Source organism: Rhineura floridana, chromosome 1, assembly GCF_030035675.1.
Source record: "Rhineura floridana isolate rRhiFlo1 chromosome 1, rRhiFlo1.hap2, whole genome shotgun sequence".
NCBI classification, from domain to species: Eukaryota; Metazoa; Chordata; class Lepidosauria; order Squamata; family Rhineuridae; genus Rhineura; species Rhineura floridana.
In genome coordinates this window covers 207,618,867-207,690,955 of record NC_084480.1, presented here as the reverse complement: position 1 = coordinate 207,690,955, position 72,089 = coordinate 207,618,867, and the positions used below count along the sequence as shown (strand labels likewise).

General features: G+C 40.4%; 3 protein-coding genes across 13 annotated transcripts in view; 2 read left to right on the top strand and 1 right to left on the bottom strand.

Moving 5' to 3' along the window:
* The window catches only part of FAM217A (family with sequence similarity 217 member A), a 21,707-nt gene extending 12,808 nt beyond the window's left edge, over window positions 1-8,899 (top strand). Inside the window, exon 7 of the mRNA XM_061586355.1 lies at window positions 7,705-8,899. Coding sequence (XP_061442339.1) covers window positions 7,705-8,899 — 1,195 coding nt within the window. The remainder of the gene's footprint in view (window positions 1-7,704) is intronic.
* A 3,207-nt stretch (window positions 8,900-12,106) lies between these two features.
* Window positions 12,107-53,455, bottom strand: PRPF4B (pre-mRNA processing factor 4B). Of its 6 annotated transcripts, XR_009758523.1 has the most exons (20): window positions 53,267-53,455; window positions 36,816-38,003; window positions 35,531-35,701; window positions 34,729-34,881; window positions 32,134-32,215; window positions 31,084-31,294; window positions 30,246-30,319; window positions 27,524-27,614; window positions 25,385-25,532; window positions 22,776-22,913; window positions 21,780-21,933; window positions 20,156-20,270; window positions 19,072-19,223; window positions 17,964-18,050; window positions 16,741-16,836; window positions 16,020-16,153; window positions 15,456-15,501; window positions 14,869-14,953; window positions 14,043-14,088; window positions 12,107-13,134 (listed from the first exon to the last, which is right to left on the bottom strand). XR_009758523.1 is itself a non-coding variant. In XM_061591006.1 (15 exons), the coding sequence occupies exons 1-15, from the start codon at window positions 53,374-53,376 to the stop codon at window positions 16,633-16,635; spliced, it is 3,078 nt and encodes a 1,025-aa protein (XP_061446990.1). In that variant the 5' UTR covers window positions 53,377-53,435; the 3' UTR covers window positions 16,066-16,632. The 6 variants fall into 6 exon arrangements, 1 of the variants encoding a protein (XP_061446990.1); XR_009758521.1 differs by having other exon boundaries at window positions 14,869-15,501; XR_009758522.1 differs by having other exon boundaries at window positions 15,456-16,153; window positions 53,267-53,439.
* Window positions 53,442-67,136, top strand: LOC133367155 (uncharacterized). Of its 6 annotated transcripts, none has more exons than XM_061591047.1 (5): window positions 53,461-53,528; window positions 61,171-61,254; window positions 62,973-63,540; window positions 64,006-64,086; window positions 64,207-67,136. In XM_061591047.1, exons 3-5 carry the CDS (start codon window positions 62,991-62,993, stop codon window positions 64,650-64,652), a joined length of 1,077 nt encoding a protein of 358 aa, XP_061447031.1. In that variant the 5' UTR covers window positions 53,461-53,528; window positions 61,171-61,254; window positions 62,973-62,990; the 3' UTR covers window positions 64,653-67,136. The 6 variants fall into 6 exon arrangements, with proteins under 6 accessions (XP_061447048.1, XP_061447031.1, XP_061447040.1 ...); XM_061591020.1 differs by lacking the exon at window positions 53,461-53,528 and adding an exon at window positions 57,729-58,277; XM_061591029.1 differs by lacking the exon at window positions 53,461-53,528 and adding an exon at window positions 58,284-58,399.
* Window positions 67,137-72,089: the final 4,953 nt, after the last annotated feature.

The following is a 72,089-nucleotide window of genomic DNA, read 5'->3' as shown; positions in this document are numbered from 1 at the left end:
AAATCACCCATGTTCACAGAATACCTGTAATCCTATTACTGACCTTGCCCCATACTCTGACCTTCATGTTGTGCACTTTAAAAGTTAAAAAATGTCCGGCTGATTTTTAATTAACTTAAGAAATTTAACATTAAAGTCAATGATAAGCCCGGGCATGCTCAGTAAGAACCAACTGTCAGTGTTCTAAAAGTCAGACTCACAGCTGCTTGGTTAATCGGGGCAACACCCATGCCAGACATTTATTTCACTTGAGACAGTCAAGAATCCTAGGAAGTGTAGTTTGTAAAGGGTGCTGAGAGGAGACTCCTATTCCCATAACAGACCTCCAGTGGCCAGAGTGGTTTAACAGTCAACTGCTCTGAGTGAAGCTCTATGAGGGGAATAGGGCATCTTCTAGCAACTCTCAGCACACTTCACTAACTACACTTCCCAGGATTCTTAGGGAGAAGCCATGACTGTGTAAAGTGAAATAACAGTCTGGTGTGGATGTGGCCAGGGACAGCTTTGATTTAAATTTGGGTGGGAGACTATATGTGCCTGCTGTAGAATAAAAAGGTGGGGGAAATGCTGAAAAACAATGATGCTGTTCACAATGTTTTCCTTTTGGAAAGGAGAGAGGCTTCTCTTCTGCCCATTGCCCACCCACCCAATCCCCTGCCCTTTCCCTCCCTTTCCTGCCCTCCCCCTTCCCCTCTTCCCCCCTCCCTGTCCCTCCCCAGGTCAGTTTCACCTATCCTAAGCATGATTGCATAGGAGTAAATCCCATTGAACTCAAAAAGGATGCAAATGATCAAACCTGCCTTCCCCTCCTTCTCCCTGCTGCCCTCTCCCTCATGCCCCTTCCCTCCCCCTTCCTTTACCCCTCCCTCCCTCATCCCCTCCCCCTCCTGCCCCTCCCTTCTGCCCTTCCTCAACTCCTCCTCCTCCACTCCCCATCCCCTGTGGTCAGTTTCACCTATCTTAAGCATGATTGCAGGGAAGTAGTTCCCATTAAACTCAATAAGCATGCAAATGATCAATCCATTCTCAGAAAACTTGCACAGAATCCCATGTCTTACCTTTCAGATTCAGAAGCAAAGAAATTCACTAATAGGCAAAAAAAAAAAACCTTGCAGTTTAAGAATATATCTAGAGCCAACAGATATTTTTATCAAACTTTTTTAAAAAAGGGAAATTGGGCAGCTATAGTGAATGCACCAAGGGAGCAGAAGACCTGACCTCTTCTCTGAGATATTGTACTGCCCTACCAATTTATCAAAATGCAAACCCAATTTGGGTTGGTTTTTGACAGTCCAATCCACTTCCTGTGTAGCTTGGAAGAATTTGGTAACGTGCTTCTGAGCACATGGTGAGTGGTGGCAACACAACTATCAGCCCAAATAACAGAAACCAGACTTGTTCTGTGCTGATCTTGTTTTAGCAGGGAGGAAGCAACAATATTAAGGCAGTTGGTTTAGTTCAGATAGTCACTTTAAATGTGTTGGATTTACTTTGCAATTTTAGTGAAGTTTCCTATAGTAAATCATTTTCTTTTGCTTCTGTTTCTGTGAATATGTGAAGTACAGCAATACTTTGCAAAATTTACACTAAAAAAACTCCAAAAACAATTGTGGAATAATAACAATGACTATTCTGCAGAATAGTCTCCAGTGGATAGGAGGAGTGTCTCAGTTTGCACAACATAAAACAGTGCAACATGAAATATATTCCAGCAAATTTCTAGGTGTGCTCTGTGTTTTAAATTGACCATGCCCACCTTTCTTTAAGTGAAGTGGTTTAAGCATAGCAGGGTGAAAACATGCATCTTGGGCAGGCCAAATTTGTTTTTTACCAACAGGTAGATTCATTGCTTAAGTAGCAACATATTGTAATCAGTCTGATTTTACTTCAAACTGCAGTTTCAGATTCAAGTGTAATGCATTGAAAATAGAAATAGAACATAACCTCCAGTTTGAAACACAAAAGGCTGTCTTCACCATCATGACACTGGCCAATAAAAAGGCTTTGAAGTTAATAAAAACAAATTTGACACAGATTTCTAGGATGAATAATGAGAGAAATATAATTTTCTAGGGTAGATTCTCTGTAGAAACAGTAGTAACACAGGACAGAAACAAAGTAAGAAGAGCACCAATAAACATACAAAAATGTAATCTTTGGAGATGGTAGGTGTTGCCACCACTCACCATATGCTCAGAGGCACATGTTATCAAATTCTTCCAAGCTACACAGGAAGTGGATTGGACTGTGAAAGACCAACCCGAATTGTCTTTGCATTTTGACCAATTTGTAGGGCAGTACAATATCTCAGAGACGAGGTCAGGTCTCCTGCTCCCCTGGTGCATTCACTATAGCTGCCCAATTCCCCTGCTTTTTAAAGTTGGATAGAAATATCTGTTGGCTATAGGTACATTCTTAAACTGCAAGGTTTTTTGCCTATTAGTGAATATTATTTTATAATTTGCTGCCCAGTTGTTTGGGGCAACTTTTTAGTCAATCAAAAGAATTTAAATCAATTGAACACTGCAGCTCTATTAAAAACAAATTAACAGTGCTATCCTGTACATGCCTACGCAGAAGCAAGTCTTATTAAGTTCAATAAGCCTCACTCTCAGGTAAGTCAGGTATATGTGATTGCAGCCTAAACAACTAAAATATGAAATGCACTAGGTAAGACTGTTCTGATTTTGGGTGCTGCTGCTACAATGACACCAGAGAACTGGAGTGGATTTTAAGGTCCCAGTGTTAGTGTTGAAGCTATCCTGCCCCTGCAATCCACCAGTGCAGGAGCATTTTGTGAGGGATGACTTGACTACTACTCACTCTTTGTGCTACACCTGTGAGCCTTCAGAGTAGACTTTTGTTTTCTACTTAACACATGCAAAAAGCTAAGTTTTAGAGATATGTGGAACGCAGCTGGATAGCACTGCTCAACCTCCCTCAAATGAGATGCTGTTTTGGCTTCCATGAAACAAGCAGCTAAACCACAAAAGACATTCTCATTAGGCAAGCTCTAGCTAGTGCTTTAGAATGGCGTCTATGGAGCATATATATGGTCAGTGGGACTTATTTAATTTTCCCATACATGATGAGTTATATGCACCAAGGGCCAGACTACATATTCCATTAGTTACATGGTTAAATTGCATGATTAGGACTGTGCACGCTTTTTTCTTAACAGAAAGTTGTGTGTGTGTGTGTGTGTGTGTGTGTGTGTTTTGCTGCAGATTGTAGCCCAGAGAAATTGTTTGGCACAGCACTACCGTGTTCTTCTTTTTCATTCCTTTTTCCCCAATGGGTTATGTATTAAGGTTTCAGACCAAAGATCCACATAACCCACATTCTGCCTTTGACAGTGACCAGCCAGAAAGATTATGCTCAGAACATGATGTGAGATAACCAAAACCGAAGATAACGAAAAACCTATAATCTGGCATGTGGAGATTTCATTTCTAGCTATTCTCTGGATGTGTTCCAGCCAGAGTGAAATAATGAAACCAGATGTATCCTCCAGATGTTGGACTCCAACTCCCGTTAGTCCCAGCCAGCATGGCCAATGGTGAGGGATTATGTGAGTTGTAGTCCAACAACAGTGGGAGGACACTAAATTAACATAGACCTTCAGTCTCCATGTTACTTAGGTCAAAATAGACATGACATAGAAACAGTGGTGTAGTGGAGCAGGGATGGGCAGGAACAGATAAGGACAAAGCCCTGCCACTTATTTCACAGCAGGACTGGTGTCATCTCCCAGGATAATGTTTGCCAATCCTCTGCATGCCAAGTAGATAAGTTTTTCTCAGAAAGAAACTCACCAGAGGAAGAGGTAGGTTATATTAGCATGTTTGGCTAAGGGTTAAATTGCCACTTTTATTTTGTAAAATTCCAAATAATAATTGTCTTTATTATGACTAACCGGAATGTCACAAAATAGCAAGCGAGCTTCTGAGTATACTAGAACTTTTTATGAGGCTGATGTTAAGCAAAGGGTGAGTGGGTGAGAAAAAAATGACTTCATATTGAAGCCATAATGTCTGCATTGGTCAAAAATCCCTTTTTTGTTATATAGTTTTGGAAGGGGTGTGGAATGGGGTTGTCATGAAGACAACCTGTACATCAGAATTTGCCAGTACACCACTACGTAGGAGTTCTGTATTTAGAATTCCCAATGTCTTTTTTTCTAAGCCATGGTGTCCCCTCCCTCCCATTTGGATTAGGGATATAATGTGGGGGAGAGCAGGAGTCTAGCCTTGTGTCTTCATGCTGCAATCTTATTCTAAATCACTCATCCAAAGCTGCTGTTAGCCATGGAGGGGAAGTCTTAATAACTTACAGCGCAATCCTATACATGTCTCCTCGAAAGTAAGTCCTACTGAGTCCAATGGTGCTTACTCTCAGCTAAGTAGGCATTAGCCGAAATCTCATATACCTATTATGCTTCCCCTCCTGCAGAGGGGAGGCAAAGGGTTGGACATTCCCCACTATCCCCAGAGCCCTGATCCAAATTGAAGGCATCTCTGTCTTTTCAGAAAAAGCTGCTGGGAGCACTAAACATGGAGTTGCCACATCATGTATAATTTGTCCCAGAACAGTGCTTAATGATTGAACTTTGACTGCATTTTCCCTATGACTAACATACAGTGATAGACTTATCCTCCATGAATTTATTATACAGCCATGAGAGTGGCTGTATAATGTAGCCAGCATGGATTGTTCGCATTCTGCAATGTTAAATTGAAAATACCCCACCATGCCATTCTGATGCTCCACATAAGCACATTTCAAAACAAAGCCTTGCAAAATTTATAGTCCTGAACTTGGAAAGGCTTGCTTAACAACGCTCAGAGAGAATCAAGAATTCAAAGTGTAAAATGAGAAAAAAATCCAAACCCGTCATGGACTTTTTTCTGTCAGTGATCTTATAATTTGTTGAAATTAAAAATCAGCCATGTTCACAAAGTACCTGTAACCCTATTACTGACCTTGCCCCATAATCTAACCTTCATCTTCTGCAGTTTAAAAGTTAAAAAAATACCTGGGTGATTTTTAATTAATTTCAGAAATTCAACATTGAAGTCTATTATAATGTCAAGCATGCTGAGTAAGAACAACCTGTCAGTGTTCTAAAAGCCATACTCACAGCTATTTGACTTGGCTAATCAGGGGGCCACACCCAAACTGGACATTTATTTCACTTGAGACAGTCATGGCGTCCCCCAAAGAATCCTGGGAAGTGTAGTTTGTGAAGGGTGCAGAGAGCTGTCAGGAGACTCCTATTCCCCTGACAGAGCTCCTGTAGCCAGAGTAGTCAGTTCCTCTTCTGGGGATTGTAGCTCTGGGAGGGGCACAGGGCATCCCCTAGCAACTCTCAGCACCCTTCACTACACCACACATTCTTTGGGTGAAGCCATGACTGCCTAAAGTGAAATAACAGTCTGGTGTGGATGGGGCCAGGGACAGCTTTGGTTTAAATTTGGGTGGAAGACTACATGTGCCTGCTGTAGAATAAAAAGGTTGGGGAAACCCTGAAAAACAATGATATTGTTCACAGGGGCTTTCCCTCTGCCCAGTGCCCCCCCACTCCTCTCCTCTCCTCCCCCCCAGCTAGTTTCACCTATCCTAATCATGATTGCACAGGAATAAATGCCACTGAACTCAAAAAGCATGCAAATAATCAAACCTTACCTTCCCTCCCCATCCCCTCCTTCCCCTTCCTCCTCCTATCCCCACCCCTCTCCTCCCCCACCCCACCCCATCCTCCTATCCCCTCCCACTTGCCCCTTCCCTCACCCTTCCTTTGCACATCCCTCCAAACCCCTTCTCCTCCCTTCCTTCTTCCCTCTCCTGTCTGCTCCCCCCTCCTCCATGGTTTTACCTATTCTAAGAATGATTGCATGGGAGTACACCCCACTGAACTCAACAAGCATGCAAATGATCAGACCTGCCTTTCCCTACCCCCTTCTCTTCTCCCTCCCCTCTTCCTTCTTCCTCCTCCTCCCATGACCACTCTAGCCCTCCCTCCTCCTCCTCTTTCCCCATGATCAGTTTCACCTATCCTAAGCATGATTGCATGGGAGTAAATCCCACTGAACTCAATAAGTATGCAAATGATCAAACCTGCCCTCCTCCTCCCCGTTCTCCAGTGACCCCTACCCTCCTCCCCTTCCTCTCCTGCCTGCTCCCCTCCCCCTCCCCCTACACTTCCCTCCCCTCCCCCGTGGTCATTTTCACCTATCCTAAGCATGATTGCAGGGGAGTAAATCCCACTGAACTCAATAAGCATGCAAATGATCAATCCATTCTCAGAAAACTTACACAGAATCCCATTTAATACCTCCCATATTAAAAAGCAGAGAAATTCACTAATAGGCAAAGAAAAACCTTGTGGTTTAAGAACATACCTAGAGCCAACAGATATTTCTATCAAACTTTAAAAAGCAGGGAAATTGGGCGGCTATAATGAATGCACCAGAGGAGGAGGAGACCTAACCTCCTCTCTGAGATATTGTACTGCCTACAGATTTATCAAAATGCAAACCCAATTTGCGTTCGTCTTTCACAGTCCAATCCACTTCTTGTGTAGCTTGGAAGAATTTGGTAATGTGCCTTTGAGCATATGAGGAGTGGTAACACCTACAATCAGCCCAAATAACAGAAACAAGACATGTGCTGTGCTTATCTTGTTTTAGCAGCATCAATATTAAGCAACAATATTAAAACAGTTGATATCATTCAGATAGTCATTTTAAATGTTCAATTTACTTTGCAATTTTATTATTTATTTATTAATTTATTGTACTGTATATCGCCCCATAGCCAAAGCTCTCTGGATGGTTTACAGTAACTAAAAACATTAAAACAAATATACAAATTTAAAAACACATCTTTTAAAAACAATTTAAAACACAATTTAAAAATTTAAAACAATTTAAAACACATGCTAAAATGCCTGGGAGAAGAATGAAGTTTCCTATGGTTTCCTACAGATTTCTAGGATGCATAATGAAATATAATTTTCTAGGTTAGATTCTCTGTAGAAACAGTAGTAACACAGGAAAGAAGCAAAGTAAAAATACCAACAAGCATACAAACGTAATTCTCCCTGTTTGGAGATGACAGATGTGGCCACCGCTCCCCATATACTCAGAGGCACGTTACCAAATTCTTCCAAGCTACACAGGAAGTGGATTGGACTGTAAAAGACCAGCCCAATTTGGGTTTGCATTTTGACAAATTCATAGGACAGTACAATATCTCAGAGAGGTCAGGTCTCCTGCTCCCCTGGTGCATTCACTATAGCTGCCCAATTTCCCTGCTTTTTAAAGTTTGATAGAAATATCTGTTGGCTCTAGGTACAGTATGTTCTTAAACATCAAGGGGTTTTTTTGCCCATTAGTGAATCTTATCACTTTCTAAACTCTGCTGTGTTAGTAGGTATTAGAGCATCCATTGGCAAGGAACACTATAGATCAGTTATGGGCTGTCTGAAGTACTTCCTTGTTTGTCTAGCACCTTCTGGTGGTGTGCCTGCTTTGGAGTATTAATTTGCTGAAAATATTAACGTCCTACTTCAAGATATATAGCAGGACACTTTGACTTCAAGTATAGTTCTTTTTCTATACAGAATGAGTGATGCCGCTATAAATTGCCATAGAGATGTAATGTAGTGCTATTCCATACTAGTGTCTCTCTTTTTCTCTCCAGAGACTTCACTAAACCTTTTGGAGAAATCGCATCTAGCTCTAGTGATATTCCTATAAATTTCATCAACACTAATCCACTGGTGCAGTCTTATATGAAGAGATGCCACACAGCTTCTTATCCTGAAACTCAGAAGACATTAGAGAACTATTTTAGAAATGGAGATGGAGATTTTTTCAAAAAAGCCAATGAAGCCACTGCTTCTGCTACTTATCCTGCTATAGATAGTAGTAGTGATGACATGCTTTCCGTAATCAAATTGAATTTGAAAAGAGGAAATAGCAATGTGGAGGACAAGCTTTCAGTAGAAGAAAAATATATATCTGAGAGTGAGAAAAGAAGTAAAGCTTTGCTGAAATATTTAAAAAATGTGAATCTTAACTTGAAACCGGAACCTATAGAAGACAAGGAAAGCATTTCCTCTTCACTTGAGAGTGATACGTTTTCATACCCTGATTTTCTTCCTCCACCTTACAATACCATGGATTTACAAAAAATGTCCTCATTGAAGTTGGATGACTGGAAGTTATCCTTTAATCCACCTCTTGAAGACTCACTTGATAAACTAATTTCTCGTCTAGTGGAAATGGAAAGGTTACAGCACTTGACTATATTAAAAGAAAGGACGAGGGAGAGTTTTTCTCCTGCTATGGCAGTCAACAACCGCAGCAGTTCTTCAAAAGATGTACACCAATTGAAGCAACTGAAGCCATCTGATCTTTCATGTCCTCAGGCATGTTTTGATGGAGATGTTCAAAATTTTGGCTATTTTGTGCAAGAATTAGACATTCCAAAATGCACTTGCCAGCACTGTCGTAAGTGGAATTATGGTGCATCATCGCCTGTACGTTCATCCACAAAGCACTGCCGAGCATCTTGCCATAGTTTTAAGTGCTCCAAAGCTCCAGTAATTTTAGACTCAAGCAACGTTGCCACACGGAGCGCTCTGTCATGCTCTGGAAGTTCACAAAAAATTCGATCAGCTGTCAAAATGACTTCACGAAAGTTACTGTTACCTAGCACAGCTGTAGCTTATTCCTTACCTGAAAATGAAAGTTTAAAATGTAAGCAACCAAGGACCAAAAGAAAATCTTGTAAAAAAAATGGAGCATTAATGAGTAAACCCTTCCACTCTCAGAAACTAAAATCCGTATCTCTTATTACCAAACAAAAATGCTCCCATGTTGACCACCAATGATTTGTTGAATTAAGTCATCAGGCATTCATTAGTACTATTTGAGCAAAGGGAATTAGTAATAGTGTTTTGGAAAAATGCATCTAATTTTTAATTTGTAGTATGAAAGTACCAGATTTTATTTTACCTGGAAAATCTTTTCACATGAGATTTTAAAAGAAACTGATAGTAAAAACTATTCCTACCTTTCTTCCAGATAATAGTAATTGTAATCACAGTATTCACCTTTTTAAAAATTAAAATTAATGTTAAGATGTATTTTTTTAGAAAATGTAAATTGAAGCAATTAAAGTGTTGTATTATTCTAAATTGAAAAAGAGTAATGAGAAATTAAACATGAGAGCACTCAAAATGTGACCCCTCGTCTTGAAAGGTATATTCCATATAAACTTGGGAACTCTTGAGCTTTCTATAGAGCATTTCCCTATATTTCTGATTTAAGTCTGTGTGCTCACAGAAATGTAGCCAAAAAGCACCCCACATACACACACAGGAAGATTATCAGCAGACTGAATAACCGTGAGATTTGCAAGAACATAGGAAAAACCCTTGAGCAAAAAAACTCCTCCAAAATGCCAGAGAATACAAACAGCAACAGAACATTGAGAGGAGAAAAGCTAAACTTGGTGGCAAGAGGAATGGACTGGTTGGAAAACGATGTAGAGCTACATAAATATAAAATGTTAAGAGAACCATCTCATTGTCTGGAAAAATAATTTCCTGGTTCACACTGAAGGAATTTTAGCAGGTGTGGATTGTCATCACCTGCTCAAATTCCCTCTATGTAACTATTAAAAGTTGCAAAGCCGTCTTTTGCATCTGGTCACTCAACATTATCATCCCAGCAAAGGAAAAAAAACTGGAACACAGTGCAGTGACATCTGAGCACACTTCGTGGGCATGAAATGCTGCCAGTGTGTGAGAAAAATGGGAATGGAGTGGCTGGAACCCTGAACAGAAGTGCTTCACACTGCAACTTTTTGTTGTGGAGCCCCCATTTGTGCAAGACCAAGTATAAGTGTCATGGAATACTACTTTAAAATTGCATAGGGGGTCATAATGCTTTGATAATCTCCAGGGGAGTTTTCTCTTCTTTGGCTGCCAAACTGATATCAAGAAAACCCAAATAAGTTTATCTCCAGAGAAAATGCTGTTTCGCCCATGGTTGTGTAGAAAACAAATTACCAGCCAGATTTTTCTTTGGGCCAGTTCATACAAACAGTACAACCAAACCTTTTCTTAGATGGCACTATTTCAGGTTGCTGTTTGAATTCTCCTAATGAAAACAAAACTCTAATATCTTAAAAGAGTGCAAGCTAGTCTTTGCCTTTTTCTTCATTAAGAATATTGTTTCCATGCACAACCAGTTAAGCATGCAATACTATCCCCTCCTTGCTGCTTTAAAGGATGCTAATACTTTCATTAGTAACCTACACATACTGTAACCCAAGGCTAGGGAACCTGTGGCTCTCCCACTGTAGCTGAACTACAACTCCCATTATATTGGCCATGTTGATAGGGGCTGACAGCAGTTAAAAGTCCAACAATAACTAGAAGGCCACAGGTTCCCCATGCTTAGTGAAAAAGAAAGTGATATATTTGAATTAAGGCTATTCATCATACTTCTTTTCTTAGAGGATAAAAATAATTGAATTATTTAAGTATGATTACTTTCAGTGATACTTAATACTGTGAGACCTTGAGTGAATTTACATATACCTGTGAAAACACTGAAGTCTCTTGGTTGCATTCAGCTAAGTCCTACTCAGAATAGACCCATTAAAGTTAATAAACCTAAGTTGGAAATGGACTGCCTTCAAGTCGATTCCGACTTATGGCGACCCTATGAATAGAGTTTGTATGGTAAGTGGTATTCAGAGGGGGTTTACCATTGCCTCCCTGAGGCTGAGAGGCAGTGACTGGCCCAAGGTCACCCAGTGAGCTTCATGGCTGTGTGGGGATTCGAACCCTGGTCTCCTAGGTCATAGTCCAACACCTTAACCACTACACCACACTGGCCCTAAGTTAGTTGTGTCCATTAACTTCAGTGGGTCTACTCTCAGTAGGACCAGCACTGAATACTACCCTCTAGTTTTGTATTTGTGCATGGGTGTGTGCACAAGGAGAACCTTATGAAATTCACCATGTTAAAAGCGTATACAAACTCATTTCCACATAACGGAATTCTTATTTTAACTTAAATGTTTTAAGAGGGTTTATGATAATAAGTGATTTGTGCCAAGTGTACCAAAGCAAAAAACAAACATAGTATGCTTCAAATATTGGAGGGTATTTATTTAGTAAAACATAATCGCACTCAAAGAGAGTTACACACAGATTAACAATAAGTATGAAGAATGTTTGTGTTGAACACTGATCACCTTTAGAAGTCTGAAACACATGCAAGTGGAAAACAGGAAGCAGTCATTATATGCTGTGGCTCTAAAAATTGGGATATTTCCCATCCTCTTCCCATTATCAATTTCTAATACTGACTATAAGAGTTTAAAAAATTTGTAAGGAGCAAACATGCCATATTACTTACAGTATATCTCTACTGAAGTTTAAGACCAGAAGAGTGACATTTACTCAAATACAAAATAAAATAGCACTTTAAAAACATATTTATTGTGGCATAGGTTTCTGAGGACTAGAGTCCACTATTAGATGCATTAACTGAAGATATAGAGAAAAAATGTGTTTTGAACTATTGTCTGTTAATTCATTTTCTAAAGAGGTTTACTTTTTTTGCGCATTTCCTCAAAATCCTTCCAAACTAACAGTACTGTGTGCTCTTCATTTATGCAAATGAACAGACATTGGGTTGAATCTGTTGCACAACCACAAGGCAAGCTCACCAAACAGATCTTTCCCTTCCCCTTTCCCACCCCCCTCTGCAGTTCTTAATACCCATCAAAAAAGCCTTGCAAGAAACTTGGGGGAAACCCTTGAATTTTGTGGACTGTTGTATGGAATTGCAATGGGGGTAGAAGAACAGAGAACAAGAAGAGAAAATTGCATACCATCACAAGATTCCTTTTCCTGATATTGAGTGATTCCTAAAGCACCATGTAACACAGACCACAAAGTTCAGTAGTACCCCAGACTTCTAGGAAGCCTTTTTTAGGGGTACATGGGAGAAGATGGAAGGGAAAGATCCATCCCATGTACTTTTCACTCACACAATGTTGGATAACCCATAACCCATAGTTTTGTATAATTCTCATTTTATTAGTAACTTCGAATGAATGGGTCAAATGTTTTCATAAGCATTCACAATTGCTTGATGAAGGGAAAATCTTGACAGTTACTATTAAGAAAAGCAGAAGTGAAAGAATAACTTTTAAGTATCTGTGTTCATTGGTGGTAGTTTATGAATATATGCATTATCACAAAGTTGAAACCTGAGCATCTTCACAGTCTGACTTAAAATGAACACATTTAAAATGTGACACAGCCAGATACCAATGAACTTTCCCCAGATAGATGCCATTGGTGGTTCTTCTGCTGTCGCCCATGGAAACAGCAGAACCACCACCTGATGGCATGATACCTGGGGAAACCACCTTTCAGACGAGACCAACAATCTGTTTTCTTAAATCCGGGATAGGGAACCTGTGGCCCTCAAGATGTTGTTGAACAACAACTTCCATCATCCTGACCACTGGCTATGCTGGCTGGAGCTGATGGGCATTGTTGTCCACTAACATCTGAAGGGCCACAGGTTCCCCATTTGTCTTAGATAAACTTGCAAAGACTGCCCAATAACCTAATTTTAGGGCTCGTAACAAAGATTACTCCTTGGTTGAAAGAAGCTGCTCCAGTTGGATGGTGTGTTTTCTTACAGGAGGAAAACAAAATCCAGAGAAATGGCACATTAACAATGTGGTGTTCTTTGAACCACCAGACTAAATCAAGAGGTCACTTATGATGACTATATGGTTGAAAGCACATCTTAGGAATGTGTTATTGCATTGTTATCTAACATTCAACAGTACTCAGAATAAACAAATACAAAAAACGTGAATAATGAGCTATCAAAGAGTCCGAGTAGGGGGGAAAATGGTAAAAAAACAATTCTTAAAGCAAAACACTGTTTCACATTTTGATGCACAAGTTCGTTACAGTTTGCCAATCTCACACAGAGTAAAAAATATCAGCCTTCTGTATGTTCACAGTCTGATCTGCCTCCTGAGCACACGTCAGTCCATGCAAATAGAGATTTTCTGCCACTTACCCTACACAGGAAGGGAAACGCATCATTAGCAAAGATGGGAATCAATATCAGGTTTCTCAGAGTCACTTCAAAGTAACACTGCAGCACAAAAGTAACAGAAAAACTAGAAGGAATTCTTAAAATACATTTCCTAATCTGATACATCATGAAAAAAAGCAGTATATTTAATTTTCACTTGATTGACCTGTGCTTAAGCATATCCTCACGTCTGAGGTGTTTTGTTAAGGTTAGCTTAGTTTCCATCAGAAAGCCACTCCATTTAAAGTCTAAGTGGGATTGTTGAAAGAAGCAGTCCAGTGATCTCCCACTACTATGTGGGTTTGGACTAGATTACACAAAACTGGCTTATACAGCTCTACACCTCCAGAATCTCTGCTGGCTCTTCAGGTACATTACTACATAGCCATTCTGCTGCTAAAACAGTGCAACAGGTTGTCTGCTTCTTAACACTTTGAGATATCCAGAGCAAGATTAATGTTTTTCAGCCAAAGCATACACAATGCATGCTTTGAAATAAATGAATGTTGTTCTAGCTATCTGCTTACAAAACTTTAAAAAATGCATCAGTGAGCCTGTCATTATGATTCCTTTGAGAGGGAGAATAGAACAAAAATTAGTAAAATAAACCATTTTTACCCATCAAATGTGCTTGATTCTTGCCTAGGGGGATATAGCATAATAAAATGTTTGCAGACATGTTTAACCATACCTATCTCAATTTTATCACAACAAAATCACATCACCCAAAAATGAAACAAACACATTTTACATAGAAACACCACAACAGTACTATGCTAAGAACTGCCAGAATGGCAAAAAGTGTAAATGAAGCCTATATCTGAACGCTGTGAACAGAAAAACTAGACATAACTAAATGAATGTTTTTCATATCTTTTATAGAACAGAAACCTTTGTTCATGTCTTCTGGTTGCCATCTTCTTCATTTGAGCGGCACCTATAACACAAAGAACAAGTAAACAAGCAACTTTGTTTTTCTTAAGAATAGTTTTTAAAATCCTGTTGCCATAAGGTTGGTGGTAGATGCTACTGGAGTTGACATGACCAACTCTTTTCATTGTTTGTAAACGGGGACATGGAACATTGGTGGAAGCAATAGAATTTTATGACATCTGTGTCAGACTGCCACCAGATGTGCAAGATAGCCTGGAGGTGTTGCCAAAGCAGCGCGCCACATTACTGTGTGCAAATAACTAAACAATCTACTTCTTCATTTCAGTGAAAGTGAAAGCTGCATTCTGTCTCCTGCGCGAACAAGAAACATTTTAAGTAAGTTGACAGAGAAAGACATTAACTGCTTTTAAAGTAACATTAACTGGAGAAGATAAAGGGTATAGGTTTAAAATAGGCAGGTAACATAACCTGCCTCTTTTGTAATTTGCTATTTTGCCATGATGGGAAGCAACTAACGGGGAGCACCCCACTGGCAAGCAGTATGACTGACTGTACTAAATCCGCACACTGGATGGAATTATCTGCCTATAAGAATTTTTTTTTAAAAAAAAATCTTTACAGAATTTAATGATTTGGGATGTTTTTATACACCTGTGCAACATACATGGAGAATATAAAAATAAAGATAAAACGTGGATCGCTTTTAATGCAAGAACTGGATAGGAAAACATTAATCCACGGAGTTTGGTATCTTCATGGTGAACAACGAACTATTGTTTAAGTTGTTGCTAAATGTTTATCTACACATGCTGTCAGAAATAACCTTGTTAGGAAGGTGAAGTTGGTGTCTCAGCAAACCAGACCCCCTGGAGTAGGCGTTGAGTGGCCTGTGACTTGCTTTCCTTTGTCTCTCTCAGCACCATCAAAAAGGAAAAGTAAGAAAAACAGCACAAACATTAGTTAAAACCTGCATCGAATCCAATAACCTACAGGAATAAATTTCATTACAATGAAGCAGATAGTATCTGTAGGAAGATGGGGATAGTATCTATACTGAAATGCTGATAATTACAAATCTAATATATTTCAAAGGGCCACATTTTTATTAACTGCTTTAATTAACTATAAAAATGAAATATTTTTCTGAAGGATTACCTGAGTCAGCAACACTGGAGACAAAAATATTTTAAAAATGGCTACAAATGCCTTGTTCACAAAAGACTTTATTATCTAATGATGCATACTGAAAACATACAGAAATCTGCATGGTCCACTTTACATGCAGCAGAACAATCTTCACTTTACAATAAGTGAATGTCAACTGTTTTATGCAAGAGACAACACTTTAAAGTCACATTTCTTAAAGAAAGTTTCATTTACAAAAGAAATAAAAGGTAAAGAAGCAATTACCGCTTTTAAAAAGCAGCTGCTTTGTTCAAGAGTGGAAGGTTTATGCCTGTATTGAAAGACAACATGATCACAAATAATGAAAACAATGAACAAATGAAAAACACCTTTAGCATAAAGCAGTACACTTTCATATGACATACAGCTAAAAATTTTATTATGGTGTTCTCTATCTGGCCATGAGATAAGGACTTTTAGAATCAGAGCTCAACATTTGTTGTTAGTAAATGAAAACTTCTCTAAGGACTGGTTCTATGCCATAGTGAACCGTATTTAACAAAATGTATAAAGTCTATATATAGCAAGTTGATTTATTAAAAGTGAAAGTAATAAACAGTACACTGAAGGCGCTCTCTCCATCAAGTGCACACTCTCCCAATTTTTTCTTTGAATGTGATGATCAAACAGAAGTTGGAGTTATGCCACAGTTGTAATGTCAGAAAACAAAAACAAGATCATTTATAAAACATGCAGGGAATTCTGCTACAAAGCTATTGACTCTCATTTGTCAGTTGCTCCAGTACAATTAACATCTTAAATACCAGTGATGTTGATGGTTTAGCTTACCTTCAGTGTACTGAAAGTTGTACGCAACCTGCTTTAAAAGAGGAGACCATCCCTGCGGGCAGGCTCAAGAAGGAATAGACCCCTTCGGCACTGACTACACCAAGGGCATGCTGCTGTGGCCTGCACACACACACCTAGGAAAATGTAATATAAACAGCATTTATGCTGGCCATTTTTCAGAAACAAAAATGAAGCCAAATCTGCTAAAAACCAAAATCAACCACCCAGTCTTACTGATATTTTAAGAGATTCTTTGTTTTATATAGTTAGAGAGGGCAAGAGTGTGTGTGTGTGTGTATGGTGTGTGTGTATGTATAAATGTGTGTGTGTGTGTGTCTGGGAACTGCAACCATATATGTTAGTATTGTATTTCTGTGCAGTCTTGGCAATTAAAACAGTTCTACAGTGAAAAAATCTTCACATAAAAGACAAACAGATTTACTCTAACATTTCTAAAAGAAATATTCGCCTTGGTGTTAATTCAAATATATCATTCTTCCTCAACTTTGCAGGGAAATTATTTATATGCTATATGTACATTTATAAATTGCTGTGAAATTTCATCAGTCTTTGTATATTAACTAGTCAAACCCTTTGAACATCTTCACTGGATTTAAATTTTCTCCTGGATGAAGGCATGCTGCAGAGCCTGGTTGATACTAATCCGTTTAGCTGGATCTAACATGAGAATTTGGTCCAACAAGTCCTTCAGCTGGTGAACCTTTTTGCGTTGATCTTCAGGGAGGCGTTGGCACCCAATTAAATCTGCTAGCAGGTCTTTTGTTGGATTAATGGTGCTCATGACAGTGACTTTTTCCTACAAAAGATAAGGGCATGCAGCACTTACTTTCAGAGACAACAGTAAAGCTGCTAAACATTACATGAACATTTCAATTAATTATGGTACTTCATTATTTTAAATGAGACATACTACATTCGAGAGCCAAATGAAATTTCCATTCTATATTTTACAGATTGCAGAAGGCTGGACCATGTTACACTGCTAGCATTCACATGGAGAGGAGAGCAGAAGCCTCTCACAATTTTAACTGGCTGCTAGATGTGAATGTATCCAAAGAGTTCAGCTGGCTTTTTTTCTCCATCTACAAGCTGATTATTGCTGTGCTGTGAAAAGCTTTGCCCTGAAGACTTCCTCAGGACCAAATCACTATTTTGTTTTATCACAGATAAGGTGAGGAGAACTACATCTTTTAGAAATGCCTTGTGTGCAGCACTGTAAATAGGTGATCATCCATCACTTGCTTTACTTACTTGAGCCCCTCTTTCCTGACTCTTTACCTTCCTTGACCACTACTAACTTAAGCTTCTCTCTCTCCAAATCCATGCTGATGAACTGAGGCTGCAGAATAAGCAACCCTATGCAAGGCCTCAATAATTCACCATTTAGCATAAGGCTATGTTCTTCTGCAAACTGCACTCAGGACTCTCTTTGTCTCCCATTTTACCTTAAAACGTCAGCAGGTACTTTAGACCAGAATTGGGATTTACCTGGGAAAATAAAGTGAATGTGGTCCTCCAAACAGCAACTTTCTGATATACACAGCTGATATACACAGGTGGCATTCTCTACACTGAATAAGGATGAGCGTATCTGAACCTTCATTGTAAAACTGCCATTACTTAAATTTGGTATTTCACTGAACCAATCCAGCTGGTTGCATAAAACTTTCCTGTGTTCATTCATGTGTGGTTCTCTATACTAATACGTTTGCTAACAATTTGAAGAAAAATATGCTGCATCTGGTTACTGATCTTTCATAAGCTTGGTATATGTCAGTAGGTTTAAAAATCACTACTTTGGAAAAAAAGTTGCAAACGTTATATAGCACCATATTCAGCAATTTCAAATGTAAAAGCTATAAAAAAGATGAGACATTTCCAAATGGAATGTTACATTGTACTTATGGTATACTTCAGACTTACCCTTTCTGTTACTTTATCTACCTCTATGTACATAAAGTTGAGATTTTGATCAAAGTGTTGATCTTTGAACACTCCTTTTCGGATCATCTGGAAATAGATAACAAATTTAAAATCTGAAAAACTTCACAAGTATAAATCTTGAAAGTAGTAATCCTAAATATGAAACTTATTTCAATTACGTAGGCAAACTGAAAAATGAAGTGCAATTTATTTTATTTAGAAGCTCAGGGCATATAAAATCTACAAATGATAAAAAGGTACTATATTAAAATAGCCCCTATACATTTGACTCCAGAAAACTCAGATAAGCCTACATCAAAAGCCTCACGTTATTTCCAGAAAACACTCAGGATCATTATGTTCTACTTCTTCAGACCACTGTAAAGAGAAATCTACAAAAAATAAATGAGATGTCTTATTTGCATTAAAAAGAGAGAGCGCTGTAGCCAACACTGTCAGTGTGTGAGTGGAATGCATCTGTGCTCACACAATAGGACTTCTCAGCTGCAGTCCTCCACATATCCTCAAAAATCTCCTCCACAGGACTGGAACAGATTTTGGTCGTATAAAGGGAGCTGCAGGGGGGAGGAAAGTGAAATCCTCTAGTGCAAGCAGAAGTCCTCTCACACAACGTTAGATTTCACCAATAGGATCTAGTTACTAGAAAGTTCCACTAGAATTAAGTTTTAGTAACATACGGGCCCCTTTCCGACATAGTGTTTTCAGCTTGCAAACCATAGTTTACAAAGAAAGAAGCAAACACGGGGCCCTCACTTCCTTTATGTTGGCTTCAGAATGTTGATCCTAGCTAAATGTAGTGTACAGTTTCCCACTGCACCCAAACAGGGAACTGTGATTTAATATCTTATTTAATGACTAGAATCTTAAACTACAGTCCGAATGTGGTTTAAAATCTGTTAGTAAACTTACATTAAATCACATTTCCAGATTTTAGGAGTATTGAGGAAATGTAGTTTAAGTTAAACAGGATTGGCATGACAAAGCTGCCACACCAAGGAAGGAGGGCAAGGGTGAACAAGCTTGGATGTTACACCTGAACCAGGCCACTAATTCTTATAAGATCAGGGAAAATTCTTTATTTCCTTACCTTGTTTGGCATCTTTCCTTTGAGGTCCATAGCAAGTTTCAACATATGATTGTTTGTTTTCCCGGGAAACAATATTTTTCCTGTGTAAAGTTCATATAACGTACAGCCTACAGACCACATATCTATACCGTAGTCATAGATTTTGCCTATAACTGAAGAAGAACAGTTTTAAAGTTAAAACCACCAATCATACAAAATGACAGGCTCCAGTTAAGGTCACTCACTTTTCTAGGATCCGCTAGCCACAAAAAGAGAATGAATAAATTATAATATCTAGGATATTTCTTTTCTGCCACTCAACTAAGAAAGGTTGGTCATACTACTAAAGCACTGTTTTCGTCATATCCCTTCTAGATGTCAAAATTCATCTATCAGTGATAACCCACACCAGCCTTACGTTACATAAGATCAGATGCTGGGTGAAAAGAGAGGTGAGTGGGTAGAAAAGAAATTTTATGGTGCAGCAGTATCAAGGTCATATTTTATTATATATTAAATAGTTTTCGAGCAGCTCTAAAGTTTCTATTCAGTCACAAGAAGGTAGGATCTGGGAAAGTTTGCCATCATGGCACACCATACATTCCCACCCGCATTGTTTGTTATGCAGAGGGCTAAGAAGGTGAGATGATTAGGAGGCAGTAACTTCAGCAAAGATGACAGTGGATAAGCAAGGGCGCAGAGGGAAAAATGAACAAGGTGGCAGGTAACATGCGGAGAAAGTATCAACTAAGGGAAGGGAAAGTGGGGAAGAACAAACTAGGGAACCTAGGAAAAGTCAGAGTGGCATTGACAAACACCTGAGTGAAGGAAGGAGCAGGGGACTAAGAAGGGAAGACTGCATAAACCAAAGGCCAAGGAAACTTGTGAAGGGCACTTGCTTTGCTTGCCAATTCATACTTATCTGCCATACACTCACACTAGTTGACAATTCTAAATATCTTATTACACACAGAAATGTTGTCAGATATAAAATTCCATTTTTTCAGTCATATACATCCTTATCTTCTTCTTCAATGTGCAAGTTAAGTTAATATTAACTGCAGAATTTGAATGTAAACAAGGAGCTCACAGTAGATTAACTTACTAATTTCAGGAGCACGATAAAATCGGCTGACAAGATATGGCGTGATATCATTATCCGCAACATGTGAAGCTGATCCAAAATCACAAAGTTTTAGAATAGTTTTAGATTCATTCACCTAAAAAGAGCAAAAACTGTACTTAAAATAATGGACAAGAGTAGCAAACGGCACTGTGACAGTGTGCCCACTAATCACCAACCTTTAAGAAGTTCCTCGTATATATGCATTAAGCACATATTAATCTTGATTTTATTTAAAAAAACAGCATGGAGTTCAGAGGCAAGGTACATTTGAATACTGGATGCTGGGAAACAGCAGAGAGGACTGTCACTTTCATTCTCTGGGCTTCCTGGCAGCATCAAGTTGGGCCACTTTAAGCAACAGGATGATGGACTACATAAACCACATGGCCTGATCCAGCAGGGCTCATATGTTCTTTCCTTCTCTTATTAATGATGAATGACAAAAATATTGTCTGCAAAAATAAGTCAATATCTAGAAGTATTTACATTTGTAAAAAGGCACTAATTTTTTGAAAGAAATTTACTCTGCAGTAACACTGACATCTGCTGAGAAAAATTGGAATTTGTTCACCTGATTGTCATGAAGAATGAGTAAACTACATATTAGACCACAGTGCAATGAATTTGTATTCCCCCACTCCTTCGGCAGAATTTGCACCTGCATCCGTTTGCCCAGCATCCAGTCTATGTTCTGTGGCTGTCAGCAGTAAACTATTCTGACACAGAATATATGCAGCTCACTTTCCAGCAGGCCATGAATCAGAACAGTCAGGTATTGGAAATATGTGTGTGTACTGATACCAAGGTAGTTATGTCAGTATTGCATTTTCTGTGAAATATTAATTTATCTTGTGGATCACACAAGTACGCACTAGGTGAAAAAGACAGGCTTGTGCTGATGCACAGGACAGAATGTAAGTAAGAAAATCATTCCAGACAATACATAAAAATGCTAACTAGAATATTACAGTTGACACTGACAGAAAAATAAAATTATATTACAAATAAACTACTGAAATTTAAAACGATGAGCAGACCGCCCCTACAAGTAATACGGAGGCAACCTGAGAAAGTGGTAGTGTGGTGCAGGAAGGAGTCTATGTAATGGCAGCAATCCATATGGTTAAACAGCTCTATATGTTACAGCTGATCTTGAAAGAGCCAGGCCACAGAAGTAGTTTCAAGCAACTTCCTCATGGTAGCCTTGAAGAACAGCCCACAATTATGACACATCTTTATTTTGGAATACAAGTGTGATTGAATTTGTTATTTTTTATATTATTAGTCTAATTTCATTGGATTGAATTCCCCTCATGGAAGTTGCATCTGCCGGATCGCCCTCTTGCCTGTTGTCAGAGACACAGCCTACTCTACTCAACAGGACCTCCTCAGGAGAGCATTTCTGGGGCACTGTGGGAGGCAGCCATGGGCAGGTAGGGGAGGGGAAATTAACTTTATTTTGAAAGATATCAATGTGCTGGATCCAAAGTAAAATCCATTTTGGATAGAAGTTTGATTCTCACAGAAATTGGCACAAAGTAAATACAGTACTGTATGTTCCTTTAAAAAACACTTTGTAGGGTTTTAACTAAATATTACTTACTAAAATATTGTCTGGTTTGATATCAGCATGCAAGATGTTACATCTCTTAAGAAGTTTTAATGCCAGGAACAGCTGCTGACTGTAGGATCGTACAGCCTTTATGTGGAGACCAACATCTTTTCCATACTTCTTCAATACCTCTCGTAAATTCATACTAAATTGAAAACGGACATGCACCAGATGGGGAGAGTAAAAGGTGGAAGAAATATAATGAAACACATTAAAAACACAAATATATACCATTTAAATATAGCAGGACATTTCAATTTGAAATAACATTTAAACAAGACTAACTTGAAAGACTTTTTTTAAAAATGTACACCCCATTTCTCAGCCCTTGCAGATTTGGGAAAAGTGAGGAAGTTGTTCCACACATTTAATAATTCAGTTGGTTACAACCCTGTGAAATCTTATTTGTATTAATAACTTTATAGTTGTCTCTTAACAACTGCAGTCTTATTCTTTAACATGCACTTTAAACAGGACAGAACCTTGACCTCAATAATAGAATCTACCAATCTCACCATGAAGAGCTGTTTTTGTATTAGCTAAGGAACTAAAATTGTATGCAAAGTTTGCATACAAGTATTTGAATATGTCAGAAAATGCTACCACTGCATGTAGCCCTCCCAATTCCACGTATACATGGAATTTTGGAACTTAAATTTTTATATGAACAGAAAGGACATAAATATCACACTCTGGCTTTCTAATTTTACGGTCAATAGAGTTCTATCGTGTTGGGCCACATTCCTAATACTATTCCTCTTTGATCAATACTGTCTCTGATGGCACAGCTTGTAATTTGACAGGTCAGGCCATTCTCTTTATTTCTTCTTCTCTTAATATCCCATTGCCGAATATACAGATGTTGTAACATATGCTGGGGAAGAACTACTTCTAAAACACTCAAACAAAGTGTAATTTAAGGAAGAGGAACGGGACATTAAGATGAATAAGGAGACTTTAGATTAAAGAGCATAATTTAAATCTTACCTGAGTGGTTCAAATACTAAACAGAGATGCTGCTTATGATAAAAATGCCGGAACAATCGCAGACAATGAAATTTGTCATCAGGATCTGCATCATTGAGTTTTTTCAAGAATTCCAGTTCTTTTAAACCAGTTTTTTGCCTGAAAATAAATCCATTTATTATAATAAACTGCACATAAACAGCAATATTTAAACTACTGAGATTTACAGGATATAAAGAAAAATATGAAGTAGCAACAGTAATATTACAACTGCAAGGTTCAAAATGAAGTCCAAAGAGAGTTGCCACTACCAAACGACATGCAACATTCTGGAAACTGGACAAAGAGGCAACAGACAAAGAGAGCTGAGATGGTTGAAAACAAGGAAGCAGGGACCTTAGCTAATATGAGCAACTTGTGTTTTGCCACAGTGACTGAGTGCACACAAGACTGAAATTTGCAAAGACTATGCAAGAAGATAGGGAGTATCCTGTTATAGACACTTCGTGGAAGAAGTTATAAGCCTTAGGAGCAGTGTTCTTCAACCTTGGGCCCCCAGATATTATTGGACTACAACTTCCATTAGCCTCAGGCCACATTCACACTGTACATTTATTCCACTATTATTCCACTTTAAACAGTCATGGTTTCCCCCAAAGAATCCTGGGAAGTGTAGTTTGTGAAGGGTGCTGAGAGTTGCTAGGAGACCCCAATTCTCCTCACAACAGCTACAATTCCCCAAGTAGTTTAACAGTCAGTCCTTTTTCCCAGAGATCTCTGGGAATTACCGGCCTGTAAGGGGACTATGGCTTTCCTAACAACTCTCAGTATCCTTCACAAACTACACTTCCTAGAATTCTTTTGGGGAAACCATGACTGTTTAAAATGGAATAATAGTGGAATAAATGTACAGTGTGAATGTGGCCTCAGTCAGCTAAGGCAATAGTCAGGCAAAGGCCTTGGGGGGGGAAAACAGAAAATCGCGGGGGAAAGAACGTTTTTGTTTTCTGATGCTTTTGTTTTGTTTTTCAAAAAAGGGGGGAGTGGAAAAAAACTTTTTTCCCCCTGAATTTTTCTGGGCCTTCACATCTCTAGTCTGGGCTCCTGCTGGGAGGAAGGGCGGGATATAAATCAAATAATAAATACATAATAAATAGTCAGGGATGATGGGAGTTGTAGTCCAACATGGGGAAGAACGCTGCTCTGGAAAGAGAATAGAGTGGAACTCAAAGCAAGAGCTCTGGTTGATAGACCAGAAGGTGAGGCTATAACAAAGAAGAAAGCACAGCTGCCTCTGCATATAGACTGAGGATGGCACTGTCCAACCTTCCTAGAGTCACCTTATTTCTCTTAAGATCGGGGAGTCCCTAAGAGACTTCCTTCAGGTATCATATAAACATACAGGTACAAAAAAATTATGGGGAAGGAAACACACAGTATTTGAATTTTACAAACAAAATATTATGGCTAAGTCAGAGGGACATCTTAAATGCCCCTCCAAATCTGCTCCATTGGATTGGAATACCTTTGGTACACAAAGAGAGGTGGCATGGGGGTTGCAGAGTGTGGGGGGGAGACGAAGGGAATTGTCAAGTATCAACTCAATATCTGTTCTGCTGACAGAAGGCTTCACTGAATCAAGAAAGCTTCTGTCAACACAGGACCACCAATTGGATACAACCCTTTGTAGTTAGACCTTCAACTACTGAAGCCAGCATGTACAGGTTCTACATTCTAATAAATTGTAAATAACAAGATGTGTTATATTTACTGAAAAATGGAAATGGACTGCTTTCAAGTCGATCCTGACTTATGGCTACCCTATTAAAAAGTATTCTGAAGGAAAAGGCCACACAGAGGATATACAACAACAAGAACTTTACTATCACTAAAGATATGAAGAGAAGAAGGCCAGCAGCATGGTGCTGCTTGTAGGCAAAAACTGCAACTCAGAACTGAAACAAAACTGCCACAGCCCTGAGCAGGCACAGCAGTTCCTTGTATGGCAAGCCTGGAGGGCCAATACACAATACTTATGAATAGGGATTTCATGGTAAGCGGTATTCAGAGGGGGTTTACCATTGCCTCCCTCTGAAGCTAGTCCTTCCCACCTGGCGAGGGCCTGCTCAGCTTGCCACAGCTGTATTTATTTATTTAATAATTATTTGATTTATATCCCACCCTTCCTCCCAGCAGGAGCCCAGGGTGGCAAACAAAAGCACTAAAAACACTTTAAAGTGTACAAGCCAGCCCCTTCCTTGTACGCAACTGCCATCTGGGGGGCAACTGGGCTCCTTGGGACTATGCAGCTTGTCCACGACTGCACAGCTGGCAGGGCACGTAACCCCTGAGCCACTCACTGTGGGGGTGATCTTTAGCTGGCCCCTTACACCCAGGAGACACGAGCAGGGATTTGAACTCACAGACTCTGGACTCCCAGCCAGGCTCTCCTTCCCACTGTGCTATACCAGCTTCTATTATATTTACTGAACATACTATATAACAGTCTTCCTAAATATTGCGCAAGTCTTCAGTTGCTATTCATGCATTTCTGCAATGCTTGTAGGGCCATTATTACAATCCCAACATAGTTCATTATATCTTAAGAGACTTAAAAAACCTTTACTTACATAAGTTCATTGTTTCTAATGATTTTGACAGCCACTTCTTGGTTTGCTCTTGCCATATCTCTGGCCCTCACCACATTACTGAAAACTCCTTGGCCAGTGTAACCATATACATTATAGCGTTTATCTAGAATTTCACCTATGTTAACACCTGAGGGAAGGAAAAAGATTGCTGTTAAATAAATTTGCAGTGTGCATCCTTACAGTGACTTCCATACACAAAACACAGTGGAAGAATCAATCAAGGAGGATTTATCTGTATGTAAGTAACTAGAGTGCAGTCACAAGACAGTCATTTCCATTAAACTGTATTGCCTGTTTTGGCAGGACTTTAGTTCTGCCAAGAGACATCTTAAAAGAAGAACTTTAAATTCTACCATTTCATTACATTTATGATTTTCAATACACAAACACTGGTTTACGTGAAATATTCTACTTTCTCCTGCAAACCATCTACTTTCATTTTCAATAGAATATACATAGCATATCTGAATGAGAGTCCTCCTAGCTGGATGACAGAAAACATTGTAATTGGTTTGCTTCTTACAGTCTACACACATTGAATGGATGGTGGGAGCCCAAGGCTCACTCCTGACCTTAAACTAGTTAGAATCCAAGTAACATCTACATAAATCCTCTAAGAATATATAATAATCCCCCCCAGACTGGGTGAGAACAAAGCTAGTGTGCTTATCAGCACCAGGCTATAGAGCAGGCTTCCTCGTACTTCTTGAACAACTGAATCCAATTAGCTCTGATCTCTCAATTTCTCTTTGATACGCCTAGCCCAAATAAAAACTGTTATTTTCAGATGTTTTGAACAGTATGAAGTTCGTGTACCCACATGAGAAAACAGAAAGACAATCTATTTTCTTGCTTGTGTTTTTTGTTATTTTGTTTATACTGTACTTGGCTCTGAAATCTGATAATGGGTTTTGTTTTGGGGTTTTTCTGAAAAACATTTATGATGTTCAAGTACTTTCAATATAATGTTGCCATTTTCAGTCCAGTTTGACAAATAAAGCTATTTTTGTACTTATTCTTCTGGTTTCAGTTCAACAGATAATGTTGTTTGCTTCAAGAGAAAAACTGGGAAAATGTAAGCTGGAGTTGTTGACTGAGTTCATACATCATGATAAACCATAGCTTAGTGCAACATCAATTAGTTACATCAAGACTTGGCCTTGTGCACTTCCTCTCTTCCCTGTCCTCATGCGTAGTCAGGAGGTGAAGTTTGGAAGCTTTTGCTTAACTGCAGTTTGATATGTCGTCCATATCTACAATCCGCGGTTATCATTAACTATGGTTAATTTCAAACAAGCCTACTTCAAGCCACAGTTACTGAAGCTGACTTATGTAAACTAATCATAGTCAAAGTTAATTTATTTATTTAATAATTATTTGATTTATATCATGGCCTTCCTCCCAGCAGGAGCCCAGGGCCGCAAACAAAAGCACTAAAAACTTTAAAACATCATAAAAACAAACTTTAACACACATTAAAACAAAACATCTTTAAAAATGTTTCTTAAAAAAAGCTTTAAAAACATCATCTAAGATTAAAAACATTTTTTAAAAAAGGTTTAAGAACATATTAAAAAGCAATTAAAAAGTTAATGACAGTCAGGATGACACAGCAAGCTGTGGTTAATCAAAAGTGGAAGTAAAAGCTCCCCAACTCATCTTCCTGGCCACATGGAAGAGCATGCAAGCCCAAGGCTCACTGCAGCTCACTTCTATCCAGTCATGTTGCGCTAACCTAGTTTGGTCTGACATGCAAATGTAGCTATTGACACCTGAATAACAGTTCAACATAAAATAGTATTACTACATGATATTCTCAGTTGTAATTATTTGTAGCTTTTATTATTGTGACATTTATTACTGGTTAATTGATAGCTTGGTTTTACTGTGAGTTTATTGGTATACTGTGCTGTGAAGTCCCAATGAAGTCCCAACACAGCCATCTGGAGTGTAAATTCCAAAGAAAATGTCTGTTAAAATTTCAATCACATTTTCTTTGATGTATTAATTTAGGAGATTGTCCTGTGAAACAAACACTATTCTGCTGACCTTTAAACAGGATTCCTTTAATTTAGCAGTTGTGCACAGATAGACAGAAAATGTACCAATCATACTTACGGTAATACCCCTCTGCATCCGTCCAGTTATCCCTGAGATTGGGGTTTTCTTTGAAGTCTTTTCCGATGCCAGCAGCCCTAAGGCGGGCACTCTGAAATAAAGCAAATCTCATTTAGATTTTTGCTTCATGTTCTACATACCTGAGTTGTTTACATGTCTTTCAGCCCCCTGGCAGTTGTACTGTTGGGTGCCATCTTGTCCCCAATGCTGTTTAATATCTATATGAAGCCCTTGGGAGCAGCCATCAGGAGATTTAGGGTGAGGAGTCAACAGTACACTGAAGATACCCAGCTATATTTCTCTGTAACATCTGAATTGGGAGAGGCCGTGCAAGCCCTAGACCAGTACTTGGATTCGGTGGTGGGCTAGATGAGGGCCAATAAACTGAATCTGAATCCTAACAAGACTGTGGGTTGGCAGTTCCCGAGTTCGGATAATTGGTCAGTAGCCTGCTTTGGATGGGGTTGTACTCCCTCTGAAAGAGCAGGTTCGCAGTCTGGGGGTGTTCCTGGATCTATCTTTGTCGCTAGACTCAGGTGACCTCAATCGTTAGGAGTGTCTTTTGCCAGCTTTGGCTGGTAAGACATCTGTAGCCGTTTCTGGACATGCACTGGTAACCTCCAAGCTGGATTACTGTAATGCACTCTATTTGGGGCTGCCATTGAGGTTGGTCGGAAAATGCAGCTGGTGCAAAATGCGGTGGTGCAACTGCTCCCTGGAGCAGGATATTACCAACATGTTAACCCCACTGCTGAAAGAATTGCACTGGCTGCCCATTGGCTGCTGGGCCAAGTTCAAGGTTCTAATTTTAGTGAACAAAGCCTTATGCAGCTTGGGATACCTGAAACATCGTCTTACCCCTTATATACCCAGTCAATCACTGTGCTCTGCAGGTGAGAGCCTCCTGCATCTACCATCTTATCAGGAAGTCCGTTCCACACAACATAGGAATTGGACCTTTAGTGTTATGGCACTGGCACTTTGGAATTCCCTCCCTTTAAGTCTTAGACAGGTGCCATCTCTGTTACCTTCTTGGCACCTGTTGAAGACCTTCCTCTTTCAACAAGCTTTTAAAGTAGAGGCCTTGTCCCAGTCTGTAATTGTGATGGAATTGCTTTTTAAGATGTTTTAAGATGTTTTTAAAGATGTTTTGTTTTAATATGTTTTAAAGTATTTTTTAAGGATGTTTTAAAGTGCTTTTAGTGTTTTTGTTTGCCACCCTGGGCTCCTTCTGTGAGGAGGGGCGGGATATAAATTTAATAAATAATAAGCATTTGCCTATGAAACTACTAGAATTATTTTAATTTGTCTATTTACTGTATTATACTGGTTACCCAAGTATAGTTCTCTGGAAGGTTCAGACTCTAGAAAAAAAGCTCAATACTGAGAGATCAAAGATACTGCTGCTGTGCATCAGATTTTGTGAAGGCCTGAACCAAATTGGGCTGATTCATGGGGCTCCAGGTGTTGTCTGAGTCAGATTCAGACAATCTTGGATCACCATGGATTGAGCAGTGCACAGCAATCTGGGACTGTCAAGGGTGGGGCATCAGGCAGGAAGGAGAAACTGTGAAAAGGGCAAGGAGAGTAGGAGGGACCTACCAGAACAACAGGTAGCTGGGGCAGGTAGATGCTTTTGGGAGTGTGGTGCTCCTTTTCAAGCAACCTTCCGACCCAACCTTCCCATTCAATACTTGGTTCTCCTTCCTGACCCATGCCAGAGCCCGACGCAACACCCCACACAGTATTGAATCCTCCAGGCAACAGCTGTTGAGCAGCGGATTTGATCCTGCAGTTTGTTCCTTTGCAAGTGGCTTCCCTGAGGGGAACCGTTGATGGAGCATCTCTTCCCCCCTCCCAAATGTTTGTTTAATTAAGGTGTAGGTTTTTGTTTTTTTTAACTAAACAAACATTAGCCTTGCCCTCAAATTGATCCAGGGGTTGAGGTCTCCAGGTCAGGGGAGGGGAGATGCTCTGTACTTCAAAGGACACAGAAAATGTTGGTCTTATGAATCTTTCACAATTACACAAAGTGTACCCTCCTTTTAAAGTGCTATATTGAGTTGTAAATTAATACATTTTAGTAAACAGATTTGCACCATTGTTTAAGAAATATGTGAAAAACTAACAATGTAAATCAAGGGTTTCTCTTGGCGATTTAAATTGCCTTAATTTAAATCAATCTACCCTGTCACTTTCTAGAGTAGAGATGTGAAGGCCCAGAAAAAAACTGAAAAATAGTGGGAGGGGACCATTAGGTTTTTTAATTTTTTCCCCCAAACTCTTTGTTTTTTGAAAGATTAGAAAAAATGGAGTGAGGGAAACAGAAAAATTGGGGGGAAACTGAGCACACACACCCCGGAACATTTCCCGTTTTTCCCCGGGCCTTCCTATTCCTATTCTAGAGTTAATGCTTTAATGCTTCAGGGCAAAATCTAATGCTGCAGAAGCCAGCTAATATTCACACAATGGGACTTTACTCCCCCCCACCCCGGCAGCCTCTCTCAATCTACTGGGAGGGGGGGATCTAGCTTCTATACACACTGTGGGCTGCAGGTGGACAGGAGAGGAAGATGAAGTTCCGTTGTGCAAGCAGAAGTTCATTCTGCTCATGCACATACACCATTCAATACAACCACTGGAAACTAATCCATACAGTTATATATGTTCTATTCCAAAATAGAGCAGTGCTTCAAAAAGTATTTCTGTAAAAATTACCTACATCAAAATATGCAGCAAACATATCATCTGATTCTGTGAACATGTCAGGAGCTGTAAGTTTCTTCTGAGACGAACCTTAAAAAAATATTCACATTAGAACAAAACAAGAAAGTAGTCTTAACATTTCAAAAGATGTCTCCATTAATATTCTGCTCTCAGAATCTTCTGTACTGAAGAGCAACTTGCAACACAATTAAAATCTACAAATAGCAATATAAAACAATCACAAAGGAGAGTTAAAATCTACAGACCTAAAGGCCTGGAAAAAGGTTTCTCTAGCAGGTGCTAGGACACCACCAAGTGGGATTATGTTCTGGTTTCCAACTCACCAGCACTAGTAAGATGTGCTTCATTTCCCATTACAGTCAGTAATCTCCTAGGCTGGATCCAGTCTTCATGACTACTAATTTAAGTCCCATGGCTGTTCATGGATTTCCAGTAATACCCTAAGCATGACTAAATCTGGATCCAACACTTTTATTTTTCATGGGATTTGGGCATGTGTAACAATAAAGCCATATTATACCGTGCTGAAAACTGCACAGGAACATTTTTGAACTCAGATTATTTATCAGTCAGTAAGAGAAAGCGAGTGATGTTCTTGTTTTCTGGTGACTCAGTAAGAAGTCCAGAAAGTATGAAGTCCAGAAGTGACCTCAGTCATAATTTAACCAGTCTTCTACAAGTGTCAAAAACTGTGCAATCTTTCATAATATCCTAAAAATAAGAACACAATCATTTCCTCATGGCTGTCATGTTTTATGTATCTTTTTGTTGTTGTTTTGCTGTTGCAATTATACTTTCAGAATCTATTACATAAACATACTGTTGATTCTTACCATTATTTTGCTCAACAGTCATGAGGTTGTGCTTAGCCTTCACTGAGGCTTCAAAAGTATCCACATTTTCCCGTTCATACTCTTTAACATCAGCAGCAACCCGTTCTAGAATGTCGTCAGGTGAGTTTGAGCGACTGCGAGTACTGCTTTGCGGACTGCTTGGTTCAGATGGCACAGACATGTTACTATCTTCAGTTAGGTACTTGTATTTCTGGAATGAGAAATCTCCATTATTTAAGTCACTGAGAAACTATACATTTGGTACTGTCATAAACCAAAATAAGATGTTGGGTTGGATCCAGCATTATGCAAGCAGAATCCACTTACAAAACAGGGCTTTCCCATCCCCTTTTTTTCAACCACATCCCAGACTTTTCCTGAGAGTCCCTGAAGAGAGCAGAAAAGCTTGTCTTGGGCAGGCAGAACTTCTGCCAAAGAAAACGTAACAAACATGCCTATGGGTGCCTTGTGCAGGATTACTGCTGTGCCACCACATACACCAGCTACAGCAAGCCACTTAGCATGCTGCAGAGTGTGATTTTATTGTGCAGGTTAGCATTTATTGTGTGGGCTTTTGTTCAATATGTTCCTTCTCTATTGTCTTCCCTTTGCAGTCCCTGAGCATGGAGTTATAACAGAAAGTTGAAAGGAGAGTGTGTGTGTGTGGCCACTTGAATGTTTGACCACACTCTGTGGAAGCAGTCAGGACTATCAGCTTTAACATTTAATACTCCAGCTTTCTAGTTACATCACTTACGTGGGTGTAAGTTCAACTGGTCCTATTATCACGGATAGGACTGTGTTTGGCATCACCATCCTGTCCCACCCAAAAGTGACAAGTGCATATCCTTGCACAAAACGCTGTAGACAACTACCACAATTACTCATTTGTGAAATATGAGTATTTTAAAAGCTATTTATCTTATGCAACATTTTTACAGAACATTTGGAACTCAGAAAATACATGATAGGTTTTAACAGTACAACTTAGATTTATTTTTTTCCAAGTAAATATATTAAAAATCTCAGTCTGGTTTGGAGTGAGCATACCTGAACAATTGCTTGCCTCTGTAATCTTCTCTGTTCTATCAAAGCTTCCTCATCTTCTTCTTCAACATCAAAGTCTTCAAGGCTATTAAAAAAAATTATAATGATGGACATAGCCTTCTATGCATCTACTAATGGAAGAATTTATACTCAAATACCCTGAAAGAAGTGTTCACATGATTGGATCCTAAATTAAAGAAATCCACAGAATGGAAGTTTCCTATCTCCTCTTCCCTCCTACAGACACCCATGCCCTGCCAAAAGCCTCTCCCAAATAATTGGAGGAGGGGCTGTCTAAAGAGGAGAAATTATCCCAAATTAGGTGGCGGTCCACATAATTTTGGTGACACAATCTTCCTCCATTGTTCAGGAGATTTTCAAAGCTGTATATGCAAACAGACTTCAAAGGGGTCGCTCTCTGCACTGATCAGCAATGAGAGCGCACTTGAGTCTACCAATTGTTCCTTTGCAGTCATGTCTTTACATGCCCTAGATATGATGTCACATGGGCTCCTTTGGGGGGAATGACTGGATATAAATTGAACTACTATAAATTATTTTAAAAATGACATTATTATATGTGTTAAATGGTATGAAGCATCACATCATGTTCCATGGTAGTTATCTGAGCAGTGTTATGTTGACATCCCATTACAATATATACCATAAGCATAAGAGAAAAATATTACCAACTGAATTAAGAAAAATAAAGTATGTGTTACTGGTGTTTTGTAGGTATGGGACATCTTTAAAAAATCAGAAATGGCAAGGATTACAGAGTACATTCAGTTATAGGATGGCAGGAAAAACAAAAACAAAGTTTTGTTATAAGTGGACATTATTCATATACTTTATGAGGAATAGATAAAGATTAGCTATTAACTGCTGTAATTCATTCAAACTAATTAAAATATTAGTCAAAAAGACTAAAGTAATGACAACAGAAGATTTATGTTACTTTAAAGTTGACAATGAGGACATTGAACTTGTCAAGGATTATCAATACCTCGGCACAGTCATTAACCAAAATGGAGACAATAGTCAAGAAATCAGAAGAAGGCTAGGACTAGGGAGAGCAGCTGTGAGAGAACTAGAAAAGATCCTCAAATGCAAAGATGTATCTCTGAACACTAAAGTCAGGATCATTCACACCATGGTATTCCCAATCTCTTATGTATGGATGTGAAAGTTTTTTTTTTTAATAATAAATAATCTTTATTGCATGCTTAGCAATGGGCCATGTGCAAGAATACATGTTAAAACATACAAACATACATTGATACGTATCATCTTACAATTTACATTTCTTTGGGTGACTCATTCATGGGGGAGACACTCTTAACATAGGAATCTCTCATTTTTTGTGCTGCCATGGCAAAATTGGCAACCGCTAGTGATACATAATTACATTCATCCAATAAAAGCATTATAATCTTTTCCCTATCTGAATAAGGTATTAAAAGGTTTAGAAAAGTGGATAAAAATTTCCGCCTAGGATTGTCATAAAGTGGGCAATGGAGTATGTAGTGTGTAATGTCCTCTATTGCCATGCATCCAAAGATGCATAGACGTTGAGCCACTGGTATGCCTCGATATCTGCCTTCCAAATAGGCCGATGACATAACTTGAAAGCACAGAGCTGTAAAGGCTCTTCTAATGTGGGCTCTGTCAAGTGAGTCTAAATAATTTGCTAACGTGTGATTAAGTTTAATATGAGGGTACCATGTTGAAAACCGGGCCATCACAATTGAGGCTCGGTCCTGGGCTGCAGATGTGAAAGTTGGACAGAGAAAAAAGTGGATGAGAGAAAAATCAACTCATTTGAAATGTGGTGTTGGAGGAGAGCTTTGCGCATACCATGGACTGTGAAAAAGACAAATAATTGGGTGTTAGAATAAACCAGAACTGTCACTAGAAGCTAAAATGATGAAACTGAGGTTATCATACTTTGGACACATAATGAGAAGGCATGATTCACTCGAAAAGACAGCTAACACCTACACAAGAGTAGAGCCACTGAAATGAATGAACATAAGTCACATCCATTAACTTCAGTGAGTCTACTCTAAGTAGGGCTACCTACTTGGTATTGGCTTGTATCCAACTGTGTCAGTAAGCTAACGGTAAGGCTTCCCTCCAACAGTGTGGGAAGTAATTTTGATACCGATTTCCTATCCTCACTGCAGCCCCCCCCCCGTTAGCTGGGGGGGGGATTGCTGGAAATGAGCAGAACTGTTGGATACAACCCACAAACTTTATTGCTTGTAACCAACAGATTCCTGCAGTGAAGCCTCAATCAATATCTAAACAAATATTAATCAACTGATAATAATTTCCAAAGTATCTGGCATTAGAACCTCACCAACTATATAATGACATAAGAGTAGGATTATATGTCCATCAGACATTAACTTGTATGTACTACGTTAAGTAGAGGATCAACCAGCTACAGTACTGAGCTCACTATTAATATTAAATATTGCCCTCCATGCTGAAAATATTTCCCACCTTTGATGGGGGGTGGATTTCATGTATCTACTTACAGAGCAATAATTTTGTCAAACATCACAATATGAAGTATTAAAATTCAGTTCTTACTTTTCATCCGACGAGGATTCTTGCTCAACCTTCATCCCTTCAGAAAGGCTACCTTTAAATTTGTCTTCTATTTTGCTCCTACTCCTCCGTCTATGGCCACCTCTTGACCTGGATCTCCTCCTAAGACGAGATCTGCTCCGTCGACCCCTATCCCTGCAAGTGTGGAATTAAAAAAAAAACACTGTGAAAACAAAAAGTATCTCTAATGTGCACAGACTTGCTTGAAGTATTTTAAAATCAAATCTGTTCCGTTCAAGAGCAAGAAACACTTAAAATAAGGTTTGCTCTTTGCTTCCTCTTATTGTTCGTTTGGCGATTAACAATGAGTGTTGGCTTATTTTATTTTGCATTTGGTTTGGCATATAATGCTAAGACAGCACTCTGGTATCTTCCATGGTTGGCAAAAGGAGGAGCAGTGTGCACAATTTGCTACTGTATGCTGCTTATTCACAGGAATTCATTGTCTGTTTGTAACTATGGCTTACCACTACATGTCAGGCAGTCCACAGAGTATCATACGAAAATGAAGGATAGGATAGTTATGGAATAGGTTTAACATATAGGGTTCTATCCAACTAAGTTGTTCCATTAGCTCAAGGACATCTGCCTGCCTAATGGGACTTCCTGTCTCCATGCACCCCCCCCCCAAAGGTGAGAGGAAGTCCTGTTGAATAAGTGGAAGTCCTCGCGCTAACAGGATGACTTCTCTGGATACAACCCATAATGGTGGAGGGAGAAGAACTTTATAAAAAGAGCCATTGTTAATTAACATACAATATTTATTTCTAACTACAAATTCTACCTTCTCCGAGGAGATCTACTCCTCCTCCTTGGAGACCGGCTACGTCGAAGAGGCGAGCGTGATCTTCGTCGAATGGGAGATCTGGATCTTCTTCTGGATGGAGACCACCTAGGTGGACTGGCATCTTTTGATCGCTCACGTCTAGAGAGGATATCATCTCTAGTTCGTGTTCTTAAAGTGAGAAGAAATATTGTAAAAATAAAAAGTATGCAGAAAATAGGCACAATTCCCTTTAAAAGGCTAGTCTGAAACCCATTGTAAAGTTCTCTTTATTCTGTTTCATAGACTAAAATCAATGTAAATTTGCCTATGCAACAATAGTATAAAAGTTCCTCGTACAATCAAAGCATATATAGACAATACCCCCTTCAAGCTACATACTATAGGAAAACTGCTTTACATGTAGCAAAGCATGTATCCCATATCCACACTAAATCCTCATCCAATGTTTTTATTACCTGTAACAACCTGACATTCTATACATACCTAAGCTAGTTATTTGTAGCATACAAAAATACATCTTCCAAGTTACAAAAGTTCATCTGCGCTGAGGTTTTCACATCCCCAGAAGTAATGTCTGTGGTTATTTACAAGTCTGGTTAAGAGAGCCTCTCAAGTACTGTGTTTTATTATTAAACACTTAAAAAACCAAAATATAAACAGTTATTTATTATTAAGCTATTATTATTTATATTTTGTAATGATAAACCTTAGGTCTAAATGAAATTCAGTGGGTTGGATGTAGTGGGTATACAGATCAGGGGGAAGTGGATCCAGCTGAGCCAGACCCAGAATTGGCCTACCCTCTGTGGGCCAGTTTAATACATGGGCAGGACTGCCCACTTGACATTCAACTGACATCACATGACACCAGGTGATTCAAGTTTACTTGCCACAGCTGGACAAGAGGAATCAGGAGTACATTAATAGTGAACTCCCAATTCTTCCTCTGGAATTTGGTTTCTCGGGTTCCCTAGTTCGGCTCCTGAAGCCACATATCAGATAACGGACAGGTGGGTATTTTTCCTCAAAAAACCATTTGATAGGCCAAATGTGGGAAGCCAGGGTGCGGGGTGTCTGGCAGGTCCAATTACACCCATAGACCAAAGGTTTCTCACCTCTGATGCAGATACATGGTTATTAAATTAACAACCAAAAAGAATGGAATGACACAATGTTCTTCTTACGTCATTTTCAGGTATCAATAAATGTAATCTAAAGACCCAACTTTATCTCTTTCTTTATGCACTTAAATTCTTTATTTTATTTTATTCATTAAAATTACCTGGGAGAAGAAAACCGCCTCCTTTCTGATTCTCTTCTTTTTCTCTCTGCAGATCTGCTTTTTGCTCTCCTAGGAGACAGATTTCGAGATGGTGATTTACTCTGTTTAGATCTGCGATCATTAAGGAGAGGTGATCTGCTGCGTCTTGGCTTATCTCGTGGTTTGGGGGACAAACTTCTTCCCTTAGGGCTGCGGCCAGGTCTTCTACTAGGAGATCTGTTTTCTTTTCCTGATGACGCATCTTTAGAAGGAGATTTAGTGGGCTTTTTCTCTTTTTCAGTCTCTGATTTCCTGGATTTTCGATCTTTAGACCTTGATCGTCTGTCTTTGGATTTGCTTCTTTGTTCTACTGGAGATTTTGATTTTTTGCCACGATCTCTTTTACTTTCATTAACTGCTGGAGTTTTTTTACGATCTCTAGACTTAATTTTATCTTCTGCTTTAGTCTTATCCTCTGGAGACTTGGACTTCCTATTTTTCTCCTGAGAGCGCCTTTTAAGAGTTGGAGATTTTGATTTTCCCACCTGGTCTTGAGACTTAATTTTTTTAGATGGGCTTTTTGATTTTCTTCTCTCTTTTGATTTACTTCTCATTTTCTCTTTTATTCCATCAACTCCCAACTTGCTTTTCTTTTTATCAGATCTGTGTCGAGTCCGTTCTTTTGATCTGCTCTTACTTTGTTTCTTTGAACTAGTTTTATTGTCTACAGTCTCTGGTTTCCCTTTAATGTTTGCTGATTTAGTTGCAGATCTAGTCCCGTTTCTCACCTTATCATTGATTTCTCCCTCTTCTTCAGAACCTGACTCATAACCTTGCAATATTAATCCCATCCCAGACTGTACTTTTCCTTCCATTAACTCATTTTCAAGTTCAGCTTTAAGCAAAGCTCTTTGTTTCTCTAAGTCTTCTAGAGGAGCTAAGAAATCAATTTTAGTTCTTTTTGCTGGCCCATCTTCTTTATCAGAGGCATCAGCAATCTCCTTTCGTTTATGTTTCTTATGTTTGTGCCTATGTTTGTGTTTTTTGTCCTTATCTTCTTCTGAAAAATGTTTATGTTTCTTATGTTTACCTCGATGTTTGTGTTTCTTTTTTTTATGTCGGCTGTGTTTAGTTTGAGGTTGGTCTCCTTCTGAAATATCCCCATTTTCTTCATTTGCACTTCTCTCAGAAATATCAGCATCATCAATTCTGTAAATATGTTAAAAAAGATAAATCAGGGATCAAATAAAGTATTTACTTGATATTACCTGCCCAATTTTCTGACAATGTTTCCCTTCCTCCTCAGTCCTCTGTGCCACAACTCACCACATTCAAGGAGGTCTCTTAATCCTTAGGGAAGCTGGAGGGGGGACTATTAGGGGGACAAGAAATCACTCTGTAACTCAATAAGACATTTTACTATCTGTTTAAAGAATTCTTAACCTGCATTCAAACAACATATCTCTGAAACATTAATGCCACTTTCTCATACCATCAAGTATAACTCATACAAAAAAAATGGAATTACCCAATAAGAACACAGCACAAATATACCAGTGCAGAAAAATAAAATGGTAAAATCACCACTAAGGCATGTCCTTTTTTTACTTCTTCTAGTGAGTTAGCACAACAGCCCTGTTACACTTAAGATCTCAAAGTATATTTACACAGTGATTCATATTACTGGCTTATTTATAGTCATGACTTATTTGAGAGGCAGAATTTTAAACAGTGATGTTTATCACATATTCTACTTACTAAAGAAAGGACATTATTTTCAAATAACTAGGAAAAGAAAATACAGAAGGGCCCCACTCTTACGGCGGGTTACGTTCCAGACCCCCGCCTAAAAGCAGAACTCATTCAATGGAATGGTGCCCGATGCCTGAAAAACGCAGTAAAAGCGGAACAAGTGCCGTATGAGTGGGGCCTTACTTTAATTGAAAGCCGCTGTATTAGCGGAACGCCGCAAAGCAGGCAGCCGCAAAGCAGAGCCCTACTGTACAGGTCATTTATTTTAGCTATTCCACTGTTTCTTATAAGCTAATTTATGATGCATTTATTATTATTAATCATTAATTATAATGATTAATAAGAAGTTAAAACATGAACCAATCAAGATTTCTTTATTAAAACAGAGCATAAGGGATCAAGGATAAAACCTTTTCAATTGCATAACTGAGAATTAGAATTAGTGAAAAAAAGAATTTAAGTATATAAAAATTAAATTTCATAGTTGACTATCAAATCACTAAAATGCACACAATGTTCATATGTAAAGGTTATTGTCTGTACTCAAATACCAATGCATGAACACTGTACATACTTTCAGACACTAAGGGTGGTATTCATGTCTTCTAGACCCCTGCCCTTCCTGGCTCATTAAATGCGCCAGAGAGGGACTGGCTGAGTGGGTGACGGGAGTGATCAATGCCTCCTTACAACAAGGCAGAGTTCCAGTGTGCCTAAAGGAGGCAGTTGTAAGGCCTTTGTTGAAAAAGCCATCCCTGGATCCCTCCATAATGGATAATTATCGGCCAGTGTCCAATATCCCATTTTTGGGCAAGGTAATAGAGCGTGTGGTGGCCTCCCAGCTCCAGGGATTCCTGGATGAAACGGAGTATCTAGATCCATTTCAGTCTGGCTTCAGGCCTGGTTATGGGATGGAGATGGCTTTGGTCGCCTTGGTGGATGACCTACGCAGAGAACTGGACAGGGGGAGTGCGTCCCTGCTGGTTCTGCTGGAGCTCTCAGCGGCATTCGATACCATCGACCATGGTATCCTTCTGGGCCGCCTTGCTGGGATGGGACTTGGGGGCACTGTTTTACAGTGGCTCCGTTCCTTCCTGGAGGGACGAACCCAGAAAGTGGTGCTGGGGGATTCCTGTTCGACTCCTTGGCCGTTGGCCTGTGGGGTCCCTCAGGGCTCAGTTTTGTCCCCCATGCTATTTAACATCTAGATGAAACCACTGGGAGAGGTTGTCCGGGGGTTTGGGGTTCGGTGCCATCAGTATGCCGATGACACCCAACTCTACTTCTCCTTTCCACCTAACTCCAAGGAAGCTGTCTTGGTTTTAAACCGGTGTCTGTCATCAGTGGTGGACTGGATGAGGGCGAACAAATTGAAGCTTAATCCAGACAAGACAGAGGTGCTCCTGGTCAGTCGAAAGGCAAATCAGGGAATAGGGATTCAGCCTGTGCTGGATGGGGTTACACTCCTCCTGAAGACGCAGGTTCGCAGTTTGGGTGTGCTCCTGGACTCAGCTTTAAATTTGGAGGCCCAGGTTTCTGCGGTGGCCAGGAGTGCTTTTGCACAATTAAGATTAGTGCGCCAACTGCGCCCGTTCCTTGAGCCGTCTGATCTGGCCACGGTGACACATGCCTTAGTTACATCCCGTTTAGATTACTGTAATGCGCTCTACGTGGGGCTGCCTCTGAAGACTGTTCGGAAACTTCAGTTGGTGCAACGTGCTGCAGCCAGAATGTTAACTGGGGCTGGATACAGGGACCATACGACTCCCCTGTTACAAAAGCTCCACTGGTTGCCACTCTGTTTCTGGACACAATTCAAAGTGCTGGTGATGACCTATAAAGCCCTATATGGCTTAGGTCCAGGCTATCTGTCAGACCGTATCTCCCTATATGAGCCTGCCCAGGCCCTGAGATCCTCAGGAGAGGCCCTTCCCTCAATACGTACGTCCTCACAAGCACGACTAGTGGGGACGCGAGATAGGGCCTTTTCGGTGGCTGCCCCAAGGCTTTGGAACTCCCTTCCTAGGGAAGCAAGAATGGCCCCCTCCTTGCAGTCCTTCCGTCGGCAAGCAAAGACTTTTTTATTTCAACAAGCCTTTGGAACTGAAAGCTGTTAAGGACAGGTCTTGAAGGGTGCTCCATTGCTGTTGCCTAATTGTATTATTTTAAACTGAGTTTGAATTATTTTAACTGTATGTATGAATAGTTTTAATACTGTAAATTTAATTTGATTTTAATCTAGACTTTTGTATGTTTTTAATTATATGTGTGCTTTTATCTGGAAGCCGCTGTGAGTTCCAGTTTTGGAAAAAGGGCGGGGTAAAAATAATGATAATAAATAAAATAAATAAATATTCAACACTACTCCTACACAGAGTAGACCAATTGAAGATAATAGATAAACTTAGGTTCATTAATTTCAATGTTTCTACTATGAATAAGACTTCACTGAACACAACCCCATCTAATCATGTTCACACACTACAAAAATCAAGTGTTTTTTCTACCAAGGAATAGTTATAAGGAAAAGATAACTGGGCTTTTAAAGGTTCTAACACAAAATTGACAAAGTAGCAGAATATTATGTACGAACATTACAAAATGAGCCACTATGTTTCCAAGAATAATTAATTATAATACGAAACGAGAAGATGAATCATTTCACCATTTAAAATCAGCCAGTGCCTCACTAGATGTTTCTAAATAAATGTTCTCTGAAGCTGAGCAAACTTTAGTTTTCCAGTTTGCAACTTTCTAGATAAGATATTCTAGACTCTAATTAACCATACTGAAGAGAAATTAACACTATTTATGATATTGCTCTCTAGCTAGCTTTGCAATTTGATAAAATGACAGTTCCCTTGGTACAATTGCTTTTCATAATGACATTCTTAGAAAGATCATGTAAACTGTAAGTTATAGGAACAAATGTTTTTAACCCTTAATAATGTTTTTAAGCCTATTTTAAAGTTGTTGTTTTTTAAAATGTTTTTAACGCTGTTTTGTTTTAATGTATTTTAAGATCTGTTTTTATGATGTTTTAAAGTGTTTTTAGCGCTTTGTTTGCCGCCCTGGGCTCCTGCTGGGAGGAAGGACGGGATACAAATTAAATAATAAATAAATGAATAAATAAATAAAGTGAAATTCAATTGCGAGGATTATCCTAGTCCCCTCCTCCCCGAGCTTCAACTTTTGGAAGACTGGGGCTCATTATACTTTGTTCACCAAAGGCCAGTGGGGATTTGTGGACTCCTGCTCGACTGACAGAAGAGCATGACAGAATTTTTTTTTTAAAAAAAACTAGCCCTGGACACCAATCCAACTAGTCATCTGAAAAACCTCATTGTGACTTTTGGGGTCCTTTTGACTGCAGGCATACTTTTCACTATATAAAATAGACCTATAGGGATGTCCCTGAAAAAAATTATCACAAATTTTAACCTGTACAACTTCCCCAAATTACAGTCAGTTACCTACGTACTGTTTTCCTTCTGGAAACAAAAAACCACTGGGGTCCAAATATATCCCAGCAAAAAGCCCTAAGGACAGATTCTGTTGTCCACTCAATACGCATGGGGAAGGGGCCAGCTGAGAAAAAAAATCTACCTCCTCTGAATAAGTGTTTTTTGGCTCAAGGTGCTTTGGTACTGTCAAGCACCCTTGTGCTGACAATACAGAAAACAAACTGTCTCTGTGGGACAAAGTTTCCTCATCCTTCCATTAGAAATCTCATTGGGATACAAATATACCCAAAGACAGACAGTGTGATTTTTTTGCTGGGTTTCCATGAAGGTTAAAATTCATATTAAGTAAAGTAGCAACTGAATCACCTATTCAGCGGGGAAAATTAAAAACAAGCACCCCCCAATTCCCCCTCCAAATACAGTGCCTTGCAAAAGTAATCAGACCTCTGACCAATGCTCTCATATTACTGAATTACAAATGGTACATTGTAACTTTCTTCTGTATAGTAGTTTGTTGTGAAACTCTGAAACTCAAAGTCAATTATTGTAAAATGACATTGGTTTTATGTTTGTTTATTTATTTATTGCATTTGTATACGGCCCCATAGCCGAAGCTCTCTGGGCGGTTTACAACAATTAAAAACATTAAAAACAAATATACAAATTTAAAAACACATTTTTAAAAAGCAATTTAAAAGCATGTTGGGAAGCGTTTCTAAGAAAACTGAAACATGTTGCTTGCATAAGTATTCAACCCCTGTGCTGTGGAAGCTCCCAGTTTACACAGATGAAAGAAACTGCCCTATCAAGGACACAATTACCTTCCCATTGGCCTCCACTTGTGAACCATTAAAGTTGCTGTCACATTGTCAAGATAAAAAACCCACTGTTGAAGGATCATTGGTCAGGCTGTGGATCTGAAGGAAAATGAAGACCAAAGAGCATTCTAGAGAAGTGAAAGATAACGTAATACAAATGCATAGATGAGAAAAAAGGGTACAAAAGAATATCCAAATGTTTGGATATCCCAGTGAGCACAGTGGGATCAATAATCAGGAAGTGGAAGCTGCATCACACCACCCAGGCACTGCCAAGAAAAGGCTGTCCCTCAAAACTCAGCACTTGAACAAGAAGGAGACTTGTGAAAGAAGCCAAAGAGAGACCAACACGCACTTCGAAGGAGCTACAGAGTTCAGTGGCTGGGATTGGAGTAATGGTGCACCAGTCAACCATATCAAGAGCTCTGCATAACACTGGCTTATATGGGAGGGTGGCAAGAAAGAAGCCGTTACTCAAAAAGTACCATCTGAAAGCACATATGGAGTTTGCCAGAAAGCATGAGTGCCCCAGCTGCAATGTGGGAAAAGGTTTTGTGGTCAGATGAGACCAAGAGAGCTTTTTGACCAAAACCTGAAGTGCTATGCGTGGCGCAAACCTAACACTGTCCATGCCTCAAGACACACCGTCCCTACAATGTGGTGGTTGCATCATGCTGTGGGGATGCTCCTCATCAGCAGGGACTGGACATCTTGTTAAAATCAAAGGAAGAATGGATGGAGCAAAATATAGGGAATACTGTAAGAGAACCTGATTCAGTCCACTAAAAATCTGAAGCTTGAGAGGAAATTCACTTTTCAGCAGGGCAATAATCCCAAGGAAAAGGCCAAAGCAACATTGGAGTGGCTCAAAAACAAAAAGGTAAATGTCCTACAGTGGCCCAGAGTCCTGATCTCAATCCCATTGAGAATCTGTGGCGCTCTTTGAAAACTGTGGCCCACATGCAACGTCTAACCAACCTTAACAACCTGGAGCAAATCTGTAAAGAAGAATGGGCCAAAATCCCTCCAACAATGTGTGCAAAGCTAGTATATACCTACCCCAAAAAACTTAAAGCTGTTATTGCAGCTCTACCAAATATTAATGTGTGGGGGTTGAATACTTATGCAAACAACATGTTTCAGTTTTTTATGTTTCTTATCAACATTTCCCAACATAAAACCAATGTCACCTTACAATAATTGATTTTGAGTTCCAGTATTTCAAAATAAAATACCATACAGAACAAAATTACAGTGTACCATTTGTAATTCAGTAATATGAGAGCACTGGTCAGGGGTCTGATTACTTTTGCAAGGCACTGTATATACAGAAAGAGAGCCACTAGCATTTAATTGTAATTCTGTGAAATCTAAATATTTGTAATGGCTCTGAGCCTATCAAGCTGTTCTGTCCAATGAACTTTCTGGACAAGCAAGCTGAGGTTTAGGATTTCACATACCATCTATAGTGTTGTCTCAAACTGAAAACATTATATTGTTACACCCATGCAGCACTGAGATGCAAAGGTTTAGAAACGGATTCCAGATCTCAGAATAAATGTTAATATTTGCAACTCAAAGGTAACTTGCTAAATAATTCCTTAGCTTTGAATAAAAACACCTTCAATATTCAGTATTGCAGCAGAAAAACTATGTTTGCAATATGATTGAAGATGTTTTAATTGATCTTCCAATTACAATGGGTGGAGTCAAATGTTCCTTTTTTAAAAAAAACACAGATTTTATAAAGAACATGGTAAATTAACATAGCAATCCTATGGGGTGGGGAGAGAGGAGGAAGGAGGAGGAGCCGCCTTTTCCCATGACTAGGGCAGAAGGGTTGCATGTTGCTGTTTTTCATTTGTCCTTTTATAGCAGTTTGCCTTTCAAAAAAACCTTTTCTGCACATTGCTTCCATCAAAGAGAAATAAACAACACCAGCCACAGGGCATGTTCCAGGGGTGTGAGGGAGGAATGGGAGGGCTTTGGATATTTAGATCCAAAGACTCTCCCAACGCACCTCCTTTTTGAGCACCACCTGTGACGCACAAGCCATAGAGACATGAGGCTTGCCAGGTCAGATCTCTGATGCAGACCATTATTTCTACCCAAAAAAGGGAGATTCCTGGGACTATAGGCCTGCACCATAAAGAAATTTATAATTAATCAATCCACTGGTGTGGAACCCCCAGCTGCCCTGCCAGGGGTTCAAATTTGGCCTACTAAGCCATTTTCTTCAAATCATGTCCACCTGCTCCAGTTGATAATGCACAACCAGAAACCTTAATGTGTGCTCCCAAATGTGAACTGGCAAGTGAAAACAGGCGTTGGCTCTCCCAATGTCAGCTAACTAGCAGTATAAAGCCAAAACATGTTGTGTGATAGAGTTGCCCCTGGAGAACTTGCTAACACAGTTGATGCTTGCAAAAAGCAGTCTTCAACTCTATCACCCATCAGCTGATGGGTAGGAGAGCCAAAGCCTGCTGGATTGGCTGCACAGGATTGCAAAACAAGGATTCCCAAGTAGCCAAAAGCCAGCTGTCAGTCAGGAAACACTGGGCAAAACGCCTAACCCTAACCCAGAGCACCAAGCATAAAACTAGCAAAAGCCCTTGTGCTGCAGTCCCCACCTGGGAACTGGCTGATTTTTAATTTAAGAAATTTTGGCTGGAACCCTATGATAACGTTGGGCATGCTCAGTAAGAACCAACTGTCAGAGTTCTAAAAGCCAGACTCACAGCTTCTGGGCTTGTCTAATCAGGGGGCCACACCCACACCAGAATTCGATTTCGCGTGGGACAGTCATGGCTTCCCTCAGAGAATCCTGGGAAGTGTAGTTAGTAAAGGGTGCTGAGAAGAGACTCCTGTTCCACTGAGAGAACTCCACTGGCCAGACTGGTTTAACAGTCAGCTCCTCTGATTGAAGATCTGTGAGGGGAACAGGGCATCTCCTAGCAACTCTCAGCACCCTTCACTAACTACACTTCCTAGGATTCTTTGAGAGAAGCCATGACTGTCCAAAGTGAAATAAAGGCCTGGTGTGGATGTGGCCAGGGACAGCTTTGGTTTAAATTTGGGTGGGAGGCTACATGTGCCTGCTGTAGAACAAAAAGGTGGGGGAAATGCTGAAAAACAATGATACTGTTCACAATGTTTTTCCTTTTGGAAAGGAAAGGGGCTTCCCTTCTGCCCGGTGCCTACCCAACCAATCTCCTCTCCTCCCCTTTCCTCCCTCCCCCTCCCATTCCTCCCCTCCTCCTCCCCTCCCTGCCCCTCCCTCTGGTCAGTTTTACCTTTCCTAAGCATGATTGTACAGGAGTAAATCCCACTGAACTGAAAAAGCTTGCAAATAATCAAACCTGCCCTCCCCTCCTCCTATACCCTCCCCATCCCCTTCCAATCCACTCCACCCTCCCTTCCCCTCCCCCATCCCCTTCCAATCCACTCCACCCTCCCTCTCCCCCTCCCCCATGCTCAGTTTTGCCAATCCTAAACTTGATTGCACAGGAGTAAATCCCACTGAATTCAATAAGCATGCAAAGACTTCTGAGGAAGCTTAGCAGTCATGGAATAAGAGGAGAGGTCCTCTTGTGGATAAGGAATTGGTTAAGAAGCAGAAAGCAGAGAGTAGGAATAAACGGACAGTTCTCCCAATGGAGGGCTGTAGAAAGTGGAGTCCCTCAAGGATCGGTATTGGGACCTGCACTTTTCAACTTGTTCATTAATGACCTAGAATTCGGAGTGAGCAGTGAAGTGGCCAAGTTTGCTAACGACACTAAATTGTTCAGGGTTGTTAAAACAAAAAGGGATTGCGAAGAGCTCCAAAAAGACCTCTCCAAACTGAGTGAATGGGCAGAAAAATGGCAAATGCAATTCAATATAAACAAGTGTAAAATTATGCATATTGGAGCAAAAAATCTGAATTTCACATATACGCTCATGGGGTCTGAACTGGCAGTGACTGACCAGGAGAGAGACCTCGGGGTTGTAGTGGACAGCACGATGAAAATGTCGACCCAGTGTGCAGCAGCTGTGAAAAAGGCAAATTCCATGCTAGCGATAATTAGGAAAGATACTGAAAATAAAACAGCCGATATCATAATGCCGTTGTATAAATCTATGGTGCGGCCGCATTTGGAATACTGTGTACAGTTCTGGTCGCCTCATCTCAAAAAGGATATTATAGAGTTGGAAAAGGTTCAGAAGAGGGCAACCAGAATGATCAAGGGGATGGAGCGACTCCCTTATGAGGAAAGGTTGCAGCATTTGGGGCTTTTTAGTTTAGAGAAAAGGCGGGTCAGAGGAGACATGATAGAAGTGTATAAAATTATGCATGGCATTGAGAAAGTGGATAGAGAAAAGTTCTTCTCCCTCTCTCATAATACTAGAACTCGTGGACATTCAAAGAAGCTGAACGTTGGAAGATTCAGGACAGACAAAAGGAAGTACTTCTTTACTCAGCGCATAGTTAAACTATGGAATTTGCTCCCACAAAACGCAGTAGTGGCCACCAGCTTGGATGGCTTTAAAAGAAGATGAGACAAATTCATGGAGGACAGGGCTATCAATGGCTACTAGCCATGATGGCTGTGCTCTGTCACCCTAGTCAGAGGCAGCATGCTTCTGAAAACCAGTTGCCGGAAGCCTCAGGAGGGGAGAGTGTTCTTGCACTCGGGTCCTGCTTGCGGGCTTCCCCCAGGCACCTGGTTGGCCACTGTGAGAACAGGATGCTGGACTAGATGGGCCACTGGCCTGATCCAGCAAGCTCTTCTTATGTTCTTATGTTCAAATGATCAAACCTGTCCTCCCCTCCTCCCTCCCATCACCTCCCTTTTGCCCCTTCCTTCCCCCCTTCCCCTTCCTATCCCCTCCTTCTGCTCCCCTCTCCCTCCTTCCTCCTTCCCTCTACTCTCCCCTCCTCCATGGTCAGTTTTACCTATCCTAGCCATGATTCTACAGGAGTGAATCTCACTGAACTCAATAAGTATACAAATGATCAGACCTTCCTTTCCCCTCCTTCCCCTCTCCTCTCCCTTCCTCCCCTCCCCTCCCCTCTTCCTTTTTCCTCTTCCCCTGCCTACTCCAATCCTCCCTCCCCATGGTCAGTTTTACCTATCCTAAGCATAACTGCATGGGAGTAAATTCCACTGAACTCAATAAACATGCAAATGATCAAATCTGCCCTCCTCTTCCCCCTCCTGCCTGCTTCCATCCCCCCTTCTCCCCTCCCCATCGCCCCATTCCCTGTGGTCAGTTTCACCTATCCTATGTGTGCACCCCTCACTTCTTTTGTGAATGCCGCCATATGCGCTGCATATGTGTGCCAATGCCGGGAGGCACTGGGGTTGGCTAGAGTTCCAATTCCTGGGGTAAGAACTCACTAATTATTTACATTTTCTAGGCTTATGGTTGCATCCAATTGTGCCCATGATCCCAAGAAAAGGCTCTTTGGTCCAGTGCAACAGGGAAGGAGGCGTGCCAATTCCCACTTCTGCCTGCAGTCCCTGTGCCACCTGCTACACTGTTCTGAAAGATCCTCTAAACCTTTGGAGCAGATTTTAGGTGCAGGTGGGAACTTGCAAAGAGGAGAAAAAACTGGCAAAAATTGCCACTCTCTCTCTTCCACTGATGGAAGGCTCCACTGGATCAAATATGTTCTGAGAGAAGACAAAGACACCACTGGAAACAACCTATTATTTTTAATACAAAACTACAGAAAAAAACCTGCAGATGGCAAACAAGCATAATCATTTTTAAAAGCCTTATATTTTCTCGCACACACAAGACAAATAACTGCCCACTGTTTTTACTGTATTTTAATGGTTTTTACTGTAAGTTTTTTATTTGTTGTAAACTGTTTTGATTTTTAAAAAAAATGAAATAACAGTATACAATTATATTTATAAATAAATAACTAAGGTTATGCCTGCCACGACACCTAAATACAAAGAAAGTATGCTAATTGCTTCAGAAATGTTTGTACCCATATGCCACATTTATGCTAGCTTAAACTGAGATTAATCAATTAACTCATATGACTAAAATTTCTAAAATTATGTTGCAGCCTTACTAAATATATGTCATAAAATAACAAAAGTAAGTAAAAGCCTGGGCAAATTAAAAATGTCTTGGCCTGATGCCCAGAACTCAAACTAGGAGCCAGGTGAATAGACTTAGTGTTATTTCAGAACACCCACACACAGAAAGCCCTTTCTCTAGTCAACACCTACCAATTTTCAGCAGTGGTGGTAGTCAGAGAATATAGGCACACAGCAAAACTCCTAATACAAAGTCAGACCATTGATCCTTTTAGCCAAGTACTGATCAGCAGTGGTCTCCAATGTTGGCACCTTCTAAGCAATTTTTTGTGAACTGAGCCAGCCTGGCTGCTCCCACATGTCAGTGGCTTTAGCCAATGAATGAACTCAGCTGTGGTTGATAACTGAGTTGTTTGGATGCCAAGCAAAGGAAATCACTGGGATCCTACAGAGCTGCTGTTTTCCCCTCCACTTTAGTACGTTTCCTGCTTCTGTTTATAGTCCTTGGAATCTCCATAGTTTATGCTTCCTGCGTCTCTAGCAACCAGGATGCATCTTTCCTATGGTGGATTCATCTGAAGTCAGCTACCCCCTAGCAGCTATTTTCTGCAAATACTATGGTAAGTGCGGGTGGATGTTAAAGAATTTCCTTCCCTAACGGCAAGTGCAAAATGTGAAAACTGCAAAGAAGCTCAGACGTGTCTCCTGTGTAAGTCCTAAAACCAGACATTCATTAAGAATTTACAGTAGAATTAATTTACAGTACATTGGATACATGTCTACTCAGAAGAAAGTCTATTTGTGTTTAATGGGGTTTACTCCCAGGATCCAGTATTATACCAGGTGCAGAACCCAAGGCTTTGGTTTAGGGTTGGCATTGGGAAAGTAGGGTTCTTGTGCCTTTAACAACTGTATCTCCACAATCAGGATCAGCAGGATATAGCTGGCTCCACATGGTAAGATGAAGTTGGGGGGGGGGGGGAGGCAGGAATGACTATACTCTCTAATTTTGTTGTCATGTCCCCCATGGTTGCCATTTTGTGACTGGCACCCACAGCCCTCTCTCAAAATTCAAAATGTGCCCACTGACCCAAAAGGTTGGCAATCCCTGGCTTATGTAATCAGACTGATGTTCTTTAGAATTTTACAGATCAAATTAGCATCTTGATTTGGCTTAGAAGAGTCCAACATATAGCAGAAATACATGTCTAGGGTTATATCTGAAGTCACAGTCATAACTAACTTAACTACTCTGCTTATCTTGGGTTAATTGATTTTAATGAGTCTCCTCTGAGCATGACTAGTTTAATACAATCCATTGTCTCCAAAAGGCAGACCCAGAAAATTTTGAGTAAACGTCCTCTCAGAAAAGTAAAACCTCAGTATTATACTAGGCACAGAACCAGTAATTTATTGCCCAGGTACAGCTGAAAAGGAAACAAAAGATGAAAATGTCTGTGGATACCTCTACTAATATTGTGCAATTCTTACATTCTTTATGGCCAACAAGTATATTTGAGCAAAAGAAGAATTGTGGTATTATATTCCCCTTTACTTTTTTTTTTATTAAAGATGTTGAAATTCTTTTCCAGTTGTGTACCCATCAACTTGGGAACTGTCTGGTCACTGACTATGTCACTTTAATGATTTTTAGTTGACACCTGGGTGGCAAACCAGTATAGAACCTGGGTATGAAAATAGTTGGATACACCATGAACTTTAATACTATGTATTTATTCCCTGAAGTTGTAGACAAATGAACAGTACATAAAGAGGATTTTTCCCCTTAACGGGCTGCTGAAATAAATGGGCAGTATCACCCTGTGCATATGCTTATCACTTGAGAAAACAGGGAAGAAAAAGAGAGCAAGGTCTAGCAAGAAAAACAAGTTTTATTTTTATGCCATAACTACATCAGGTGCCAACGTCCTCTAAGAAGCTGTGTTTGATCCTGTTACTAGTGAACATTCACAGTGTGAATCGAGCTCTGACGCATGGAAGTTGAACTTTGAACTAGCAAAAACTATACAGATTGGATCCACAGCCCTGGTGCTTGTGCTGGCCAAAACTGAAAGCCCGGCGGGGGAGGGGGCTGTCCCTAGATTGGGCCTGTTGCTGTCATGTGATGGCAACAGGATCCACACTGGATCTAGCAGATCCTGTAATGGCACCAACCAATTTGTGGGTTTTGCTAGCTCCCACTGGTGGTACCCTCCACTAGCCCATTGTTAAGGGGGTCACACTGGGATGCTCTCCAACTGCAAGGCTTTCTCATCAAAAGCAGGGGCCAGCAGATATCTGCACCCCATCCCAATGCATGGCAGATTGTGGGTTTGGATTGCTCTGTCAGCTTTGTAAGTGGAAGTATCTCAAATTCTACATGGGCCAGCCAAACATAAAATGTCTACTGCTATTAGCTAACTAGAAAGTCAACCCAGATTGGAAATTGAGTTTTCCAAGTTTACCATGTACATATGATTTGTTTAGTAATTGTCTTATAAAAAAGGAATTGTGATTCAATGCAGCTGTAACTTAACCTCCAGATACTATATTTTACCAAAGTATTCTGGTGAACAGCCCTGTAAGTCCCTCTTTTAAAAGTTCACATCTAGGCCACTGGTTATTGTCCATCTTTCTTGCAGGGTGATCCTATTCATATTCCTTCATCAAGCCGTTCCAGTACATTCAATGACTCTTACTCCAAAATGCATATGCACGGAATGCCTATGGGGCTTTCTCTGAAGACATTTAAAAAATGCTAGATTAAATACAAGTGGGGTGGCAGAGGCACAACCTCTGCCAGTCTACTCATTCACTTGTAAAGAATCCATATCCCCTGCCAGCACTTTGATGTGCTTGTACAGAATTCCTTGTCACCAATGGCAACTGGGCAAAATGTTAAAATACAAAACTGCTCCAAAGTACAGGCTTTGGTGAAGACTGGTCTGACATATAGGCATGCCTATGACCAAAAATGCATGGCCAAGCAGATTTGTATTTAGGTGATAAAGGGCGCATACACACCATATATGTAAAGCACATTCCCTCCTGCCAAGAATCTGTGGAACTGTAGTTTATCCCTCACAGAACAGTTCCCAGGATTTTTTTGGGGGTGGTGGTGGTGGTTTAAAAGTGCTTTAAATGTATTGTATGTAAACAATCTTAATCTATGCTGTACATACCTAAATTATATAAGAAAGAATTTTACAACTTCTTGTGTAACTCTGGCAATGCTATCTTCATGGAAAAGGGGATGCTGGATTCTTTATTACAGAAATGCAAATGTCATAAAAATAATGTAAAACATGTTTATGTTTTGATTTGAACACTACTACTTCCTGATCTTAGTTTTAGACTACAAGCACTCTAGAGGTGAAATGTAAAAATGTTGCAAGGGTGGGAGCATCTTTAACAGCACACACACAGTAAACATCATGTGGTTTATATGTTAAACACAAGTATTTCTTTGTAGAGAATACTAAGATACAAAAAAACAAAATGTGTGTATGACACATTTGCCACTTAGCGTCATGATGTTGTATGATCACACATTCTGATGTTCTGAGTTGAAGCACACTAGGGAAACTAAGTCAGTAAAGTGAAACTTAAAAACTATTACAACACCAAAGGAACTCATCAATGAACCACTCAACAGAAGAAACAATAAGAAAAATCAGTAAAGTATGTATATGAGCAACTACTCCGCTAGACTACTCTAGTAGCTCAGCCCAAGCATGTGATGTCTGACATTCCTAATCATGTCTAAAGTACCAAATTCAACAGGGTTTACCCCCAAATAAGTATGCACAAAATGATTTTTCTCTTGCATGTTACCAGGGCGAAGATAGGTATAACCAGTAGTAGAGGATTGTATATATGTGTATATGGCACAATCATTGTACACGAGCTTTACAAAGCATAAGAGAAGTCCCTGTCTCAAGGGGTTTACAGCATTTCATCTTTTCATTTCCAGTAACCCTCAAAGAGGCCCTCGAGAAGATCGCATGGTGGCTTAGTTTAAGGGCCTGGAGATGGAGTAACCTTCCGGGTGGGGGCGGGAACTTGGGTGAGACTTGAAGCAAGGCAGCCTGAGCAAAAACAGGCACTGAAAAGCGGGGGGAGATAGGCAAATGCCGCGTGGCAGTGAGAAACTGAGGGGAAGACGGAGGCGCGCGCAACTCCTAGCTTGAGGCAAAGCGAGTTCTGTAGAAGCTTGTCCTACTCTAGCCTCAGACGCCAGGCCCAATAAGGGCCGTCTCGCGACCGTTATAACGGCCTACTAGCGCGTTCTCATCCCTCCCTCGTTCTTTCCACACCCTCGCCCAAATTCTCCTCACCGCGGACTGGCTAATATCAACTAAGGTGTAATTTTTAAACATTTATTTTATTCTTGTTCTTACCCGCGCCCCCGCAGCCCCGACTCCACTATCGTCGCTGCGGCCATTTTGAACTTCCGAACTCCTCGACAGCCGCTGCCACTGAGTGAGAGTCGTAGCGCATGCGCGCTCATAGTATAAATCGAGGCAACAGGAGTAAAAACTTGCGAGTCGCTACAGCAGCCGGAAATGAGGTAAATGTCGCGAGGCTTAGAAGTGCAAAAACATATCTTCCGGTGGCGAGAAAGCAAGAGTGTACCTCCAGCAAGAGATTCGCCGATTGAAGGTACACTAATACTTCCGGTTCCCAATTAGATGTAAACTACGTGCGAAAAGTTAGACAGAATTATCAAAGAGAGGGCAAAGTGGCTTTCCGTTCTGGTTAGTAGCTGCTCCTCCCCCGCACGTGGCGGCGTTCACAATAGAAGGGAGGGGTGCAACACTTTTCAGCTTCAATGGTCTCGAGTCTTTAAGGGCGAGCGGGTGGAAGCGGATAATGGAACCTTGTGTTTTAGAGAATGCCTTTAAAGAGACGTAGGAGTAGAACGTCCTTGATGTGCATCAATTTCCAGGAATGTACGAGAGCAACTAAGTTTGCAATCCTCATTACACACTTACCTGGGAATAAGTCCCACTTGAACCCAATGGTGGACAATGAAAAAAGCGGATAAGAGAAAAATCAACTCATTTGAAATGTGGTGTTGGAGGAGAGCTTTGCGCATACCATGGACTGCGAAAAAGACAAATCATTGGGTGTTAGAATAAATTAAACCAGAACTGTCACTATAAGCTAAAATGATGAAACTGAGGTTATCCTACTTTGGACATATCATGAGAAGACATGATTCACTGGAAAAGACAATAATGCTGGGAAAAACAGAAGGGAGTAGAAAAAGAGGGCCAAACAAGAGATGGATTGATTCCATAAAGGAAGCCACAGACCTGAACTTACAAGATCTGAACAGGGTGGTTCATGACAGATGCTCTCGGAGGTCACTGATTCATAGGGTCGCCATAAGTTGTAATAGACTTGAAGGCAGATAACAACGAACCCAATGGAGCTTACTTCTGAGTAGACATGCATTGGAATGAGTCGTTTAGACTGCAATCCTATACACATCTGGAAGTAAGTCTTACTGAAGGGCTTACCTTTGAGTAGACACAGGATTGCTCTGTTAGTTCCTCCAGAGTGAGTCCGATTGAGCTCAATGGGGCATGCTACTGGGTACATGTATAGGATTGCACTGACAGAGCAGGGAGATTGGGGCCATTGGAGCCCAATCCTATACATGTATACTTTGAAATAAGTTCCATTCTTACTCAATGAGATGTAGTCCATGCACAGGACCAAGAAACTATTAATGTTATAAGATACAGGACCCATTATTTTTATACATACTTGTTTCTAAATATATTGCTTCTCTTTAATCATATTCTCAAGGCATCCTACAACAAAAATGAAAATGAATTAAAGTATGCTATAAAACATAAACATTGTAAAATCACAGCCAATATAAAAATGAATTTAAAGCCAGAACAGATTAAAAGGTCTGGTGCCAATATGGCATCTGTGTAGGTGCCAGGCAAACCTCTGGGGAGAGCACTGCACAACTGGAGTTGTCACAAAGGCCCATTCCACAATAGCCACCAATTGGAATAAGATCTTAAAAGGTCTAGGCACATGGAGACAATAAGCTATCTTTCCAGTATGCTGATCCCAAGCCATGAAAGGCTTTAAAGCACAAAACCAATATTTTGATTAGACCAAATGAATGGTGACCTGATGAAGTTGCAAAGTGAGATTATTCTCATATCACCTAATCACATCACATCAAGGTATTGCATAATGGTATCCATGGCACTATTGATCCAAACTGTTATGGCTGTACCATGTCTTGAGTCCCATCTTGATATCGCAAGTCATCAGCTGGGATTGCACCACTACAGTAGTAGGGTGCTTCCAGTCTATTTTATGGGTGGGACTCAGCTGCATACTGGAGAATTTAGGGTGCACAAATTCAAAGTGGACTTGGGGCTCTTTCACAACAAACTGATTTCCAAAAAAAGAGGGCTTTTAACAATAACAAAAATGATGAGAAAATGCGCTGGGAAGTGTGGGATAACATAACAATCACCTGATGCCAGATCTCCCTGCAAACAAATCAGAATCGGTAAAAGGGAGATGTCATATACCTTCCCTAATAACTTTGTGCAAAACAAATCAGGATGAATGCTCAACAAACATAATAAATGAAATAGGAATAAAATTAAGACAGCCACTAACAAACCAGTTCTTAACAGAGCAATCCTAGTATGCATGTTTACGTATAAGTGAGTTCTGTTGCATCTAATGGAGCTTCCTTCCAGGTAAGTGCATAGAATTATAGCCTTCATCAGTAATAATTGCTAACTTGAATCCTAATTAATCTGCAGTGATTAATTCATTTATTAGTATTCAAAGATGTCTGTGCATGGCATTTGGCTATAAGCAAAGTAGGATACAACTCTTTTTTCTTTTCTTCTTAATATATAGCTTGCTGTTTCCCAAGGGCTGGAAGGGGAGCGTTGCAACAAATAATAGAGGGGGCCTCCCACATGAAGAGGGCCACATGAACATTGGTGTTGTTGCATCATTACCAACTAATCCCACTAACTTGAGCATCATAAACCTATTGGGGAAAAATATCACAAAACAAACTCTACTGGTGGTAGTGTCCTTTTGTCATGACAGCATGAGCAAGATGGTTGCAGCCATGGGCAGGGCTAATAGTAGCAACCCATCCCAACCGCTGTCAGACATTTTTTAAATTATTATATTTTTATCTCATTGTTTTTTCCTCCAAGGAACCCAAGGTAGTTTACATAATCCTTCTCCTTCCTCTTTCCATTTTGTCCTCACAACAACCTACGAGTTGGTTAGGCTGAGAGTCAGTGACTGGCCGAAAGTCACCCAGTGAGCTGCATAGCCAAGGAGGGAACAGAACCTGGATTTTCCCCTTCCAACTCTGTAACTACTACAGCACATTGACCCCACATACACTACAGGCCCAGGGTCCTCAATGCAGAGCTGAAAAGCACCGGTGCACTCACAGAGACCAACCAGAGTGTCCTCCAGGGTATCTGCTCCCTTCATTGCACAATTATAAATTATAATGATTACCACCTTTTCTTAACTCTCACTGACACAGTTTTCTTGGACCCTCTACCATTATAATTGGTCACAGAACCAGAAATGGACACTACCAGCAGAGAGAAGAGACCAGTTAAAACTGTTCCCTTTCTTCTCCAATGAGAACACTAATTACAACTGAGAGAACAGTTCTAAGTGGACAGGACCAACAGAAATAAAAGAAATAATAGTTCTAACTGGACATTATCAGCAGGACAGCATGTGGACTCCCAAAGAGAGAAGAGTGGAGATAGCAAGTGAGCAGTTGAACCTGTACCTCAGTGGAAGAAGGCAAGGTCATTTCTGTGGGGAAGAAAAAAAAAAGAGGATCTAGGCCAGAGGCTGGGGGAGGAAGAAAAAGATGGAGGACCTAGGGCCTGGGGGGAGAAGGGTGTACCTGTGGGTTTGGGTGATTTGAGGAAATGACTTGCCTTCTGTGAAATGGATGTTATGTTGGAGCAGAAGGCTGTGGTTTCAAAGGAATGACTTTATGTTTGGGGGCTCCTATGCCCCACCTCAACCTTTTACTAAGGTTCTTGAGCAAGCTACTTGGGATTGTTTACACCCCGTGTTAGCTATTTTGTGACTGGCCCTGCCCTGTTATGGTAGTCCTTTTGTCGACGACTTAAGAAAAATCCCACTCCTGAAGAAATAATGAAGTTTGTGAAAATAAACTCCGTTTTCCAAACGTTTTTATAGCTCTGTGGATTCTTTTAACTTCCAATTTCCAGAGCTAGTGGGGAATGTAGCTTCTCAAAGGTAAAACTTATCTGCACTCAACAATGGTGCAAGAGGGACTTGTTGGACTTGTGTCACAATGTCAATAGAAATAGTTGACAAAACTGGATCTAAAAACTCATGACTGAATTTTCAAAACTTAAAGCAATAAAGGACATGTTTTAAGAGCAGAGTGTTTCTGATTTGGAGTATTTTGTAATTGCAGGTTAAATGTCACTGAAGAGTTTTCTTAGTTCTTTCTATATTGGATGTGGTAGTAATGGCAGTTAAAGTGGGATAGTGTAATGGATGACTTTGGATTTGTAATAATAAAAATTGTAATTAACAGTTTAATGCATTTTATTTCAAATCAGACTGAAATATCTTCTAGCTGTTGTGTACAAATCTATTCTGAAAATTTCATGTCTCTGTTTTATCTGATCTCAGAAACAATGGTTGGACGGATGGATGGACAAATTGAATAATTATGCTAGTCTAGTGCCGCCCCTGGTAGACATACATTAAATCAGACTGAAATCCACTTCCCTTGGGCTCAATTGTGTCAATTATTTTAAGCCCTGATTACAGACAGACTAAAAAGTGGAAAAGCAAAGTAAACAAACAAACAAAAAATCTGTTGAGATGTTTTCAGTGGGGTGGGATGAAGGGAGAACACCTTTAACGAGGATAACTAGTGGTTGTCAATCAAAGCCTGAAAAATAAAAAACAGCGAAGGACTGCAGCTACCGTTCTGAACAGTAACTGTGCTCTGAAATAGGGATTGCTTGCTATATGCTATTGGCACAAAAACCATCTGGAATCCTGTTCCGAGGCAGTTTGTACAGACTCCCTTATTGCTTTGGTGGGCGGGCTCTGAGGATAAGCAGGCTGCCTTGGCTTCCGAAGTTTGTAAGAGAAGCAGGAAAGGCCGTGGAGGAGCGGTAGCAGAGTGGAACCAAAGGAAGCCATCCTGGTTTGCTTTCCCTGCGGAACGGAATGTGCAGCTCTCCCCTTGGCTAAGCTTGTGTGCATAGCGTTTGCAGGCGTCCCCAGTCTCTTATCCGTTGCATGAGGATGACTTGACAGAGGGTGAAGATCCGAAGTTCTTGTTCATGTATCTCAGTGAAACTTTTAGCATGGATAACAAAGGTATTTCTTTGATGGCCGTACACGAGCCTCGGGCGTGAAAACCAGAGGAGGAGGAGGAGGAGATTTGCAGGCTTCCTTTTGAAAGACAAAAGCACAGAGGGCCCGTTCCATACAATTGCCTTGTATGCGGTATAAGTCTCTAGTTTGGCTACTTTCCTCTTTGATTTTTAAATCAATGTTTCTGCCTCTAGTAAAGAGGAGACAGTGTATATTTCTCTTGCTTTATTTCACTGCATGATGAGGTTCAGTTCTCGGGACTGGAAAATGTCGCACAGGGAAATTATCAATATTATGATAATAACTTCAGTATCTTTGATATGTTCTGCATGTTAATTGTCTTTAAGAAACATTGCAAAAATGGTTGGCTTGAATATCACAAGATAAATTGTATTCTCATACAGATTTGTGTTTCTTGATATTTGGCGTTAAGATGCAGTGTAATTGTAGCTGTGGTTTTTCTGGGTTTGTTTACAAGCAATCAGTTAAGCTTAGCTCTTTGGCTCTATAATTTGAAAATACATAACCCTTTTGTCTTTTCAAATTAAGAGCCAGTTTTAGCCTACGGTTTTAACAGACTGCTAACAAAATCAGAAAACCATGGCCTCCTTTGTAATTGCAGCAGCCTGTTAACATACTAGCACAGCAATTCATGGGGCAGGTTTTTAATTCTTTTTTTCCTCCTCTCTCATAGGCTTCTACATTTCTGTGTTCTAAAGACAGATGTTTAATTATAAATCTCAAGTTATTTAAAGGGGGGAACCAATATTTTGACATCTGTCTTTCCAATTTGCCCAGCCTTGTGAAAATATTCTTAATTGGAGTGTGTAAATACAAACATTGTTCAAGATTAAATGGCCCTTACAGCACATGATAATCATCTGTGCTTTTAAAAACCAAGAAAGTTTTGTGCTAATGCCAACTGCATACTGGATGCTATGTGAGGTAACTGCTATGGAATATGTATATGAATCTGAGGGCTTCAATTAGCGATTGTTGATTTGTTCACTGGTTCTGTTTGTAACTGGTGAGGCCTTTCCAATTTTATTATTATTTTTAAAACACAAACCATGCATAGTGATTACTCTATAGAGCCAGGTGTCTTTCCTGAAGTTAGCATGTCTGCTATAGGGAAGCCGCCTTTCCCAAGCAACAAACTACAGCATTTTGTGGCTGAGGAAAAGGCAGTTATTATAAGAGCCCTGCCCATCTGGTCCAGCATCCTATTCTCACAAAGGCCAAGAGGAACAGCCCGCGGGGAGCAGTGGCAATGCTTACATAGCCTCCCAGCATTGGTGTCACTGCGATTTACAGGGAGGAGTGAGGTGGCAGGGAAGTCAGCACACTGCAGGCAACCCGGCATAGCCAAGCCATGGCAAATTTCCTTATACCTTGCCCGTGTGGCCATGAGTGCACCAGCCCTCTCTCCACTTGTGTACCCCAGCAACTGGTATTTAGAGGCATACCACCTCCAATATTGGAGGTAGTATACAGCCAGCAAGGCCAGTAGCCATTGATAGTCTTATCCTCCATGAATTCGTCTAAAATCCTTTTAAAGCTCTCCAAGCTGGTGGTCATTACTACATCTTGGGGTAATGCATTCCATAGTTTTAACTGTGCACTGTGAGAAGTAGTACTTTCTGAATCTTTTGCCGTTCAGCTTTACTGGATGATCCCTGATTCTAGTATTATGAAAGAGGGAGAAAAACTGTCTGCTGTTTCCGCACCATTCTGTTTCCCTGCCTGCTAGCACTTCAGAACTGTTCAGATCTTGTTTGGAAAAGTGCCATGGACATCTGTCAGACAGTGTCCATGATGTCAGTGATAACAAGTGATGCGACTGTTCAGGCCTGAATCATCTTGTAGCTTTTTGAAAAGTTTTCTTTTGTCTTTTTTCTTTCAATTTATTTTAATCTTCAAAGGCTGAACATTCCCTGTTTGTGCAGCCCAAGTACAGAAGAGCTCACAGAATCCTTTTAGGGTGGCCAGACACCAAAGAGGACAGGGCTCCTGCGCCTTTAATGGTTAATGACAAGCTACACCTGCTGAATTTCCCTCTTCAGCCTGTTAAAAGTGCTCTGTCCTCTTGCAAAATCAGTCAATAGTAGCAATATCTTCACTCCATCTCATGCAATCGTGCTTCTGCTAGCTCCTGTTTCCCTCCCATACCTCCTCAATTTTCTCTTAATTTTTAAGGTGTGCTGTTGTTCTTCACTGCTACACTACAAACTTCCCCATGAACTTAAAAGAGATTATTGTCAATTTCATACTCTTGTTTGCTTCATCTGTTAACACATTAGGTAGACTTTAGCAAATCACTATTCTCAGCCCCCTTTTGCAATGTGGAAATAGTAATACTTACCTATCTTGTAGGGTTGTAAAATTACTGAGAGAAAAATAGTAGATCATTGTGAACATTCTAAAGTGCTTTAGGTAGCATATCACAATACTTGGTCTGTTTTTCATTTGAAGATTTACTGTTCTTTTGATGCCTACTTGCTCAGCATAACCTACAGATGACAATAAACTTAAGGTAATAGGGTAGCTTATAATCCTTGGTGTTGTGTTCTTTACATTAAAGTTACAGTCCTAACCATACTTGCTCAGAAGTAAATTCTGTTGAAAGCAGTAAGATATACTTTTGAGTAAACTTGATTAGCATTGGGCTGTAGGACCAAAACAAATTATATCCTTAAGCACTAAATTTCCAATTTTATTTGGAATGTAATTCCATGGAAACATTTGGGCTTGTTTAAGTAAATGTCTGAAAAACTAGGATTGCATAGGGAGTTGAAAGAAAAGTGACCCAGGACAAAAAACATAGAATTTTGTTGCTGCTGCTGTTTGTCACTGACTATACTTTTGTTCATTGATCTGTTTCTTTTTAAACTCCCAGAAGTCTGGAGCAAATTCGCCAACCATCTGCTATCCCATGATTAAAATATCAAAAATGAATAACTAATAATCTGAAAGACAGTTTGTAAGTAATCTTTCATTTTGCCATGTGTTGGGTCTTTTTTCCCTATTCACATTTTAACTTTTCAGGTTATTATACAAAGTCTTCATAGCTCTTTAAAAAATTGTATTGGCTTGTTAGTGTGTGTGTGTTTAAAAAACTTGGTAACCCACAATTTGCAAAAGGTAATAAGAGTAATTGATAATTCAATACATGTCTATTTAATCCAAGGCATAAAAATGTATTTGATTTATTATCTGTTAAGGACAAGGTGGTGGCAGCAGGATTTAATAACCCCTTGCTCTTGAGAGCAAAGTGAGATATTTATTATTTATTTATTTAATTAAAATATTTTTATCCCGCCCTTCTCCCCTATAATAGGGCACTCAGGGCGGCTTACAAAAATAAAATCAGACATATACGTAATAAAATTGTAAGCAGTAAAATCACAAAAACATTAAAATACAATTAAAATACATAAAATATGATATGATATGCAGATATGATGCTGCAGTCTACACTCTGCCTAGGTAGCGTAGGATGCCTCCCATCCAGCTACTGGGTATAGTAGTTTGGCTGAACAGTAACCATAGCTCAGTAGTAGAGCACATGCTTTGCATGCAGAATGTTGATATCAATGTTATCAACTATGAAATGTTTTAAATAGATTTGATATACGTTTGAATCTGTCATTTTTGCTGTTATGTACCATGGTCTTCATGAGCTACTTTGAGCATTATTTTGTATGGGAAAGTATTGTATAAATCTTATCTCGCAACTACCTGGAAGAGGGCCTTTACAGTGGTTGCACCCATCATGCAGAACAACTACTGCTTGCACCAACGTTCAGCATATACTTAAAACTCATTTGTTTGCCCAAACATTCCTGGGCCATCAATATTGCATTGGTGCATACTGTCAGCTAAGCTGATAGGGAACATAGGAAGTTTGCCTTATACCGAGTCAGACCATTGGTCCATCTACCTCAGTATTGTCTACACTGACTTGCAGTGGCTGTCCAGGGTTTCAGTTGGGTCTCTCCCAGCCTTACCTGGTGATGCCAGGGACTGAACCTGGGATTTTCTGCATGCAAAGCAGATGTTCTACCACTGAGCTACAGTCGTTCCCCTGTCATTAACAATGTCATATTAATGATATTGTTTTATCATTAATTTTTGTTTTATGTTATTTTTATTGTTATTTTACATTTTTATCATTTCTGTATATTGCTTTGGAACCCTTAATATAAAAATGGTATGTAAATGGTTTTTAAATAAATAATATATGGGCAGAGCAATCCAAACCTCCTTCACACTGGGCTGCAGGAGAGTTAGATTATTGAGCAGAGGCGTCCCTCCACCTCAGTTCTCCTGTGTGAGCCTGCCTTCTGCTGGCTGCCACCAACTGAGTAATGCAGTTGTCATTCCATCAGCACCAAACTGCCACTTCCTCCCACCAAATGTGTGGGTGAGAGACCTGCTGACATTATCCCCCAAAACAGGGTGTTCTGGAGGCAGAGAAGAGCTGATCCAGGATCCACTGGATCCCAAGCTGGTCTCACTGCCATCGCACGACAGCATCAGCAATCTTATGTATGCTGTAGCTACAGCTGCGTAGGGCCATGTGGTGTGGCCTCCTTCCATTCCCTTTTCTACACCTCCTTCCTTGAATTGAAAAGCAACTTGCATGCCCCATGAGACTGACTGTCGCCCATTTTCTTAATAACTTTTTTTAAAAAATAGGTTGTGCATTTCAACACGATGAGCCGCCGTGGCAACAATTGGGCCTACACTGAGGTCATTGACCTCCTGGATATATGGGGAGAGCAGAAGATCCAGAAGCTGCTTCAGAGCAGCTACAGAAATATGGACACGTTCCAAGTAATTGCAAGCGAGATGGCAAAGCGTGGACATGAGCGTACTGCCCAGGAATGCCGGACCAAGACTAAAACTATGCGAAGGGATTACAAAAAGGCCAAGGACAATTCCTCTTTGATGGGCGGACGTATGACTTGCCCTTTTTATGAGCAGCTTGATAGAATATTGGCAGGCGATTCTAGTTTCCAGCTCCCAAGGAGGCTAGCAAATGTTGCTCTGCCAGAGGAATCATCAGGGGATACCAATTCTCCATGTCCTGTGGCAGAGGGAGCAGTGCCAGTGGCGACCGAGGACTATAGCGAGAGCCAGGACCAGTTTGCCCCATGCACACAGATAGCTGTTGAGATCTCTGATGCTGCCACACCCAGTCCCATGTTCTACATGACAAAGGGAGTCTCTGCAAAGTCTGCAAGCATGTCTTGGCCAGCAGCAAGTAAGAACTCCACTTCGCGCCTGAATGGAACTCGCAGCAAAATTGCACTTTGTCGTTTTGTTTGTGTGCTTTTGTGCATTTGTCCTTCTGCACTAGGGATCTGTTATTTATAGTATTTGCTTACATTTATATCCCATCTTTCTTCTGTCATGGAACCCAGGGCAGTATACATGTGGTTCTCATACATTCTCCCATGTAAGCACTGACCAGACCCAGACCTGCTTAGTTTTGGGAAGGTGGTGGCCTCCTGTGCCTTGAGACCATTTCCTGGGACCCTGTTGCTAATTCAGGAGAGTGCTATTGCACTCATGTCCTTCTAGTTTTCCACTAGGCATCTAGTTGTCTGCTGTGGGAACAAAATGCTGGACTAGATGGGCCTTTGGTCTGATCCAACAGAGCTCTTCTTATGTATAAAAAAACATGAAGTATGCTTTTATAATTCTCACATTTTTTTGTTCCTTCTAGAAGCTGATCACCCAGCTCCCTCCCTATCCTCTATGTTCTCCAGTAATCCAGGCAGCTCATCAACCAAAGGTTCAAGAATGGGTAAATACAACATTGAATTCATTTTGTTGGTATTTCACGTCCCTGGAGTCCTTTGCATCAAATTGTAATGTGCACTCTCCTTTTTAATATATGATGTTGTGTGCGCTTGTGTATCTTCAGATGCAACTGTAGCACCCTCATCGGCATTGCTGCCCAACTACACAACTCTTTCTTCCGAAGGGCGCCTAACCAGAGTCAGAAAGCGCCAAAGAAAAACCAGAAATGACTTGGTCATGGAATTGTCACGAATAGCAGACAGGAGGGTTCAGATCACAACTGACAGGATCCTGTCATCCTTGAACAGATATGCCACAGCAGACTTGCAAGACCGCGAGAGAGACCGGGCAGACACTGCGCAAATTATTGCCATCATGCATCGTCAGACGGAATTGCTGGAATCGCTGGTGCAGATGCAATCTGTCGAACAGACACCAGTATCCCCTGTGCCCTCATGGCATGCTCGGCCACGTTCTGCAATCTCCCCTCCTTCCCGCTCAGGTGTCTCGAGGAGGACGCTAGTGCCCAGGGTGAACCACAGGAGGAGACCACAGAAGTACAGCCCTTAATTGTACAACTGAGGAAGCAGAATTCATAGGAAAAGTTGCTGGGTGCCACTTGAACAATATAATATGTTACTGACAGCCTATACCCAGAGGCATTTATATTAATTGCTGGGGATTTTAACGCTAGAATAAGACAAATGTTGAGGCATTATATGCTGCTAAAGCGTCAACCCTATCACTTGAGAGTAGGCCCCTTTGAACTCAGTGGGATTTACTTCTGAGAAGACATGCATAGGATTGTTCTCTTAAGTGTTTGGATTTAAATACTCTGGAAGATTATTTTGTAACATCCATCCAAAGACACCAAAATTAATGATCAGGTTCCTTATTGGCCCTGTGGGTTAGACACTTAGGTGCTAAGATCTTGAATGGCTCCTCCCCTAGTTATGTTGATGGATGTTGCCATTTGGCTCCCAATATTCTGGGTTTTGATGATTCAGTCTTCTACTCCACCTTGCTTTCCACCTTGCTTCCACCTTACCTTTCTTTGTTTTGTATTTCTTAAAATATTATTTAAGCATTTAATTCCCTCCCCCTGTTTAATTTACCATGTCCCATTATCATCTGCAAGGCAGTATAAGCACACGATGGCTAGGGCAAACTAGAGGTCAGCAGTCTCCCTTTTCTACTCAGCTTGACTCTTTTGTCCTCTGTGGATAGGTGGGTCTAGCTTTCCTCTTCTGTGCAAACAGGATAAAGATGATGGGCATTGCTATGGGCATATGTACATGAAATTGTATATTGCACAGGGAGGAAATATAAGTAAGCCAATATCAAGCATTTATTTAATGCTAACAGTAACCTAGCTGAAGTATAGACCAGAACAGTGATATACTTATGTTTGCTATGGGTACCTCCACATATGACATTGATGTAGTCAGGGCTTGGTACTTTTCTGCTGAATAGTAGGAAGAAAAGCTACTTGTTTAATCCCTCTTTTTCCCAATTCATCCCTTTTGTAATACATAAAAATCTTTCTTTTCCTAGCTAAAAGCATGACATCTGCCGCACAACTATGGCATAGCCTGTGGGGTGGGCAGGTGAGGAACTGGTGTGTGCCGATGTCACTGGTGTACACAGGTTTTGAAAACTGGTGCAGACATGGCCTTTACTGTTTATGTTAGGTAGAAGAGATGGGTGCCAAAGGAGAAGTTACAGATGGATAAGAAGTCTGAAAGAGGAAAGCGAAATGACTTCATCAATGGAGGGCAGGCAATTCTAGGCCTAGAGAAGGAGAGAGGTGTGCATTAGACCTGGAGATGGCAATGCATGAAAAATACCGTGCAGGCTGATTTCAGCCTGCATAGGAAAGTGAGGATAAAAAAGAGGAGATACAGGGAATGGAGAAAGGTAGAGACCAGTAAATGCAAAGACTAAAAGCTTAATGCTGGATGTCACCATCAAGGGGGATTCAGTGCAGAAACTGCAGGTGAGGGTGATATGATCAGAATAACGGAAGCAAGAGTTCTGTTAGGTTGCTTCTGGATGACAGCTCTTCCCCACAATGGTAGTACTAAATAGGAAGAAGAGGAGCAAAGTATCTCACAGGAAAAGTTCCATCTAGTCTGCAGGTTTGGCTCTTATATTTTGCACCACTTTTGCTCTGTAGCCTGTGCCAATCACACTAGTTTGTTTGGACTAAAGCAATAAACCCAGGGAATTGACACAACAACCAACTAGGTTGCTGACTCAGGGCACACCAATTGAGTGTGCCTGCCACTCTCCGCAATCACTGCAGAAAACAACAATGTAAAACAAAGTCACACAGCAGAGAAGGCACCCAAAGTAATGATCTTAAGGAAAATGGTCAACTATACAATAGGAACATGTGAACCACGATGAATGAGAACAGTGGCTTTAAAACTTAGTTCCAGGGATCCTTCAATGAGAAAAAAAATTATGGTGGACAGTTTTTCCTGGGAGAGGTTGCTTGCTACTGTTGATTTTCCCGCAATATGCAGATACAGAAGGGGGGGGTATGTTCTAGGGCATACACTTGGATCACATGGGGCAGTAGAGATATCCTACAGGCCTGGCCATTGATCGTTTTGGGTTGCTTAAGCCCTACAGCACGCCCCCAAATCCTTGGAAGATGCTTGGAGCAGGAGTTAGTGTAAGAAATGTTCTGAAGATAAATTTCAAAACCACTGGGGCTAGAGGGAATGTATGTAAAGCCAAGCACCTTTAACTTCTTGAAATATGAGAGGTAGCCAAACTGAGCAGTAACCAGTTATCTAGAATAATGAATGAATGGGCTTACCACAGACCTTTAGATAATGGGGAGCAAATTATTTTGGCCTCCAAAAGGTAAGAGCAACAGATAAACATAGCACCTCCTATGGGTCTGGCAGTGGGTGTGGAAGGGCCCTTGTTTCAGGGCAAGGGTTCTGTTGAGAAACATAAGGGATATCCTAGGTTAGAATTGTATTTTAGCTTTTTTTTTGTAATGGCAAACTTCTGTTCTTTGCTTGCTTGTGTTACACATTCTGCTAAATAAAGCCTTTTGTTTCAAACCAAATTTGGCTCCCTCTCTCTTTCTGCATGAACTGTTATCAGCAGGCTGTGCTGCTTATGTTAAAAGGTATTCATCCTTGCCAGTTAGAAATGGTATAAGTATGGTTACCTGGGGGTAATGCTGGATCCTCAGTGGCTAGGAGTGCCTTTTTCTAGCTCCGCCTGGTTCACCAGCTTTGGTCCCTTTTGGACAGAGATGACTTGGCCCCAGTACTCCATGCTCTGGTAACTTCCAGATTGGATTATTGCAATGCTCTCTACATGGGGCTGCCCTTGAAGATGACTTGGAAACTTCAAGTGGTCCAAAATGCAGCAGCCAGATTACTTGCTGGGGTTCCCTTTAGATCTCATATAACCTCTGTTTTAAAACAGTTGCACTGGTTGCCAGTTAATTTCTGGGCCCAATTCAAGGTGTTCATGGTATTGTTTAATGCCCTAAATTACTAAAATCCCAAATATCTTACAGAGTGTCTCCTTCCCCACAGACCCTCTTGGGTGTTGAGATCAGCAGAGGTGGGCCTTTTGGTTGTTCTGTCACCCTCAGAAGCTTGGGTGGTGGTGGCCTGGGAGAGGGTATTCTCTGTGGCGGCCCCTAAGTTGTGGAAATCCCTCCCCACTCGTGTGTCTGGCAACTTTGTTGCACAGTTTTAGGTGAATGCTGAAGACGCACATCTTTACCCTGGCCTTTGACACCCAAGGCATGTATTTTTAGGACCCACCGTATTTTGGGACTTCAGGTTGTTTTTAAATTCTTTTTAATGTCATATTTTTAACGGTTGTGACTTGCCTTGGGACCTTTGGGCAAAGAGCAGCTGCTGATAATCGAAATCCATCTCAGGCAAGGGATGGAAGGTGAGTCGAGGGGATAGCAGTGGAGAAGGCAACCCAACTCTGATCTGGCAGAGTACAGCCAGTTGGAAAAGAAAACGGTACAGCCTGAAGAGCTGCTGAGGGCAGAGAAGAAAGTTGGTGCAATGAGTCTGCTTGGGCAAAGAATTCTACCCACTGGAATTTTGCTGTAACCTGTAGCCGCCTACTTAACCTCAGATGACCAATGCAATTCAGAAACATTCAACAATATTTACTATCTGCACTGAGCAGTTAAGGGTAGTGGTGGTTGAGGAGGATAAGACATTAGGTGGAGGGGCTCTATCTTCATGAGCACTGCAGTCAAGATGCACACATTTAACTGTTTAACTCCAGGAGACCTGAGGACGATGCTTATTCAAGCTGAAGAACTCTAGTACACATAATTCCTTCTATTTCAACGACCCTGCAGTGAAATTCACTGTTAGATCCCTTCCAGTAGGAAAGTTGGAGGGTTGTGCCCAGAGCGTGGCAACTTATAGCAGGCCTGAAATGTAGTCCATTGATAATATTGCAGATCAGAGGTGGAACTAAGGCTGGCTTGAGTTCCCAGTCAAAAATCTTCCACACCTTTCAGGTTGCAGCAAAGGTCAATCTACTAAAGTCCCCTCAGACCCTCCCAGGCTAAATCAAACACTCAGATGCATTCAGAAGCCTCATCCTCAATTGACTTGCACACAGACTTCGCACTTCAGTGTTCAAAACCAAACAAATATATTTTGCACAAGAAATAAGACATGAGTTAGAACAGGGACGTTTGGTGCTAACTTTTGGTTTTTTCCAACGCTTCAGCCACAGATTCACATAACGCACACCAGGGATATGCATCAACATTTTGTTGCAAGGGCCACTGCTATGGCCCACACAATGTATTTATACAGCATTCATCATGATTTGCTTGCACAAAGGTTACACAGTTAGATTATATCTGGTCTTTATTGGGCATGCATTTCTGCTCATCTGCAGAGAGGTTATATGACAAGGAGCATTCATCCTGATTTGCATGTGTGGTGTTTTAAGGCTTCCCGCTATTCAATTATTCCACAATTTTCAGTGCATTTCCCTGTCACTTTCTTTGATTCTTTTGATTTCTTTTTTAAAGTGGATTTGTTGTGCTAGGGCAACAGCATTTTAATCCACTTTAATTGTGCAAACGTACATTTTCCAGTATGCACTTGAATCCCTCCCACAAAATACTGACAGGCTTGAAGTAGCCTGTGTACACTAGCACAGCTTAAAAGGCAGCTCCAACATCCCCAAAAGGCAGCACATGGATCCTATTTTACTAGGGACAGCATATCTCCCAATAGTGCACAGATAATAGGGATATGTTTGTAACACCCCTAAGCTCATAAAAGGCACATTGCAACCCTTCTTCCTCCACTATTAGACATTACTGAATGATCTTCACCCTTGCTGTATGCCAGGGATGGGGAATCTGTGGCCCTCCAGATATAGGACTCCCATCAGCTCCAGCCAGCATAGGCAATGATCAGGGATGACGGGACCTGTAATAGAGCTTTGTTCAATGGCCCATCTAGTCCAGCATCCCACAAGCAGGATGTGAGTGCAAGAGCACTCTCCCCTCTGCAGTTTCCATCAACTGGTACTTGGAAGCATACGGCCTCTGACTGTGGAGGCTGAGCATAGCCATTGTGGCTAGTAGCCCTGGATAGCCTTCATGAATTTGTCAAATCCTCTTTTAAAGCTATCCAAGTTGGTGGTTATTGCTGCCTCCTCTGGGAGTGAGTTCCACAGCTTAAATATGCACTGCGTGAAGAAATACTTTCTTTTATCTGTCCTGAATCTTTGAGCATTCAGCTTCATTGGATGTCTATGAGTTCTAGTGTTATGACAGAGGAAGAAAAACATTTCCCTGTCCACTTTCTCCATGCCATACATAATTTTATAAACATGCCTTTTCTCTTAACCTCAAAAGCCTCACATGCTGCAAGCTTTCCTCATAGGGGAGTCGCTCTATTCCCTTGATAATTTTGGTTGCCTTTTTCTGAACTTTTTCCAAGTCTACAATATCCTGTTTGAGGTGAGGTGCCCAGAACTTTATACAGTCTTCCAAATGTGGTCACACCATAGATTTGAATAACAACATTATAATATTAGTGGTTTTATTTTCAATACCTTTTCCAAAGATCCTTTCCATGGAATTTGCCTTTTTTCACAACCGCCACACATTGGGTCAACATCTTCATCGAGCTATGTGCAATGATTCCAAGGTCTCATTCTTGGTCAGTCACCACCAGTTCAAATTCCATTAGCTTATATGTGAAAATAAGATTTTTTGCTCCAATATGCATAACTTGACACTTGTTTACATTGAATTGTATTTGTCTTTTTACCACCCACTCAGTTTGAAGATGTCCTTTTGGAATTCTACACAATTCCTTTTTAGTTTAATAACCTCGAACGATTTAGTATCATCAGCAAACTTGGTAACTTCACTGCTCATCCCTAACTCTTGATCGTTTATGAACAAGTTAAAAAGCACAGGTCCCATTACTGATCCTTGGGGAACTCCACTTTTACATCCTTCCATTGGAGAACTGTGCATTTATTCCTGCTTTCTATTTCCCAGCCACTTCCTGATCCACAACAGGAACTCTCCTCTTGATCCATGACATTTTAAACATCTATGGCTTTCCACAAAGAATTCTGGGAACTGTACTTTGTTAAAGGTGCTGAGAGTTGTTAGAAGACCCCTATTCCCATCACAGAGCTACAATTCTCAGAATGGTTTAACAGTCAATTCCTCTTCCCAGGGAACTCTAGAAATTGTAGCTTTGTGAGGGGAACAGAAGTTTCAGCACTTAACAAACTAAAGGATTCTTTGGGAGAAGGCATGACCATTTACAGTGGTATGATACTACTTTAAGTGTATTGTGCAGATGAGGCCTCAGGGACTGCAAAGGAAACTTTTAATTTATACTTAAGCTCAGATAACTGTAACACAATTTTTGTCATGTTTTACTGTTCTAAAGGACCCACAAAGAACAAAGTCAGAACAACATGTTATTCACTAAAGTGAAATGCTTGCTAGAGTTTTTGGCAATCTTCACAAGGATTTTTTTTCATATTCCAGAAGGGGGCAGCAAAAGGCCAGAGCCTGTTCTTTACTTAATCCTCTTCATTTTGTATATTGACATATAAAAATTACTTTCTTTACAACACTGCTTTGTGGTATAGCCAATTCAGTATTGTCTACATTCATTGCCAGCAAGTCTCCAAGGTGTACAATAGGGCTCTTTGCCACCCATATCTGGAGACACCAGGAACTGAACCTGGAACCTTCCACATGTGCTCTACCACTGAGCTACAATCCTTCCCCTACAAAAATAACAATTGCTTTAGAGTGACTAAATGACAGGAATTAAGAGCATACCTCTGTGCATATTGTTGAAAAAACAAATGTATGTGACAAAACAGGCATAGACTCCTTGTAAACGTTACAACCCAAAGCAGGATATCAAACTGAGCAGCAGCATCTACATCCAAAGTGAACTTATTCCTAAAGAATTTAAGTTTCAATCCTGGTGGCTGTAACTGGCTGTAACTGCTACTTGTTGCTTATTATTGTTATTATTTCTTCAATAACTGAATCCTCAGAAACTAAAGAAAAATCTCTTGCATCAGACATTACTACAGAAGGGATCAATTTAAACTGGATATTGTAGCATGATCAGGAAAATCAACAATATTTCTCCTGAAATTTTGTAAAAGATGTTTCAGAGCTATAGGAAAAGTGTAAGTCTCACTATAAACACAAACGTTTGTAGCAGAGCTTGGAAAAGTTACTTTTTTGAACTACATCTCCCATCAGCCCAATCCAGTGGCCATGCTGGCTGGGGCTGATGGGAATTGTAGTTTAAAAAAGTAGCTTTTCCAAGCTCTGGTTTGTAGATAGCTTGATCACCACTTGGTCCAAGAGATTATCATTTCCCCAGCTATCTGTGAATGCCGCTCAGCAATACCACATTATCACCTGCTATAGCCCAGGCTAAATAATCCATGCTTTCCTAATAACTGAATTTCTGTCCCACTGAA

Coding starts and splice junctions, on each gene's coding strand:
- PRPF4B (XM_061591006.1), bottom strand. CDS start 53,376: ATGAGCGCGCATGCGCTACGACTCTCACTCAGTGGCAGCGGCTGTCGA. Junction 32,216..34,728: donor GAATCCTCGTCGGATGAAAA/GTAAGAACTGAA, acceptor TTTTTTTAATAG/CCTTGAAGACTTTGATGTTG. Junction 30,320..31,083: donor GACTGTTGAGCAAAATAATG/GTAAGAATCAAC, acceptor TATTTTTTTAAG/GTTCGTCTCAGAAGAAACTT.
- LOC133367155 (XM_061591064.1), top strand. CDS start 62,991: ATGAGCCGCCGTGGCAACAATTGGGCCTACACTGAGGTCATTGACCTC. Junction 63,541..64,005: donor CATGTCTTGGCCAGCAGCAA/GTAAGAACTCCA, acceptor TGTTCCTTCTAG/AAGCTGATCACCCAGCTCCC. Junction 64,087..64,206: donor AACCAAAGGTTCAAGAATGG/GTAAATACAACA, acceptor GTGTATCTTCAG/ATGCAACTGTAGCACCCTCA.